The sequence below is a fragment of the Cryptomeria japonica genome, chromosome 11 (genome assembly GCF_030272615.1).
Source record: "Cryptomeria japonica chromosome 11, Sugi_1.0, whole genome shotgun sequence".
In the NCBI taxonomy this organism is placed as follows: Eukaryota; Viridiplantae; Streptophyta; class Pinopsida; order Cupressales; family Cupressaceae; genus Cryptomeria; species Cryptomeria japonica.
This window is the reverse complement of record NC_081415.1, coordinates 136894920-136967008: the sequence shown is the minus strand read 5'-3', so window position 1 is coordinate 136967008 and position 72089 is coordinate 136894920. Positions and strand designations below refer to the sequence as shown.

Sequence of the window (72089 nt, the reverse complement as noted above, 5' to 3'; positions counted from 1 at the left end):
CGATTTGGTAATAAGGATGATGATCAAGTTTTCAAGCAAAATCCAACTCCAGAGGTCCCAGTGAGCCAATTTTGGGACACATAGAAAGAAATGCTAAAACTGCAAATAGAAAGAAAAAAAAAACAGAAAGGAAATATTTTTGGTTGATGCAAGATTGCTATGAACCGGGGATGCTCCTACATCAGACATTTGGGGTTGTTGAAAAAGTGAGTCTCTCACTTTGTTGGGATTAGAGGAAAACCAAGGTGGTCCACCTCTGCCTGAGAAATCCAAGATGAATTTTTAACTATTTTGTCCTTCCACTTCACAAGATACTCCTTATACTGACTGCTCTGGGTACTACTCCCAATCCTACTGTCCAAAATGTCTTCAATCTGATCCAGTTCCTTCCAGGGCAACTGTTTCTCCAATTTTACAATGTTGTCCTCACTAAATTTTGTTTCGTGATACTGGTGAAGATCTGCAATGTTAAACACAGGTGAAGAACTTAGACTATCTGGTAACTCCACTTCATATGCATTCCCAGAACTGAACTTTCTCAAAATCCTACAAGGTCCAAACTTTCTCGTCTGCAAGTTGTTATAAGTTCCAATCGAGAATCTTTCTTTTCTCACATACACCATTACTTCATTGCCAACTTTAAATTCCTTATGTCTCTTATTCTCATCTGCCTTCTCCTTATACTTGTTATTCATGTCCTCCAAATGTTGTTTAACTTGAATATGTAAGTTCTTCATGTGATCTACAAATTCTTCTGCTTTTGAACTTCTTTGATCTTCACTGCTAATATCTCTTAATTTTGATATACCTCTAGGATGTACTATGTTAACAATCTCAAAAGGTGCTCTTCTGGTACTCCTATTTACTGAATTATTGTAGGCAAACTCTGCTTGTGAAAGAATCAAATCCCAACTTTCGGTTTTCTCTCCAACCAAACATCTCAACAAATTTCCCAAGCTCTGGTTAATTGCTTATGTTTGACCTTCAGTCTATGGGTGAAAAGTATAATTGAACTTCAAATTTGTTTTCATCTTCTTCCAAAGTGTTCTCCAAAAATAACCAACAAACTTAGTGTCTCTGTCTGAAACTATGCTCTTAGGTAATCCATCTAATCTCACTACTTCCTTGAAAAATAGGTTTGTGACATGTAATGCATCTGATGTCTTCTTACAAGGTATGAAATGAGTCATATTCAAGAATCTATCCATTCCCACATATATAGAATCATTCCCTCTTGGTGTTTTAGGCAATCCAAGTATGAAATCCATGCTTATATCCTCCCAAGGTCTTACTGGTACTGTCAAAGGTTTATACAATCCCACATTCTAACTACTACCCTTTGCAACTTGACAAACTCTACAACTTTGCACATATTTCCTAACATCCTTATGAATCTGGGGCCAAAAGTAATGCTCACTCGCCAATGCTATTGTTTTGTCAATACCAAAATGTCTGGATAATCCTCCATTGTGTTTCTCTTTTATCAGATTCTCTCTCATATAACTCTTAGGTATGCACAATTGAACTCTTATAAATACCATCCCATCCTGAATGAAGTAATCCAACCACTTGTTTCTATCTACCATAACTGATCCTCTACATGCTCTCCAAGGTTTTGCAAAATTTGAGTCATCATCATACAAGGTCTTCAATTCCTCAAATCCTAATACTGTCACTCTCATCTCTATCAGCAAATTCCTAGTCCTACTTAATGCATAAGCAACTTTGTTAGATTTCCCACTTCTATGCTTCAACACAAAGGTGTAACTCTACAAAAATTCTACCCATCTCATATGTCTCTAATTCAACTTACTCTGATTGTTCAAATACTATAAAACTTGATGATCTATATACAACACAAACTCCTTAGGTAACAGGTAATGTCTCAACTTCTTCAAGGCTTGAACTATGGCATAAAACTCCTAATCATACACTGAATATCTCCTCCAGGAATCAGTCAATTTCTTATTGAAATAAGCTACTTCTCTCCCTTCCTGACTCAAGACTGCTCCTATTGATGTTCCACTTGCATCACAATCCACTTGAAATACTTTATTGAAATCTGATAAAGCTAACACGGGTTGCTCAGTCACTTTTCATTTCAACAACTCAAAACTTTTGTTTGCTCCAGTGGTCCACTTGAATTCCTTCTAATCTCCTCTCATGGTCTCATTCATAGGGTTACAAACTAAACTGAAATTTTTGAAGAACTTTCGGTAGAAACTAGTCAATCCATGAAATGATCTTACCTCTCTAATGTTTTCTGGTGTAGGCCACTCAATAATTACTTTTACTTTCTCAAGGTCCATCTTCAAACCATCCTCAAATATCACAAATCCCAAATAGACTAACTCATTTTTCAATGAAAGTATACTTCTTGATATTTATTAGCAACTTTTCTTCTCTCAACATCTGCAAAACTTGTCTCAAATACAATAAATGCTCCTCTTTTGTCTTACTGGAAATTAGGATATCATCCAAATATAAATAACAAACTTACCCAATAATTTCTTCAATACCTCATTAATTGGCCTCATGAAAGTACTCTTTGGATTAGTTAACCCAAAAGGCATCACCAACCATTCATACAATCCTTCATTTGTCTTCCATTCATACAGTCCTTCATTTGTCTTGAATACTGTCTTCCACTCATCTCCTTCGCTGCTTGATCTAATGATATCCACTCTTCAAAACTATCTTTGTAAAGTATTTGGCTCTGCTCAAACAGTCCATTATGTCATCCATCCTAGGCAAAGGAAACTGGTATTTCACTATGATCTTGTTTATTTCTCTAGAATCGGTACACATTCTCCATTCTCCATTCTTCTTAGGTGCTAATACTGTTAGTAATGCACAAGGGCTCAGACTTTCTCTTATCAAAAATTTCTTCAACAACTCCTGCACTTGTCTATTCAATTCTTTATTCTCTACCGATGTCATCTGGTGTGCAGCTTCATTAGGCAAACTCGCTTTGAGAACCAGGTCCATGCAATGACTAATACTTCTCATAGGTGGTAATCCATCTGGCATATTATCTAATATGATGTCTTCATACTCTGTCAGCAACTCTTTTATCTCTTCCAGTTTTTTTTGCATGCTTTGGATTCTCAGTCTTCTTAGGAACTAAGGAAAAATATACATTCTCATGTCTTATTCCATCCAGGAATTTCCTTCCATCCACCAAACAGATTCTAGCATTTGTACACACTTCACTCTTAAAAGGTTCCTCCAAGGGCAACAAGGTTTGCTTCATCCCATTGGCCACAATAGTGTATGTATTCTTCCTCCCATCATGTATTGCTTGTCTATCAAACTGCCAATACCCAACAAAAGATGACAAATATCCATAGGCATAATCTCACACAAGACTTCATCATGATAATTCCTAATTTTCAATTTCACCAAACATTGCTCACTTACTAACAACTTATGTTCATACTGAATCCATGCTTTCTGATAACTTAGGGTGTTTCAATCTTTCCAAATTCAACTTATTCACCATCTCTTCTGAAACAAGATTATTTGAACTACCACTATCAATAATAACTTTACAACACTTACAGATACCTTACATCTGTTCTTGAACAAATTCTTCCTCTACAAGGGCTCTTCATCTCTCCTAGTATGACACAAATCTCTCCTCATCATCAACAGTTCTCCATCTTCCGGTTTATTGTCTGATTCGGTGAGGTTTTCTTCCACCACTGTTGCTCTTCTAGTTTTCTCTGTCTTCTTACACTCGAAAGCATGATGTCCTTCTCCTCCACACTTAAAGAAAGTTCCTCTAAATGTTCTCTTGTCTTGTCTTCCAAAATTCTCATTCTAGTATCCATCCAGTTCTCTCCTCTAGTAGAAATTTCTATCATCTTTCCAGTATGGATTACCTTCTTTGCTTACTTCCTTGTCCTTGTTCAGATCTGTATAGGTTCCTCTACCTCTAGTATATCCTCTTCCTCCATAAAACCTTCCACCTCTATGTTGGAAATTTGGAGGAATTGATTATGTGTTGCATTGATGTTTGTCATTGATGTCAACACTAGTTGTTTTGTTGTCTACCGAGTTCCAGTAAAGTGGTTGGTTTATGATGTTGATATGGAGATCTTCTTCGGTATGTTCCAGCTATTGAAATTGGTTTGGATAGGTTATTCATGTGTTACTGATGAGTATCTCATCCAATTCGTTCGGGATTTGATGATCTGAAAGCTAACATTTGTTCTAGTAAGCCTTTTGGTTACCGGTAATGGTTTTATTGGTGGAGCTTTATTGAAGATCTTTTGATGAATCTGATAAGTGGTGTTGGTGCGGCTTCTAGAAGTTTATCAAGATGTTGATAGTTATCTTGTTCATGTTCCAGTTGATCGGTGGTGTTTCATTTGGCTTATGGCGACCTATTTTAGGTCTAGTGTTATTCTGCTAGGTTATGGACTGGTTTGTGTAACGTTTTGGTTGATGCTCCCAATGCGTTATCGGCTGGATTTATTGATTGGTTTATGTTATTTTGGTCTTAGGAAGACTTGGTTTATCATTGGTTTGCAGGATTATGTAATGAATTTATTGTATTATCTTTTAGGTGTCTGAACTAATTGTTTAGGTCCCGGGTTTGTATAAATATGATGTAAGATCTCTTTGTAGATCGTGGTATGTGGGTTATGGGATTATCTATGTGCGAATAAAGTTTTAATCATATGCAAAGGTTTTGGTTGATCATAAATGATCGAATTGGGTTTGTGTAAGAGGTTTAAGACCTCTGGTATTGAGCTTAACCAAAACTGTACTCAGGCATAGGATATGTTATTCTTGCAGTTCATTCATCTTTCCGGATTGTAGTTTGGATTTATTTTGTAGTTAGTGAGCCTCCTTTGTGATGAGTAGTGCACTCTAGGCTATTGGCCTTCCTACATGTGCAAGCCCCTCTTATTGTAATCACATACTTACTACAGAAGTATTATCTGACTATGGGTAGGCTTCCCACCGTGGTTTTTTCCTTTACTGGGTTTTCCACTTACAAATCTCGGTGTTATGTGTTTTGGATGGTTGGTAATTGCTCTGTGATTTATGTTTGTGCTTCACTGTTATATCTTGTATTTCAATATTTGGTTTATGCATTCCAGTAAAAGGTTTTGTGTGCTTAAAGTTTTTTAATATGTTGACAACTGATTCACCCCCCCTCTTAGTTGTCCACTAGTTATCCTAAGACTCTGCCTCTCTATCTCTACTCATGTCTTTTGCTTACCTTCTCTTCTGCCTTCAGGGCATACTGGTAAGCCTCTTCAATACTCTATAATTTGATCAAACTAATTTCATCTTGTATAGACACCTACAATCCATTCAAATATCTTGCAACTTGTTCAACTTCATCATCAACATGTCTGGATCTGATATTCAACTTGTAAAATGTTTCGGTGTATTCTTTCACCCTAGATTCCTTCTGTCTCAAATTCTGCAACTTTCATAACAAATTCACTTGATAATCAATAGGAATAAATTTTGATTTCAACTTAGCAATCATCTAATCCCATGTCTTGATCTTCTCTTTACCTCTTCTCTGTCTATCAACCTGCAAATTCTCCCACCAAAGAGATGCATGACCTTTCAACCGAGTACAGGCATATTCACCTTCCTTTCTTCTGCAGTGTTTTCAAAATCAAAATATTTCTCCATCTCCGAGATCCAATCTATCAATTCATCTGAATCCAAATTTTCATCATATTCCGATGGGGTAAAATGAGGTTTAATATTTGCCCTACTCAAAACCCTCAAAAACCTTTCCTCATCCAGATCAACTACCAGTGGGTTTACTTGTTCTATCGGGGCTTCTCCTCCTTCATCTTCACTTACATCTTCAATGTGTCAGCCTCTTCTCTAGGCTATCTCCATGGCTTCAAACTGGGTTGCTATTCCTTGCAACATTTCCATCACAGTAGGGTCTGCATTCCCACGCACTCCACCATTCCTAATTCCTCTTCGCGCCATCTTTTGCGCTAGTCATCTACAGCTACAGGTCAGTGTAAGGAAGTTAAGTAGCGGAAACAACTTCCTACACTAACCTTGAGAGGAGGGTAATGCAAAACTTTTTCAGATCATTACAACAGTTATAGAAAATAGAAATAGATATAATAGCAATCATACCACAACACAATGATTTACGTGGGGAAAACCCTTTCGGGAGAAAAAACCCCACACTCCAAAAGCAGCTCAATATTTTATTCAGCAATCAAAAACAGATTACAACATACTTGCAGAGCAAGCTCTTCGCAGGAGTACCATTAATCAGAGATTCAGAGACAACTCAATAGCCATAAGACTCTTACACACAACCTCTATCTCACACACCTCATAAATAGGAGATACAATACAGGAAACCGTCAAACGGTATTACAAAACCATGGGCTAAAACCACCCAATAAGGTGTAGCCGACCTTATCTCCCTTCTATGACATGTTAAAGCACACATCAACATGTGTCACTCCCTTTTACAGCTCATTTATGTATCCGATACAAATTATTTTTCCTATTTCAGGAGTACAAACTTTCAGAGGCCATAACTTGAGAACCGGGTGTCCGATTGACGAACCGTTTGAAGCGTCGGAAAGCTCGCGAAGTGCTTTATCACCTCGTAACCCGCTTCGCCAGTTACGGCCACTTTTCAGGGCATTTTAGAGCCTCTAAAGTCCCCAAAATTAAGTTTAAACATTTTATTGCACCCCTCCAAGACGAAAACTTTAATATCTTCAAAACTAGCTGTGACCTTGCGACGCAACTTTACCGGAATGCTTATCTAGCCAACCAGAAGCTTCAGGGAGAGTTTCGCACCATTTCTTGCTCAAATGAAAACTTACTATAAATAGTAACCTCGCATAAATGCAAGGTTGAGAGACCATTTTTCCCAACAAATCTCCCACTTGTCGAACACCTTGCAAGAGCGGAAGGGAATGTCAACACAATGAATCAATTGCTAGGGGCCATAAGGCCCATAGACTCTGAACACCATCTGAACTTCTCTGTGCTCACAGCCTTAGTTAAAGCATCTGCAACATTCATCAAAGTTTCCACCTTAACCAGCTTCACCCTACCATCTTCGACCATATCTCTAACAAAATGATACTGAACATCAATATGTTTGGTCCGGGCATGAAATGTCGGGTTCTTAGCTAGGCTAATTGCACTCTGACTGTCACAGTAAACTGTCACTGTACCTTGTTTTATTCCAATATCCGAACATAGTCTCTTAAGCCAAATGGCCTCTTTACAAGCATGAGTAGCTGCCATATACTCTGCTTCGGTAGGGGATAAAGCAACCACAGCCTGTCGCTTACTCATCCAACTAATTGCACCACCAAACAAAGTAAACACATAAGCACTGGTGGATCTTCTGCTATCAATATCACCTGCCCAATCTGAATCCACATAACCATGGATATCAAGGGAAGTCATGTCTCCAATTGAATTACCATGATAACACAAAGAATACTCTGAAGTACCCTTCAAATATCTGAAGACTCTTTTGACTGCATCCCAATGAACTCTACCAGGATTAGACATATATCTAGAAAGTACTCCCACTGCTTGGGCAATATCTGGTCTAGTACAGACCATAGCATACATCAAGCTTCCAACCGCACTCTGGTAAGGCACTCTACTCATGTCTTCCATCTCCAATGGGGATGTAGGACAATCTGAAATAGATAGTTTCATTCCAACTGTAAAAGGAACACTCAATGGTCTACAATTCTGCATGTTGAACCTCTGTAACACTGAATTCACATACTTACTCTGGCCTAGCCATAGCTTTCTGTTCACCCTATCTCTTCTAATTTCCATCCCAAGAATGTGCTTTGCTGCACCAAGATCTTTCATTTCAAATTTAGTAGCGAGCTGAGACTTCAGTTCTGAAATCATACCTTTCCCTTTGCCAATGAATAGCATATCATCAACATACAATGCAATGAATAAGAAATGATCACCATAAGATTTATAATAAACACAGTGATCTAATTTAGAACGTTCAAATCCCAAACTCAACACATATGTATCAAATTTCTGGTACCACATCCTAGGACTTTGTTTGAGGCCATACAAAGATTTCTTCAATTTACAGACCAAATTACTTTTGCCTTTCACCACATAGTGCTCCGGCTGTGTCATATAAATATCTTCCTCCAAATCACCATGAAGGAAAGCAGTTTTCACATCCATTTGCTCAACCTCTAAATCATAAGCAGTAGCAATAGAAAGCAAAAATCTAATGGACTTCATTTTTGCAATAGGAGAAAATATCTCACCGTAATCAACACCCTCAACCTGAGAGTAGCCTTTTGCAACCAACCTTGCTTTATACTTCTCAATGCTTCCATCTGAACCAATCTTTTTCTTGAACACCCATTTACAACCAACAGGTTTTCGTCCTTCAGGCAATGGTACAAGATCCCATGTATCATTCTTTTTCAAAGCTGCCATTTCTTCCTCCATAGCAATCTTCCAGGATTCTGCATCATTCATACCTAATGCCTCTTCTACAGATTTTGGTTCATCCACACTAGTATTCAGAGCAAAAATACATCTCCAATCATCAGGTGAATACCTTTCAGGTGGTTGTCTATGTCTTGTAGACCTTCGAACAAGTTGAGTTGGAGGTTCTTCCTCCTCTTCTGAAGATTCAGAGCTAGATGAGCTCTCCTCAAATTCTTGCCTATCTAGGGGTCTCGATTCAACTCTTTCAAGTGTAGAAGGAAGTTGAATCACATCTTCTTTTTTTAGTCTGTTCTGGCTGCAATGTAACAGAAGGAGACTTAATTTCTCTAAAAATAACACTTCTATTGTGAATTACTTTTTGTGCAACAGGGTCCCAAAGCTTGTATCCTTTCACACCATAACTATACCCGATGAAGATACTCTCCAACTTTGTTCGCTTCTCCTTTGGCACATGTGCATATGCCTCGCAACCAAAAACTCTAAGATGTCTCAATGAAGGCTTGTGACCTGACCATGCTTCCATAGGTGTTTTATCAACAAGAGCTGATGTAGGAGACCTGTTAATCAGGTAGCAAGCAGTGGCAACAGCTTCAGCCCAAAACTTTTGTTCGAGGCCAGCACCACTCAACATACTCCTAGCCTTCTCCATCAGTGTCCTGTTCATTCTTTCTGCAACTCCATTCTGCTGTGGAGAATATGGAGTTGTCTTTTGCCTGTTAATTCCACAGTCTTTACAGAATCTATCAAAATCATTAGAGCAAAACTCACCACCATTATCAGTTCTCAAACATTTTATTTTCTTTCCAGTCTGCAACTCAACCATTGCTTTAAATTCTTTAAAACAACTAAAAACTTCAGATTTGCTCTTTAGAAAATAAACCCATGTCCTTCTAATAAAATCATCAATAAATGAAACATAATATGTGGATTTTCCAATCGAAGAGACATCTACTGGACCAAACACATCAGAATGGATAAGATCCAAAACACCACAAGTTTTATGAGAACTCGAGTAAAACTGAACGCGGTTTTGTTTTCCATAAATGCAATGCTCACAGAAATCAAAGTCAAGATTACAGTCATTCAAACCTTCAACAAGATTTTTATTTTTTAAGGTCCTTAGACCCTTTTCTCCAATGTGGCCAAGTCTCTGGTGCCATAACATAGTCTTCTCTGCAGGTAACTTTGCTTCAAACGAAAGAGCACCCTTAGGTACCCAAAAACCATTTCCATCTGCTGAAGGTGAAACCTTCAAATCTTCCAATGAAGTATCCGCAGATTTACTTTTTACAGAAGTGCTATTACATTCAACAGTGTATGCTTCAAGCTTATACAAAGTGCCAAACCTGACACCTCTAGCAACTACCATAGCACCCTTAATCATCTTACATCCTGTTTTAGAAAAGACTACCTGCACACCCGCATCTATCAGTTTGCTCACAGATAACAGGTTTCATTTTAATCCAAGGATATGCAGCACACCATTAATCCTTTTTATTCTACCATCAGAAAACCTGATTCTAACTTTACCTCGACCAACAATGTCTAGATGTGAATCATCACCCAAGTACACCTTACCTCCATTAAATTCTTCATATTCAGAAAACCAATCTCTATTGGAAGTCATATGAAAGGATGCACCTGAGTCAATTAGCCAGGCATCATTACCTGCATGAGTCGCCAAAGCCGCAATAAAGGCATCGCCATCTTCCTTGTCGGACTCAGAATCAGAATCGAACTTTTTCTTTTTCTTCTTCTTCTTTTCTTCTTTGCAATCCTTACGGATGTGACCCGGTTTACTGCAGTTCCAGCAAATGACTTTGGACTTTCCAGGAGATTTCGATCTCCCTTTGGATTTGGACTTGTCGCGCTTCTCATTCTTCTTTTCTTTCTCCTTAGGTCTTCCACGAACGGTTAGGGCTTCCTTTGAACTGATGGATACCTTCCTTTGCATCTCTTCACCGAGTAGGGCACCCACCACATCTTCAGATTTCAAAACAACAGAAGTACTACCGATAGCCATAACAAGAGAATCCCACGAATCAGACAAAGAACAAAGCAAGATCTGACATTTCTCCTCCTCGTCCATCTTAACACCGACGGATACTAATTGAGCCACCAACATAGTGAATGCTTCCAGGTGGCCTGCAATTCGTCCACCCTCTTCCATCTTCAAGGAATACAACTTCTTTCTTAAGAAAATTTGATTTAATAAAGATTTCACTTGATACATCTCACCAAGCTTAGTCCATAGCTTCTTTGCAGAGTTTTCTTCATGGACATTGATTAGAACAGAGTCTGCCAGGCACAGTCTGATTAGACCCTTGGCTTTTCGGTCCATAACATCATACTGAGCTGCCGCAGTAGGATCTGAGGGCCTTTGGACATTCGCATCAACAGCATCCCAAAGATCTCGATCTATTAGCAGATCTTCCATCTTCAGCTTCCACATCTCAAAATTACTTCCATTAAATTTCTCCACCTCTATTCTCCCTGACGAACTCGCCATCTGAATATTCCTGCAACAAGATCAAAAAGTGTCTTCTGCACAAGCTCCCACTCAAATCTGGATTAGTTCAAAAAACCCAACTGCCCACAATTGAAACCAAAGGTGATCAAGCTCTGATACCACTTGTAAGGAAGTTAAGTAGCGAAAACAACTTCCTACACTAACCTTGAGAGGAGGGTAATGCAAAACTTTTTCAGATCATTACAACAGTTACAGAAAATAGAAATAGATATAATAGCAATCATACCACAACACAATGATTTACGTGGGGAAAACCCTTTCAGGAGAAAAAACCCCACACTCCAAAAGCAGCTCAATATTTTATTCAGCAATCAAAAATAGATTACAACATACTTGCAGAGCAAGCTCTTCGCAGGAGTACCATTAATCAGAGATTCAGAGACAACTCAATAGCCATAAGACTCTTACACACAACCTCTATCTCACACACCTCATAAATAGGAGATACAATACAGGAAACCGTCAAACGATATTACAAAACCATGGGCTAAAACCACCCAATAAGGTGTAGCCGACCTTATCTCCCTTCTATGACATGTTAAAGCACACATCAACACATGTCGCTCCCTTTTACAGCTAATTTATGTATCCGATACAAATTATTTTTCCTATTTCAGGAGTACAAACTTTCGGAGGCCATAACTTGAGAACCGGGTGTCCGATTGACGAACCGTTTGAAGCGTCGGAAAGCTCGCGAAGTGCTTTATCACCTCGTAACCCGCTTCGCCAGTTACAGCCACTTTTTAGGGCGTTTCGGAGCCTCTAAATTCCCCAAAATTAAGTTTAAACATTTTATTGCACCCCTCCAAGACGAAAACTTTAATATCTTCAAAACTAGCTGTGACCTTGCGATGCAACTTTACCGGAATGCTTATCTAGCCAACCAGAAGCTTCAGGGAGAGTTTCGCACCATTTCATGCTCAAATGAAAACTTACTATAAATAGTAACCTCGCATAAATGCAAGGTTGAGACACCATTTTTCCCAACAGTCAGATCCACAGTCTGCCACCCTACAACAAAATTCTCTAGACAACGCAATCTCTAGAATGAAAACTCGCTCTAATACCACTTGAAGCAGTCATCGGTTAGGAGGGACCTCAAAGAGATCAATCTGGACCGGTCAGCAAGAGTAAACACAATAGAAACATAAGGACATGATGGAGGAAATGTAAAACAGATTGAATTGTATTATGAAAATTGATTACAATCAACTGGTAACAACCAGGTTACAGAAACCAGCTCATAGGCCTGCTAAAACATGCTCAAATACAAAACAGGTCACAATCAGGACCTCAAATATTAAGATCTATCTTCTATGCTTTGTCTAACTTCTTGATTACATTCTAATGCTCTATTACAATGATTTATACGATCCAAGAGGATCCGGTCGGCCCAAAAAGGGATCAAAACCCGAAGAACAAGACCTAACATGCAAAACCAATAAGGTCAGCCTATGTCAAATAAATTCCTCCGAAAAATCCCAAGGATGAAGAGTAGATGACAGGAAAAAGTTGGCCACATGCCAAGGAACATCAGAATCAACACTGAGGGCTCTGTAAGCTACAGAAGGGATCTGGTAGATCACCAGAGCAAATAGGTCTAGGCAACCCGTAATAGGAAACTGTCTCGAAAACCGATAATGATAACTTGTTGGAAAACAATCCAAATGCTCCATGGTTTGGGAATAAGGAAGATGATCAAGTCTTAAAGCAAAATCCAACTCCACAGGTTCCGGTGAGCCAATTCCAGGACACACAGAAAGAAATGTTGAAACTGTAAACAGAAAGCAAAAAAACAAAAAGGAAATATTTTTGGTTGATGCAAGATTGCTATGAACCGGGGATGCTCTTGCATCAACATCCGACAACAACCTAACCAGAGCATTATGATAGCTCTCGAAGGGAAAAAAAAAGGATTGAATTGTGATCATAGCACAGTCAAGTCTCTTAAATATTTTGTGAGTACCTTCACGAAATTTGCACCACATATGCCAAATGCCAGTAGGGCAATGTTGGGTTATGTTGGGATCATAAAGAACCAATTTATTATGCATGTAAAATCATGCTTCCTACTTGCTAGCTATCCAATGGAAAGGAATTAACCCTTCCTTGTCAGAGACCTCCTCTATCATATTAAAATCCCCACACATAACCGAAGTGACACGAGGAGATGAGTCAACAACCTACCACTAAAGACAAGGTCTTTCGAGAACATCATTAGAAGCATAAACATTAATGATCCCAAAGGAATGATTGTCAACTAACAAGAGAACCCAAACCACTTGGTGAGTGGGATCCAAATCGTTAACCATGTTGCAAGACTACCAATGTGGCACCAAAATGGAGACACCTTCGTGGCCAACTTCATGGTCTAAAGCAAAAACCAGACCGCCTAGCTAAATAACACAACAAGCAACATGAAACATAAACACATAGATTTTAACTTCTTGCAAACATAACACATTTAAACCATCAATATTTTGTTGAGTATTCCTTACATAATACTTTCTGGAGAGGTCTATAAGACCTTGAACATTCCAAGTTAAAAAATTCATAGAAAAACTTCATGCATGTCATCCTCGTCCTCAAGAGAGGAGAAATTTTTTTGTAAGAAGGTGAGATTTTGTGGTTGAGAAACTCGATGATTTTCCAATGCCTTCTTATCTTCCTCACCGCACCTAGAAGGGTTGCAAGAGCGATGAAGAGAAGTCGGCTATGTTGAAACTGTGGAAGCAGGAAGAGGAGTGTACACCCAAGCTGAGCGTACACCACTATACCCAACTTTATCCTTCCCATATAATTTAGGGTTTAAAGTTGATTCCAAAATGGGTTGAGAAGGCTACTCGTTTGGGGTTTGTTGTTGTGGTTGTGGTTGCGGTTGAGAACCGCTAGAAGCGGAAGACTTCTAAGAAGCCCAAAAAAATTTGCCTTTGCGATTAACGATCATCCAACCTTCTTTGGCCTTCGGAGACTCAAAAGAGGACAATGATTTTGGCTCCTTTGCAGGAGAATGGATTTTTGGGTCTGCCAAAGGACAATCCTTAATCTTATGCTCTAAGGATTGGCAACAAAAACAAGTATTCAAAAGGTTCAAATATAGGAACTTTTGGGTGTGACAAATTTCACCAATTTGAATATCAATAGTATCTTTGAGGTCACGAGATAAATTGGCCTCAACATACGTCGCTTCTATGGGCGAGCACAATAAAAGTAGTCAAGCTCAACACAAATGACCTTGTCAAGAGATTGGGCTATGGTTTACAAAAATGGCCAACAAGGCAAAGGTAGGCCAGAAAATTCAACCCAGATGGGGACTTTAAGCTTTTTATCATCAGAGCTCAAAAAGTCTCTTGAACATGGTTGAAAAAACAAAAGAGAGGACTGCATGAACCAAGGCCCATGTTCAAAAATGGCTTGGACATGATTAGACTTAGCAAAATGAAAAAAGAAAAAAAAACCTTGATGAGGTCTAAGACATCGTCTAGGTGGACCCCATGAGGTGCCCAGGTCTTGGCAACCTAGTCACGAAGCATGCTTTTAGGGGGAACCCTCCCAACAAAATAGCCAATCAAAGTAAGTTTCTCAAGCCAATGGCAAGCACTATCAAAATCTTGAATAGGAAGAACAACATTGGGGGTAGACATACCTTCTAAAACACCTTGGGAACAAATTTCTTGGTTCATTTGTTAGGGGTTTCCATAGTTGTCTGACACCAAAGCTCCAACACCAGCATCAACTCTTGGGTTGAGGCTAACTAACGTCATATTAAACTACAAAAAATTTGCAAAAATGCAATGTGATGATAGAAAGATGCAAGGGAAACCAACACAAGCAACATGAAAAAAACCCTAGCAGAGTTAAGAAACCAATTCCAATTGGTTCCTTTAATTTTATTTATTAATTTAAATTTGATTGATGGAAAATATGGTGTAAGATATATGTAGGTGATTCATTAGTATTCTGCAAAAACAAAGCGTAGTCATATAAATGATTTAGAATTTGAAAATTATTTGTTTGTCTTTTGTGATCACTTCTAAGAGTATAAAATTAATCTTTGTGTGAGTTCTTGGTGATTTTGTTGAACCGATGATGTTCTTCATGTTATGCGGTTTTCCTGGTGGTGTAGCATGTTGTGGTTGATCTTGGCGTGATTTTAGGTGGTGTTGTGTGTTTTGAAATTTGATTTAGGTCCATGTTATGTCATTTATATCATTATATTGGTCCGGTGGTTGATCTTTGTATTATGTGATGTAATTTTGTAATTGTGATTTGAGGGTTTAGTTGACCTTGTTGTCAAGGCTAATGAATTGTATAAATAAGAGATATTGTTATGTAATTTATGTATCAAGGTTGTGTCTACATTATCAGAGAGTTGTGTATGTGCAATCAAGTGATTCATCCTTTGGCATTGTGATTAATCAGAGTTTGGTGTTGCAGAGAAAACATTGTGCTTAACCGGAACTGTAATCAGGCATTTGGAGATGCTTTTTTTTAGTTCATTCTTTCTAGATTGTAGTCTGAATCTTGTTGTAAGTCTAAATCATGTTGTAAGTCAGTGAGAATTCCCTGAGGGTTGTAGCCTTATGGGTAATTATATTTTGATCAGTGAGCTCTAGGCAGTTTGCCTAAATGCATGTGCATTCTCCATTGTAATATTTTCACATACTACTACAGAGTATCATCTTATTGTGGATAGGTTCCCACTGTGGTTTTTCCCTTAACCGGGTTTTCCACGTCAAAATCTTGGTGTTGTGTGTTGTGCTTTCAATTTTCTTATCTTTGTTATTGCTACAGTTTATCAAATCTATATCTATGATTAAGTTTGTGGATCCGGTGAAGACTGATTTACCCCACCCCCCTCTCAGTCTTCCTTCATTATTGTTGCCAACAGTTTCCACCTCCACAGAAAACCAATATTGATTGATTGATAGATAAATTAGAAAAATAAATAAATGATATGAATTTTAATGATATCAAAGAGATGCTCAAATGAGATGCAACAAACTAGAAGGAAGAACTCCCATTCAACACCAAGAAGTCGGAAGCTTGCTAGAGTGAGAGAAAAGTGTAAACCCTTTGGAATGATGAAGCTTCATTGTGCTTGATAATGGAGGTTGAATGATGGATGGAAGAGATCAAGATTACATAACTAGAACTTTGAGTTGTAGAAAGATGTCAAGAGAGAAAGAAAGAGTTCACTAGATTGATTATAGCTAAGAGAAAGCAAAAAAGAATGTAAAAATGTAAGATAAAGGGAATTAGAAGGTGTCTCATCTTTGGTGGTTGTAGGAGGAATTACACTACCAAAATTAGCAGGTTTAACATCCCAACGACCGCCTTTGGTTTGAATATTCATGAGACAAATGTGTGACATGCAGATGTCTCCATGGCATGTAGGTGTCCAAGAACATATCAGTGAAAATAGTTAGAAAGTTAGCCAAAAAAGGTTACAAGGTAGGTTGTGCAAGCAAGCGAGGTGAAGGGTTGATCATCGTCTCTAATTCGGCTTAAAGCAGAGGCACCATGTGACATGGAATTGCATGAGGTGCAATTTACAATGTTACAAGCTCATATTAATAAAACAATAAAGATTTATATACCTAGATTATTAAAGGATATATAATGGGGGATGATAATGTGAATAGTTAATATAGAATAAGAGGAATTATTTTAGTGACTACATTTTAATCATTAATTGATGTATTTGATGAGTAATTTAAAGGTTATGAACTAATTGGTTCTCATTTTGTTTACACACGTGATTATATTTATATATGTATATTATCTTTTGACAGTAATTAAATACTAAATCTCCTATGGTGATATTTGTGTGAGGAACTAGAATGGTTTTGTAGGTGCAAGAGTGCAATACTGTAGACTTGTAACTTTGTCTTGAGAATGATCTCAATGTCATTTAACCATACACTTTATATTTATGACATATATCTATAATTATAAGTGATCATTGGTTATACCTCCTTACCTTCTCCTATATACTCAATAAGAACTATCAATAACATGCTAATTGATTCATTAATTGCGTTTACTAAGTGTTGATAGTTGTACTCTAGGGATGAACACCTTTGACTTAACTAATTGCTAAGATATTGAAAATAATATATATAATTAAATATGTTAGCATAAAATAATAATGATGATAATTGTTATACATTTCTAAATATTTATAATTATTAAATTGATAATATCAAGAAAAGTTAAACAAGAATTTGGAAAAAATAAAAAAATACAATAAAAAGGGGAAAATGAGAATAGGTTATTGAATTTTGGTCAAAAGACAAAGAATTATAAAAAGAGGACATTAATAGATTTACCCTCCTTGATACAATTGGGAGACAATCCTAAATGAAGAACAATAGTATGGAAAAAATTAGGGTGTCATTAAGAAGGCATGAGAACCTTGTCTTTTCCATAACAAAATTGTAGGTTGTAGGACAATCTATCATGTAGGAAAAAAAAGAACCTAATGAACTCATTAAATTGCATTTTTTTGGTAGAACTAATCAAAATGCATTTTTGCGTTTTTGGATCTAGTTTAGATCTCTTTTCCTACGGCATGTGAACATAAAATCTTCTTACCTATCCAAACTTCATAAGTATTTTTATCAAAACTAGAAGAAAAAGGATAATTATTAATCAAATAACTAGTACTTAAAGCCTCTGCCAAAAATCATTGATCTAGCTATGTGTGTCACATAACATATTTCTATATCTTTCCACTAATGTTCATTTCATTCTTTGTACTATCCCATTTTGGTGGGGAGTGTAAGGTATAAATATTATTAAATTCCTTGAAGTAGTATTCACCCAGGAATTATTCTATATCTATGCCCATATCTTATAAAACATTATTATGTTTTAAATGAATAAAGTAAATTTGGTGTATCTAAAGAATCATCATCAAATGTAACACAATAAAAGATTTTCCCAATAAAATCCACATCTACTAAACCAAACACATCTAAATGAATGGTTTTCAACAATTTCTTAGTTTTATTACTTTCAACAAGAAATGAATATATAATCTATTTTTTAAACATGTATGATCCTCACATAAATCATTTTTCTCAACAAAATAATTTGAAAAAATATTAACTGGATTTTTATTAAGAATGTCCTAAGATATTTTTCACTTTTGTGGCCTAGATGTGTTGGTGTTATTGGCTCTTTTTTCCAATAAGCACCTCAATCCTAGAGTATTTCACTATAGTGTTAATGCAATCAATGCTTATATTGAAGGTAGAAAAAGGAGATTGGATAACACAATGGATAAATTATCCTCTTCTTATTTAAACCCTACCAATATTAAGAGGCTATTTCCTAGATATATTAAAGGTACACACACAAATAATTAGGTAGTTAGGCCAAATGATGTGACTCTAGGTATAAATTGGTTACTCATCATTGTATATGTATGTATTGAATCTCTTACAACAACTATTTTCCTAATAAATAATATGATATAGAAATCTTCTATAGGTAAAACATCATAAACTTCTCTAAAGATTTAACAAGATTATACAGTAAATTTTATGGATGATGCAAAAACACCTAATCCACCATAATACGATATTGAAGTGTATGTTTTTAGTTTCTTTAAAAAGTGGAGAGAGTGGCCGTAATTTAGTGTCTAATTACACAACACAAAGTCAAATATGAATAAAACTATATTGATAAAGAAAAAAATAACATTCAAATGATTTTAATGTGCTTGGATATATCTTATAGATATTAGAACCTGAAATTCCCTTTTACCCCAATGATGCACCTTTATTTAATGGTCCACAACTAGTTTAAAAGCCAATATATCAATCTATATAGGTTTCCTACTTTGACATAAAATACATAGTATAAGATATTTTTATAGAACCATTTAGACGTAGACTACCACAAAATTGATATAAAGAATAAAAAAAGTGAAATCAAAGATACCTTGAGTTTCTTAAATATATTAAACAATAATGGAGACAAAGTACAAAATTGGTATAAAAGATGTCTTACATTAATTTGTACTAAATGAAAATTACAAATCCACCAAAGATCTTATATAAGTATAAAAATGAATCATTCATATACACTACTATTATAAATCATTTACAACATGGCCTAGAAGAGTCTACATAACTTAGACCTTGCCTAAAACTATGATGGACACCAATACTTCAAAAGACAAATGAAAACCCATATATAGATGTTATCCCCAATTTGGACTTAGGAAAAATTGGGGTAACCCTAAAAAAATTTGGCCCATTTGTAGTTTAAATTCTCTATGCATGCATTTCAAGATTATTTTGTCACCCCATACATGTGATTGTCATTTTGAAATACTTTGAAATTCCTTATCGTTTTTATTTTGTCAAGTCTCAGGTGTATTTTGGGTTCATAGACCCAATCTACACCATTTTGGTCTTCAAGTGCAGATCAGGTTCGTCTAGACCCGATTTACACCTTCCCTTTGCATATTTGTTGATTTTAGTGATCAGATTTAGAATAACTTATAAATAACACAAAGAAATCACACAAAAGAGACAAGACACCAAGAATACCCTAGGAAAACCTCCCTCTTGGAGGAAAAACCCAACATCAAGTCTAGATCAAAATCCTTTAATTATGAGCAAATTACAAGTACAATGAAGATCAAATCACTTATCTGATTAAGTCATCAACCTAGGGTAGAGCTTTGCCCAATTTAAATCACTAATGTGCAGGCCCTAATTTGTTGATCCCACAAGTAGGGTTTGGGCACCATAGAAGAGGATGATCGTTGCTCTAAATTAGTGAGTTAGATAGCTCAATATCGCCCAGCATGGTCTCCCATAATTGGCACAAGTCTGCTCCACAATGGTGATCAGATTTGGGTCTGGAATGGAGCTCAGAATGATCAATAGTTTGCCCAAATATAAGGTAGATTCACAACTTAGATTCCATACTAATTTGCCCATCCACAAGAACATAAATTTGGCAGAGTATGTGAGGTTTGGATGCCCTAGGATAGATTTGCACTCCTAGATCAGATTCACTTCAACAAGAAACCAATTCACCGAAGTTTGCTCACACTTTATGAATGTCCTTTTGTTGATGATGATGATTGCAACTAGAAGCAGATCACATAAGGTAGAGAGATATATTCGCTTGTGATTGATGATTTATGATCCTCAAATCATCTTACTTATATATGAATTCATGTCAACAATAAACCTTGGTCGGCCTTGCATATTTTGGCACCAAGATATAATTTTGAATTTACAAGTTACATATGGGTCAGGACCCATATACAATTTACAAGTTAAATCAATTTCCCAAATAGGGCCTACCCTTTTTATTACAAGTTACAAGTATTGTAATCACTTAAGTTATTACAATATATATATTTGCCATCAAATAATTCAAACTAGCTATTTAATTTCAACACTCCCTCTTAGCTAGGGAGGATTATAGCGAGTAACCATATATTGTAATAACACATCATGGACTTCTTTCATGACATCCATCATGCACATCCGCAGAGGATGGATCTGAGATACAACCATATATATCCATCATACACATCCGCAGAGGATGGATTTAAAGAATATGGTCTGGATTCATTTCATTATATCCATCATGCACACCCGCAGAAGATGGATCCACCTTGCACTCTACAAAGGGTGGGAGAGGTATTATACCTCAAAGAAACTACCGCCTTACACTCCACAGAGGGTGGTCCCACCTTGTACTCCGCAAAGGGTGGAAGATATACACAATATATCAAAGGAGCTGAAAACTCCCTCTTAGCCAAATTATATTCCAAAGAAACAAGGAACACGTGTTAGTTTTATCATAAAACATAGAATTATGATCAAGAACATCCTTTTAATAATCATATAACAATTATAAACTTAGATCTGATTTGAATTTCAATGTTTAGCCATACTCTCTCAAATCCAACACTAGATGTAAATCAGATTTCAACATCAATGGTTAGAAAACAACAATATGTTTAAGCTTTACTAAATATAATGCATTCACTAAGGATTATGGGGAATATGTAAATCCCTCTTAAACCCTATCTAAGAGATAAATTCATAAAACGTCTTGATTTACTCTTACTTACAAAATGGACCCATAACATAGTTTAAAAGTCTATCAACTATATGCTTAATTGAAAGTGAGAGTTGAAAGCTTGTATAGGCTTTCATATCTAATTTTGATGGCACAAGCTGATTTGAGGTTGGACTCCTTAGACCATGCAAGAACTCTTCCTTCAGAAAATACAACCTGATAACCTTTATCTTCTAGAGTAGATGTAGAGATTAGATTCCTTTGTATTCCAAGTACAAACAAAATATTACTAAGATGAAGGGAAATACCATAATCTAATTTTAACGAAGTAGAGCCAAAACCTTTTACTGCACAACAACATTGTCACCAATAGTAACATGAAGGTTGGACTCATTCTCCACCAAATCTAAGAGATGTTCTTGATATCCTGTGATGTGTCTAGATGCACCACTATCAATCAACCACGTGTTACTATCTGACTAAACATTGCTTGACAAGGCTAAGACAAAGAGGAAATCTTCATTATTTTGTTGTTCTGAGACTTCATATAGGTTTGCTTCTCCTTGATCGAGCTGAGATTGACAGTCCTTTGCAAAGTGACCATACTTGTTACATTGGAAGCATCGGATGTGAGACAAGTCCCTTGGCTTCTTCCTTGAATCAAGAGCAAAGGGTCTGAAATCTCTATTTCTTTTGAAGTTATTCTTCTTCCAATGGCCACCTTCCTCCTTAGCTGAGAGGACATGATGAACATTTTCATGAGGGCTTTTGATTTTTCCTTTAGCAGCCAAGCGTGATTCTTCTTGAATGCAATCTCCCCTCAATCAATCAAATTGAGGAAGCTCAGCTCTTGCACTGATTCCTTGAACAAAAGGTTCCCATGATGGAGGAAGACCATTTAAAGCCATCATAGTTAGGTCACTATCTTCAACAATCCTCCCAATAGTAGAGAGTTGATCCTTTAGCTCAGAGATCCTCATGAAGTAAGCAGCTACGGGTTCTTCCTTCTCTAATTTGATGTGATTAAGTTGTTGCCTTAATGATAGTATATGACTGGTGTTGTTGATCTCATACATCTTTTCCAAAGTGCTAAACATTTCTTTTGCAGTCTTTATTTTGGAGATGCTTGTCACAATATGATATTTGACGAAGTCTATTATTATCCTTCGTGCTTGGTAGTCCTTCTTCTTCCAAGCTCCCTTTTCTTATTCGCCACTAGGTTCAGTAGCATCCTTACTGACATATTCAACAAGGTCATTCAAGGCCATCATTATTATGACCTTCCAAGAAGTGTAGTTGATAGAACCTTCCAACCTATCTTCAATCCTAAGATAAGAAGCCATGAAAACTGAACTTTGAACAATAGATTAGACTGGAAATTGATAAATCTGATCACAACTATTTACGAACCTGGCTCTAATACCATGTTGATTTTAGTGATCAGATTTAGAATAACTTGGAAATAACACAAAGCAGTCACACAAAAGAGACAAGACACCAAGAATACCCTGGGAAAACCTCCCTCTTGGAGGAAAAACCCAGCATCAAGTCCAAATAAAAATCCTTTAATTATGAGCAAATTACAAGTACAATGAAGATTAGATCACTTATTTGATTAAGTCGTCAACCTAGGGTAGAGCTTTACCCAATCTAAATCACTGATGTGCAGGCCCTAATTCGTTGATCCCACAAGTAGGGTTTCAGCACCACATAAGAGGATGATCGCTGCTCTAAATTAGTGAGTTATACAACTCAATATCGCCCAACATAGTCTCCCATAATTAGCACAAGTCTGCTCCACAATGGTGATCAGATTCGAGTCTGGAATGGAGCTCAAAATTATCAATAGTTAGCCCAGATATAAGGTAGATTCACAGCTTAGATTCCATACTAATTCGCCCAACCACAAGAATAGAAATTCAGCAAAGTATATGAGATTTGCATGCCCTAGGACAGATTTGCACTCCTAGATCAGATTCACTTCAACAAGAAACCAATTCATTGAAGTTCACTCACACTTGATGAATATCCTTTTGCTGATGATGATAATTGCAGCTAGAAGCATATCACATAAGGTAGAGAGATATATATTCGCTTGTGATTGATGATTTGTGATCCTCAAATCATCTTACTTATATATGAATTCATGTCAACAATAAACCTTGGTCGGCCTTGCATATTCTGGCGCCAAGATATAATTTTGAATTTACAAGTTACATATGGGTCAGGACCCATATACAGTTTACAAGTTAAATCAATTGCCCAAATAGGGCCTGCCCTTTTTATTACAAATTACAAGTATTGTAATCACTTAAGTTATTACAATATAGATATTTGCCATCAAATAATTCGAACTAGCTGTTTAATTTCAACAATATTTAGGTGCAATTCGATTTCATAAACCCAAAATGTACCATGGCCTTGCCATTTAAAATGCAAATCGGGTTTATGGGTCTGATTTGTACCTATTTATTGTACTTGTTGTTTGAAGTAAATGTCTCCTTTATCATTTTAATTTAGGAGTCTTTTAATTCATTTTTATTTCATGTTTAGTCATTTTCTTTATCTCTTGTTGGTTTTTCAATTTCCGTAGAGGAAATTTCATTTGGGCTCGTGTTTCTTTCAAAATTGCAGCGATTCCAAAAAAAGAGTGTAAATTTCATTTTTCGTGGCTTTCTTTGTCGTTTTCATGCTTTATCTCAACTTTTCATTTCTGTTTTCATGACCTAGCTAGGCCATCTTACCCTTGATTTGAATCTATATTTTTGTAGTGTAGTTTGGAGTTTACAAACCCAAACCACATTACAATTTTTATAGTGTGACCTGGGTTTGTAAACCTCGAACACACAATACTCTCTCACTTTTTTATCTTTGTTAACCTTGATATTATGTCGAGTTGATAAACCCGAATCACACCAATGTATGAATGTTATGATCATTATCGATGAGGACTATCCTTTTGGTGTTGTTCGAGTTTGCCGACCTGAACAACACCATTCTAATGGTGGTTTTTGGGCCTGTAAACACGAACAACACCATGGTTTGATCCATTCACAATATCTTTCATATGGTGGTGTTCAAGTTTGTAAACTCGAACCGCACCACATCATAGGTGTTGTTCGGGTTTATAAACTTGAACACCACCATGTTGCACTACCAATTTTTTATTTGGTGTTGATTGGGTTTGTATATCTGACCTACACCACCGTCTCATTCTTGGTGTAGACTAGGTCTACCGACCCGACCTACATCACCTCTTTGTTTTACCCAAGTGTAGTTTGGGTCTGTAGGTCTGAGCTACACCTATTTTTTCCTCCCCATTTTTAATGTACAATTTGGACTTATAGACCCAAACTACACATATTATATACACTTAGCCTTTTAGTGTAAATTGGATCTACAAACCTGAATTACACCAAATGCACACACATGTAAATAGGGTTTGTAAATATAATTTACACTTGTTCTACTATGATAAAATGAAGGTTTTGGAAACCCTAAGAGCAACAAATTAAACACATACATGATCTTTATTCAATTCAAATAATCAATATAGTTGGTGATTGTTCTTCAAAAATATTGATGTTTTCTATATGCTACAATTCCATTCTTATACAAATGATGGAACTATCTCCATGCAAGAAGACAATAAAGTTCAAAAAACAAGATCTACATTTGGTCTTTCCACCTTCTTCAGTATCTTTGAATATTGATAATATAAGGGATATTGAAGTAGGTCATGTGGACTTGGCAAAATTTCTCAAGAGGATTGAGCAACCACCTTTATACTATAAGATGGAGCCTACCATCAACAGTAGTATTCATCTGATCTCAGCATTTCCAATGTCGACTTAGAACCCTGATTTCCTTCTTGCAGCGACAAACCACTGTGATCCTGTTAGCAAAAGTATGAAAGATGGTAGTGGCAAAAAGCTTATCAGACTTGATGAGGAATTTTTCAATGATATCTTCAAGTTTCCAAACATTTAAAAGCATGTTGATATCACCATGCAATCAACGCAAAGTTACTTTGACAGGAATTTTGATAAGTGTGGAAGAAACATGAATGATAATTGATTAAATTCTTCAAGACCTTCCATTGCCAAGTGGTCGAAAACCTTTCATAGGAGTGATATTATTGAGGAAGTAGATGACTTGGTTACTCTTCTACGAAAGGTTAAGGGACTTCCTACTTTAGATACCTATTATGAATTGATGTATCAATACATCCATATCATGAGACAAAACAAGGAGAGAATATATTGGGGTAAGCAAATAAGTGATGCTTTGTGTGAGAAACTCATTAAGGTACCAACTACCCTCAAGTTCTATATGACATCCTACCTGGTATATGCAACAACTTCTATGAGACACTTCCTAGGTTTGTCTACATCAGGGGACAGAAAACAAGTTGCTATGTATGAATACTAAATTCCCAGTTGGTATTGAAGAATAATTTCCATCATTTCTGAAGGGTGAATGATGCATTCTTTGTCTACTATATGTGCATGCTAAACAAAGAATTTATACCACAAAAGAGTGTTTGATGATGCATGGGATGTGGTGAACCAATATGGATGTATGTTCTTACAATTCCCTACCTTCACCTACCTTAGGGTCAGATGCTTTAATGGTGAACCTTTCATGGTCCCAAGGTACCCATCGGATAAATTGTCTTGATGGAACTGGCTTGTCAAATGGCGGCACTGTATGAGGAACACTTTGAGTCACAAAAGTCGGGTTTCAAATTCTCGTTGACTATCGGCAAATACTCCATCAATTCAATTTTCAAAGCAAGGACAATGGAAGAGGAAATGAGAAGAGTGACCATGAAATTATTCAAGTCAAGGAGGGACTTTGATTATAGAGGGATGAGTAATAAATTAAAGAAAATGTATATCCATGTACATCGCATTGAAGACATATGGATTGACTATAGGATAGAGCATGATATCAAGAAGCTGGATTATTGTTGACTCACAGTGGAGCAAATTCTAGAGCTTGATCTTGCAAATATTCTAGATAATCTTGAAGATGATGAAGATGTCCTAGATCTCGTGTATGTAGAAAAGAAATTTTTAGGAATACCCTTACCACTTATTCAATGCTCAAAAAAACAAGCAACCTCCATAAGGGCTAGATTCCAAAGTATTTGTGTGAATACTAATGTTTGGCTTACTAGAAAAGGGATCCAATTGAATCCCTTTTCCATTGGTTCTAAAGATGATACTACTCGACCTATAGGGAAAAGGTCAAAGATTAGGACAAAGAACAAACAAGATCTTTCTACTCCCCAAAAATCTCTAAAATTAAAATTTACAGTTGGGATTAACAAAGGAAAAGTCCAAGGAGAGTCATCTACTCCAAATGCTCAAGAGGCAAAGGAGCCTGAGGTATAAGGTGAGCATTTGGATTATGAACCTCTTGATCTAGAGCCTATTGGTGTGGAGCAACTTAAAGGTGAGGAGGAAGAAAATGAAGAACATGATGATGAATATGATAAAGAGGGATTACTAGAGTCCTCCAAGACTTCTCAGTCAGATAAGTCTCATGAGTCTCATCCTCAAGTATCTCATTCTTTTTCAACCATGGTTCTTGTTCCTATTTCAACTACTGACTTGGAAAATTTTGGATTTACTATCACTTGTATTACTTCTAGTACAATTGTTCATGTTTTTTCTGCTAGTACCAATGAGTCTGCTTTGGATACCCCTCATGATAACATTGAGAATGTTTTCTCTACTTTTCCAAATTTGTCTGAAGTGTCAGCCACTATGTTAGATGACTTTGATAAATTCATGACAAAAACCGGTCCTAGACCTAATGAGTCATCTCTCAAAAATATTCTTGTCATTGTTACTGCAACTTCACCTATTGTAGCTACTACTACTCAATAACAAGAAAATCCATCTCAAGCCTTAGTTGCAAGTGTTGATGTTGATTATTCCTTACCACCATGATTATTTTCTAATGCTCCTAAGAGGAAGAAACAAGTCTTCTCCCCAGGCGAATTTGATTTCAGTCAACTTATCTCTACTAAGCCCAAGGCCACCAAGAAAGCTAAGACCTTTTCAAGGATTAAGGTAGACAAAGTAAGGAACAAATATGCAGAGATTGTTGTCCCTCCTATTGATAAGGACATCGACCAAATTTATGACACAGATTATACTATTAATAGAGTTGATTTGGGCAAACAATCTCATGACACTTGCAAAGGAGATTCTCAAGTGGCCTTAGATGCTCTCATTTCTAGATATGATGAGGACAAAATCAAGAAAGATAAGATTAAAGCACAAGTAGAACAACTTACTACTATTCTAATCAAGGTGACTAGATCCTCAAAGACAATTAAACTAGTGACTTCATCACTGGATGAATAGGTCATGAAATGAGCTGAGCAAGCAACTTCACAAAGCAAGGCAGTGGGTGAATGGATGGATAGGATGCTCAGTCAGGGAACACGACTATGAGTTTAGCTATCATTATAGTCAAGAATCTTGAAGCTATGAAAAATGAGGTGGATAATTCTATAGAGCTCTTCTCTCAAGAGTTGAAAACACAAGAGAAGGATTTTTATATGGTTGAAAATTGAATATTTTGACTTAAATGTTGTTGTACATGAGATTTTCTTTCTTAGGATATGTATGTTGAGCAACGGGAAGCATTAGAGAATCAAATGAATACACTGGAGCGGTTTATCAAGGACATGAGAAAGGCTCAAAAGGAGTGTATGGATAAAAGGAAAGAAATTATAGATAAAGTATCAAAAATTCCCTGCACTTTCTTAGATAAAAATCAAAAATCTCTTCATGTGGATGTGATCATCAAAGAGTTTAGTTTGTTGCTAACTACTGAAATTGAGGAAGAGGACTTCTCTTTGTCCTCTATTGACAAATTGGCAGATCTTCAATTCATTTTGGATAATCTGGATTCTCTCTAGAAGAAACATAAGAAATGATGCATTGATTTAGGAGATTCCATTACACAGGTCAAGATCATGACCAGCCATACTCAAGGACCAAATGAAGCCCAAATGAAAATTGCCCAACAAAAGTTTGAAGAATTCCAGAAACAAGACTAGTGTTAAGATGAAGATACTTAGATTATTTTATGTTTTCTTAGTGTCATTTTTTAATAAGCTATCGGTCCGCCTCAGGTGTAATTCCATATATGCATTTGTACACATATAAGACTGGATCTTTCCTAAGTCAAATAGGTTTCTACTTTTGACTTAGTCACAATTAGTTGTAACTTCTCCCTGTTTTTGTGCATTGTCCCTCTTCTATATATGAGGGATCTTTTTGTAATGGATATCTTTTGGCTAATACATCGAAACTCTATAGAATTAAAAAACTATCTAAGACTTTTATCTTATAGTGTATTGAAGAATATTAATCAAAGAAGAAAATATGTTGCATCCAATCTTTGTTCTAGGAGTGCTTTATTGTGTGAGGGAATGTTCTTATGCCATTTTTTTCTACTTTATTTGAGATTAAATCTTTCTTTGTGAGAACTATTTGAGTTAAAAGAGATAAAGTAAAATATTGTACTCTTTGTATTATGATATCTTACTAAAAAAATTTGTATTAAGTGAATCATAAGGCGAAGACATTGTGCTTTGTTGAGTTATTTTGTTAAGGTAGAAAGCTTTGTGATTACAATATATTGTGAATCTTATTTCATTGTCAGCAATAATCATTACCTGGGTTACAACAATTGATAGGATTTAAGTATTTGAAGGAGACTTTGAGCTTCTTATATAGAGCAAACTTGTCCCTTAAGTCATTTTTAGAAAGGGAAGCAATGGAAGGCTTTGTACTTTCACAGACATTTTGCTTCCAATTAGCATAATTTATTAAGATGCTACAAGCTAGAATTGTTTTGTAGTGAAAAGAGAAAATCCATTCTAGATAGAGAATTGGATAAACATTTGTTCTAAAAAAAATAAAAAAGAGAACTAAGTTATTGTATCATTCTAAAATTAATGTAAAGTTAGCAAGTAGATATAAATTGCAGTAGAAAGGGGGAGCCTTCCCTTACAAATAGGAGAGATAAAATCTTAAATTATGAGAGATATTGTCTTCCATGCTGTGGTGAAAACCAACTTTTGTAAACCTCCTTGAGTTTACAAAATTTTCACCCAACAATAGAGCAACAACAAGGGCATGAGAAACACGATTATTAGAGCATACAAAAGAGTACCATATTGTTGACATATTGAAAGTAAAATTTATTCATTAATACCATGAGCTTACAAAACCATTTTCCTCTTTATTTATTTTTTGGTACTAAATTTTCTTTTTAGTATCATTTTTTTCCAATATTAAATATTTTTCTAATGTGCAAACCCATATTAAATATTTGTTTGAATTTTAAATATAAAGTGGCTCCCAAGATTGTATAACTCATGTGATGCATGCATCCCTATATCCCTTAGGTGCGCCACAAATAATATTATTTTTTATATTATACATTATGCAAGGTGAACAACATAACTTTTGCTAACAAAAAATTGATTTAAATCCCAATAGAGGGGTAAACTACGAAAAATCCTACCATGAGAAGAAAAGCCAATATGTCAACATAGATAAGGGTGATCCCACAATAGTGGGTTATACTTTTTGGCCAACTTGGACACTTGAATGAACATTTTGAAAAAAATCTTCACTTTTTGACACATATTATAACTTTTAAATTGTTAGGAAATTGAAGATGATGTAAAATAGTGACTTGTAACATCTTGTTTGTAGATTCATTTTTCCATCTCCTTTGAAAAGTAGTTTTTAACATGAAAAAATATTTTTTTAAGAGTGATGTGCATTCCAAAATGCATAACTTTTTTTCTATAAATGATAAAAACTTGATTTTTTCAAATTTAGGTTTGTAACATCGATACCTAAGGCGTGCAGTTGGTTTCATAATGCTCCATATGTTGAATATGTTTTATTTTATTAATTTTTGAAGTCGGACTAATTATAATTTAGACATAAGTGTACGTTTGAACTCATAACTTGTTCTATGTATATTAAAATTCAATTTGTTTTGGTTGGAAAGAGGACATCAATACCTAGGGCATAGAAATTTTTTAGAATTTTTTTGAATTAGTTTACTATTTTTCCAAATGCATTGAACAAAGAAGTTCATGCTTGGTGAAAAACTTATGTTTGGTAAAATCAAAAAAACAAGTTCGTAATAAACTCAATATGTAATTAAATTATGGTCATTGGAAATCTTGCTTTGAGGACTACCATCCTAAATTTTGGGTCGTCAAGATTGTTCCATTTGAGCCTTCAACCAGAGATTTGAAGGCCAAAAATCTGTAGAAATTTGTAGAAAGCTTTAGAGAAGTGCAAAAAAGTGGGTTCGAATGAAGGAGGGTTCGAATGAACCCCCCCAAAATAACTAAAAATATGACCGACAAGGCCTTCGAACGAACCCCTCCATATTGGGGTGTTCGTTCGAAGGGGGGTGTTTAAGCGAACATAAAAAATGCTTGAGCGAAGGTTTCCCTTCGTTTGAAGGGCCTTAAAAAAAAATTGGCAACCAACAAGTTTTGTTCGTGACAAAGTGTAACCCACTATTGTGGGTTCACCCATAATAGACCTATCCCAAAAGGAATAAAACTAAGGAAGGGTGTGGCGCCAATAAAGATGAGCATTTATAGTGTCACATAAACATACTACAAGGAAATCTATAATAATGTAATGCCTTTAAATTTTCATAACATAACCACTACATCACCATTAGAAACCTTAAGGACCATAATGAGTACTCAATACAACATTAGGTCCTCTATTTGAGAACAATATATCCATTGCTAGGAACAAAATAAGGACAAGTAGCTAAAGAATATTCCTTAGGTAATAAGAAAATATGGTCAAATACACGTATTCGTACTGACAAGAAGTGAGGGCAAGTAAAATGAATTCATTACAAGATAACAAGGTGTACCGCAACATAATATGAAGTACAAAAATACCAACGATGTAAGTACAAGTAGAAAAATAGTTTACCAAGCAATGTCACAAATGAAAGATAATAAATTTGCAAGGTTGTGATAAGAAAACACAGAAAAGGTGGCCTATGTAAGACATCTGGGCAAAGAAATATGGTGCTCTATAAAATAGAAACACCAAATTTGATCATAAAATTGAGCATAGGCTAATAGAACTAATAACACATACTTTATAAATCATACAATCAAGTAGACAATGTACCTAAATACTCCACATATGTAATAGTGGCTAAAGAAATAATATCAGAGTAGCAACGACCAAGAACTCCAATTACATCCAATGCTCCAACAAAGAATGAGTAAGGTGATATTAAACTCACACGTTGAATGACCTTGATTGTCCTCAACCATCAACTTGGCTTGAAGAAAATTAACAAGTAATTCAATGATCATGAACCAACAAGTAGTAGATAACTTTGATTATCTTAGATTATTTTTTCGTTAATTTTTATACGCGTACATATATAAGTATGCATTAACCATCTCATTTAAGGTTCACAAAATCATAAAGGACATGCATCAAAACACCCTAATCAAGTAAACAAGACATTACAACACTTCACAACATGCAATTCATGCCAATGCTAGAATCCAATTGAATACATAAAAAACACCCAAGATATAACCAAGCAGCAAGCAATCAATGTCTACTCTACATTGTCCTAGACTATATAAGACCTCACAAGGAACATTACTTGCATGTAACATCCCAACATTCATGTCGATGCTCAAATATTGTAGCCACTCATTCTAATGGTTGGTTACACTCTATATCAATGCCACATAGAGAGTAAAATAATGGAAAGACTTGTAGGAGTGAGACATGACCTACAAATCAATATTTGATATTAAAAGGCTAGATCCTTGTAATATTTTAAATCACCTCTAACTTGTTGAATAAAAGGGGAAAGGAGAGAGCGAGAAGGAAGAAGAACATGAAAATAAAATCTAATCTATGAATTTCACAAGCCAAGAGAAGAGGCTATTTCCATGGTGTAATGATTTAAAGTCATGATCCATTAGTCTACATGATCAAGGAGATACATTTGTAGCCATGAAAGGTGAGAAAAGAAGTATGCATTATTGTTAGAATTCTCGAGGTTAGAAACTATCCGAAGGAGATCAGTGGGTTCCAAACACATAGATTAAGACTACCTAAATACTAATAAAAAATAAGGAAGAAAGGGGAAGACTTTCAGATAAAGAAAATGAAAAGAAGAATTTACAATGACACTTCAATCAATAAAGTGAATATGGTGAACAATAACACAAGAGACAAAGAATAATTAGGAGTTCAAGAATAACAAAAATATGATTGCCCTAATGCTCAAAATTGTAAGATGATAGGGCTTCACCCAAATATATCCACCGATCCTCCTTTTGTTTTTAATAACTCACTACATTTGTAGCCAAAAAAAGAAGGGATAGAAAGGATGCTACAATCAATGTTGTGACCCACACCAAATCCTACAATAGAAAATTGATCTACAAGTCTAAGGACACATGTCACAATTCTAAAGTGATAACATACCATTTTCCATAAAATTACAAAACAACCTCTCAAATATTGAGATTTCTACCAGCAAATATCACACCATCTGATTCGAATTTACTATATTTACATGGGAAGGTCTTTCTTGGATCAAGCTATGTGGAGAAATTAAGGAGATTTCTCTTCTCAAAGATGCACACAACTGCTTGCAACATTTGAACAATGGTAAATTGTACCAAGGTTGCATGAGAGTTGTTGTGCCTTGAATGATTCAATAGGAAGGTTCGATTTACTCAAAATACACATTCAAATGATATGGCGTGCACTCCAGGAGAATGATAGGTTGGTAGGATGAATAAACTTCACATAACATTCATAAGTGCCACCAAATCCTTACAATTCCAATGAGTAGGAAAATGACCTCAATATCCCTCATACCATCAATCAGATGCAAACGAAAGATTGGTGAATTCCCTTTGACTCCCATGATCCATCAGATCAAGAAATCAAAACCCCACGTCACCCACACTAGAAAATGTTATCCATTGCCTTAAAGCTGTTAATGATCCATCTGGAACACGGATAAATTCAACAAGGAAATTAAAGAACTTTTAGAATGGCAAAAAAGGGAAATTCAGTTGTCCGTTTTTTCTATTTTTTACTTCGAGTACTCTGTTGTTCTAACCTAGCATCTGTCTAGATCAGTTGTTAATAATAACGTATTTTGTAACAGGAAAACTTTGATCTCAAGTTTACTTCTTCAACCTTCAATGTTGGGATTCATTCTTGAAATATGTAGCGCCATTTATGGCAATTGCAATTAGCATAGTGGAGTTAAAACTTTTTAAAGTCGAATTTTTTTCATAAATATGAAATAAATCAATTTTTTTATATCATCTATAAAATCGTTTTGTTATTTCACATGAGAGTATGAATCTTATGTTGAAACCTTTTCTATTAAGAGTTAAGGATTGGGAATATTTATTCTGTCAAAGTCATCTGAGATACAATCTTGGTTTCTGGCCTCATTACTTGTGGTGACTTGAAGTACTCAATAAAAACCATTCTTCACCAATAGATCAAAAATTATTAGAAATAAGCCACACTTATTAACAGTGGACTAGTCAAAAAGAGTCAATAGCTCAGTAGAGCATTCCAACAATAAATGGAAGGTCCTAGATTCAAGTCTTATTGATCCGTATGAGTTGTAGCTCAAAATGTAGTATCCGAGTGTCCAAACACTTACAGTATAACTTAAGGAAAGATGTTGAAAATAAGCCACACTCAAACCAATTGATAAAACTCCAATAATAACTAAAAGAACCAGCAATCCAATTGATAGAACACTCTAATAACAATTAACAAATAGAAAAAACTAAATTCAAGCTCCTATATGACCTAACAACACTGTTTTTTGCTAAATTAGAGGCTATGCCTAAAGATACCAAAAACAATAAAAAAATATACCGAATTTTTTTGTTATTTTATCAACGATCTGAATTTACGTCAAGAAAGGCCAATACAAAACCACTTTTCGTGACATCTGGTAGTTGATAGTAATTGATGATCTTTAGAAATTATTTTATGGAAGTTTAAGTGTCAGAATGCTTAAAGTTTAATGAGTCCATTAACTCTACAAGTTGTTGAATGCAAAAAAAGTCGGTGGGCTAAAAGCATATGTTGTGATATCTGCTGTAAACCTTGCGAAAACATTAAGAAAGGTGGAATAAGTTCAGAGTGATCATAATCTTTTTTGGGCAATTTGGCCTATTCTGCCAGCAGTAGTACAGAATAGCTAAATTTATTAAAAGGAAGCCTGGCCCCCAGCAGTAAAGAGGAAACACTGTACTAGTTTAAATGTTAATGAATTGGATATTAATAATAGCACTAAAGCTTGATGGATATAGATTTGTAGTTCTCTTGATTAAGTATTGTACTTTTGTTTTTAATAAAATTATTTCATGTATTATAGTTCTATTAGAATTTTGATAATATCTTCAAGTATGGTTATTAGTTTTTAAAATTCAATAATTTAAGAGAGATTGAATAATATTGTAAAAGAGAAGTAATTTGGAAAACTTTTTACCTTACAAATATTGATTATCACATATAAAGATACTCGAGAGGTTCACAAGTAATAGTCATGAGAAGTACAAATTTATAATTTTATTTTTGTGCATGTATCTTTCTAATAGAAAATTTTCTTTTCATAATTTATTATGTAAAAAATCATGTTGAATATATTATTCTCAAAAACTAGAAGAAATTGTAGACTTGTCTATATTTTGTGATATATGCATTATCAAATGCATCATCATTTATTGAATACATTTGAATGTTTTTGATAAGGTAAAATAGGTTTTGAAGGGGTCTTAAAACCTTTACATCAAAATGTTGTCAATATAAAAGGAACAAACTAAGACCAACAGACAAACATCTTGTGATCACAAGCCACTCCCCCACATATTTAAATGTTTACTACTTTTGTATTGGCAACTATTTTAGACTTGTACATGTATAATGTGTTGCATAGAATACAACACCAAATATATATAATGGTTGATCAAGACATTCAAATAATAAATGGTATACATTATAACATGAATGTCATGGTTGCACTCTACAAGAAAACAACTTAAATAGTTAATTATGTGAACATAATATCATATTAATTATTTACACTATTATGATTATATAAACATATTTAGGAGATAAATTTCAATGCAAGTACAAAGACCACAACATTATTTTAATAATATCATGTTGATTTATCACAAGCAATCACAAGAAAACCTAACATGTATTGGATGTTTCTCTTAATGATCAACTTATATATAAGAATCCTAATCAATACTATTCACTTTAATTATTATTAGAATATTTTATATTTTCTATTTTAAAGATTACTATTCAAATGAGAATGGTGGTGATATTCTCAATATTTTGAGAGATGGCAGTGAATGTAAAAATGGCCCCTTATATCACCAATATCCATTATGGCTCTTTCCAACTTTATCCCTTTCGATGTGTATTTGCTTAATACACATACCATCTTAACAAAGATTTGTATATGATTGCCTCTTGTAATAGGGGAATAAGAACAAACCTTGGGAATTAATGTTCCGTGAAACACAAACCATGCGAATTATTAATGTCCCATGAAACACAAACTTTGGGTTATTAATGCCCCATAATGCACCAACATAATTGTCAAATTCTATGATCACACACAATAACAACTTTGGTGATCGAATACCTTGACGACAAACTATATTATTTATAGTACAAAGTGCTTTATTAACTAAGCCAAACATCCACCTACAAATTGCACACCAAATTTACATGTTTGCGAAAACACAATGTAACCACTTTATCTAACTAATCATCCTTAGCATCATGTGATTCTATATGATGAGTATATACAAGCATACTATGTGCAATTAGTATGACCAATGAATTTAGCATTTGCTTATTGTGGGGCATGACCATATTATTTGCCATGTATAAATGTATGGATGGATCAATTTTTAAATGCTCTACACAAGCTAAGACATTTTTTCCCCCGTGATGGATATGTTACAATTATTTTATCAATGTTTTAACATGTTTCTGAGTATAACTAGTTTTGGATCATGCCCTTATTGATAGGAAAAACCATCTTATATGTACTCCACAACTATTTACCATAAGTGTTGCTTACAAGTACATAAAGTATATTTTTTTAATATATGTTTACAAATATGTCATAAATGTATACCAACAAATTGTTATTAAGCATAGCAATACAATGGGAGATGCCTACATCTAGTGGTATATCCCAAAAGGATAACTGACCTTCCATAAAAAACTATCATGGCATTTGATGGACTAGTGTGTTAAATGACGATTGATATCAACAATTAACTTGAGGCCTATAAAACTCATTTCATCAATGAGAATATATATTTGATCACTTCCTCTAGTGTAGATAATGATTGACACCCAAAGGTCACATATGCTTAATAAGGATTTTAAGGTTCCATGAATTATAGTGGCATGCATGTTGTTGCAAGTGGCAACAAGGATATTTTTTATCAATTGAAGCCTTATCCATTACATGCCAATATAATTGATTAGAAAATATTTACCTATTACAATGGTTCCTTGGATGATCATCTTAATATATTCATAATTACCAAGTAATTTAGAATGTCTCATCATTGTATCAAATACAATGTGTTACTTCTCAATTGTATTCATTGAATGATTCAATTAATGTTGGAATAGAACTTGAACTGACAATTCCCATCACTTCATTTTTGTTGTGGCATTTACAACATAATCTTTAATATTTACATAAAAAAATCAATATTCTTTGAACAAACAAGTATATGGCATGCCTACCATGCATGATATATAATAATATAACTCTCCCAAATTTTAATAAAATTTTCTTATGCAACTTTAATATCAAGTTCAACATTATGAAATGGTTTATATAACAACAATTCAATCCAAGAAAAATTATGATGATTGTGAGAGTCATTATTTAAAATTGAAATATATGAACCAAACCTCAACAATTATTGATGTATTTTATAGTTTTTATTGTTCATTTTTACGATACAAGAAATATGATCAATGTCGATTTTAGTAATGCATGACATGCTTCTTATGCACCTATGACATGTCCAATAATAATAATTGTCTCCATATTGAACTTCCTATAGATGTATAAAGTGTAATATCATCTAAGGTACTTATTGAACACCTTAATTAGCATATCATGATGACTCTTTCAAATATTTTCCTCTTTAGATACATATTTTGAAATATATTTTAGAACTACACGATGAAACAATATTGGTTAATAATATTTGTTTTCCTATTGGCAATATTTATTTCACCTTTATATAGAATTTATCTAGTTATGAGAATTAACTCTCCTCGATTCATTTCAATACATACTTCTAAAAAAATTTATTCACTCAAAATCTACTAAGGAAATTTTCAAAAAAACATTGATCCAATTCATTTTGCACAAAGAACAAAAAAAAATAAAAAAATCATGATATATTTGGTGTGACATTCAGCGTAATTCAATATATCTATACAATATATAAGTCAAACAATAGTTGAAGTAGTAGCTATGTCCATCAATCTACAAGAGGTGGTTCACAAACTTTATTTCATCTTCTTAAAGAAGATTCGATGTACTCAGATTTTTTATAGAAATCATTTACCTTTTCAAGGCCACTTGGATTATTCTAATATAACATGTTTACATTAAATGCAAATTCTATCTTACCTATCCATATGATCAAAAGATCTATATCACTACTCCTCTCTATAAGAACATTAGAATTTTATCAAATGTGCACACTATATATTATATAATAAGATATATACAACAACATATCTTATTATAGTAAATGGATTTTAAGTGAACACCTTTCCCACAAGTATTCTCCTTGAAAATGAAAAATTATAAAGCAATGTTCCGTTTACATTATGATTTAAATTATATTTTTGCTTAAACAGAGATCAATCCATTGTATATTAGTTACACACTAAGTTATTATAAAATTATGGATCCCAAATATTTTATCATATCTAGCACTTGGTTAAATATGCCTCATTAATATCGTGTAACTATTATTGTAAATTTACAATTATTTTTGTGAAAAACAATAAAATAGATGGTTGAGTGCAGGATCATGATAGTTCATATTATGCCTCAATTTGGCAGGAGCAGGTGGCAGGGTGTGCTGGTGGCAAGGAAACGGATATTTTTAAAATAAAAATTAAAAAAAAATCCTTCACTGTCCCTGTCGCTGTCGTCCGCTCTGCTGAAAATGTTTTGATAAAAAACACTTATGCCCAACCATAACACTCAATTTACAAATGTTGACTAATGGTAATGTCAAAGGGTCATATGGATGATTTCTTCACTGCTAACAAATTGTTCAAGGATCTATTTGAGAATTGCTACAGCAGAGGCCCGTTTACAAATGTTAAGAACAGCCTTTCCCTATGGTGTGTTTAAAGCCATCTACAACCTTTGAGTTAAAATATATTTACAGTTGTCTTTGGTTGTCACAATTTCTCACCTTAACATACTAAAAAGCGGCTAAAAGTTGAAAAGAAATTTCTTTATAAAGATAAACCAACTCAGGTTATTCTAAAGGTCAATCTTGTAGCTTTCTAAGAAAATCCCTTGTTTAGCCTTTCTTGTTTTTCTATAGTTGCCCCTTAAACTAGGCACATTTAAGAGCTTGACTGTGAACCTTGAAAAGGAAAAAAGACACCCATCTCCCATCAGCTCTGATAAAATTACATCACGTCATACCCATGAAACAGACTAGATTTGTGCCATAAAATACGTTCTTGCCAGAGTACACTTTTTAAATTCCAGTAGACAATCATGGTGTCAAATGCAAATTCAGCTGTCCATGCAACAGACTACTTGGAAAAGTGTGGAAACTTATCATCCCTTCCATGATGAAACTAGCATCACCTACTGCCAAGATACATGGAACGCTCCGCGCAGATTTGTCCCATAACCTTTAAATCCAGTAGGCAATCATGATGTCAAATGCGAATTCAGATGCCCGTGCTTTATCCCATGTTCCAAATTGAAATTCACTTGCTCGCACCTTATCATTTTATTCATATGGAAATTGATATGCGTGTACATCAAATATAATTTCAACTAGAAATCAAACTGCCGACACGTTAAAATCCATAAATGGGCCTGCCTGACCTTCAACTGTTGAAATTAACATCTGCACCTTTATCGCATTTTTCCGAAGGAAATCCTTTTTGAAACAAAAAAGAAAGCTATAATTCATTTCCATAGTCTTCGTCATATAGACTGAAATGTAAATTAATATTGGCACTTAATTGTGATAACTGAAGTTATGAGCCAATAACTAGCATGGCTTGAGAGGATAAGATGCGGATCAATTAACCACCTATAATGTTATGTCACAGAGACACATGAAGGAGCAAAATCAAAAGCACAGATAATTATTAACTGCTTGAAATAGGCATATACGGAGAGAATTTATATAAATTTAAAGCTCCTCAAAGTAAAAATCCTCTATTACAAACAGGGGCTCGCTAATTTACATGTAAAGTACTACAATAGGTACCATAGAGCTGCTCACGACTCGCCACCACGTAAATAGTAATCAAATACTTTAATATCATCGGCAACAGCAGAAATATCACCATTGAAAATGACGATAATATTGAAGCCACGCATTTTTAGGGAATATACAGACGGTAAAAACAATGTAATGCAAACCATGTCTCTTCATGCAATTTACGAAATCCATTGCATCATCAAATATAGTCATCGCACGTTATTAAGAATTTGTAATTGCTTTTACAATATTTTGAGATCATGGATGAAAAGAAATTAAAATACATGCAAGGATTTTCTACTTAATTCAAAATCTACTTCCAAGATCGTGCTCCTCTGAGAATCACTTCGCTGCTACCACTTATATAAAAATTATTCACCTCATACCAAACAAAATCACAAAACTACATTAACCAATGCATCTTTCCTTGCATTTTACTAAAATACAGTTTAGTTCCAAAGTAGAGCCCTAATCCTGCCAAAAAAATTTATCATATACATGCCATTCATTCTTAAATGGTAGGAACAATTCATAGGCCCAGATCTCAGTTACTAGCATGGAAAACAAATTGCTGACATGTGAAGGCCTACTAAAAAATGGAAACAATGAACACAAACATGTTCCACGGTGTTGTGAATTCACATTTGAAATTTAACAGAGCTGTATGTAACTTTACAATTATGGAATTTGCACAAGCATAGTGCACTTCTACATTGCCTTCAAACATTTTGCACATCAAAATTTTCAACAGATACATCTCGAAATAGAAATCTTCTCAACAAGGTATTGTTTTTGTTAGTCTTTCAAGCAATGTAAAGCTCCCATTCCAAAGTTTTAGCGGTAAGTGGTCGTTATCAATGAAATAACCCAAAGATTTACCTCGTTGCTAATAACCAATAAGTCAAAAGAAAAGACGGTGTGACCATAAACCAACTCAAGAATGCCATAGCTGTAGCAGTTTCATATTTTGCACAGTGATTATGATCACACTGCCTCAAATCATTTCCAATAAGAACAGTAATACCAGCAGAAGCACAAGCAGCAGCAAAAGTCAATGTCCCAGTAACCTGTAATGACAAATTTTGGTTGCCCAATGAAGTGATTAACAATAAACTAGTACTTACTCAAAACCCACCACAACTCGATCTAAACTTTTTTTTATCAGTCAGGTGTTTCCTTACCCCATCACCAACAACAAAGAGACTGATGACAAGTGAATTCCGTAGGCTGCGCTTCACAAGCAATGCATATCCATCAATGACTGCTAAAGATAAGCTCCATAAGCATTGCAAGACTGTTGCTGCCACAAAATAACTGTCGAGTACAAAAAAGCAAGACAGACCTTGTTAAATCTCAAGAGTACCCAAGCAAAATGGAAATTTATTCAGGATAGAACTTGAACATACTGTCAAATATATCATATAATCTTGTAATGAACAAAGGAGGCAAAGCACCCTTATGTTTGGCCCAGTTTACACCTCATCATACTGCCCGATCCAAGGTGCAGTTTACAAATGAAAACAATAAGTCCAAAATGTTGACATATCTAAATGATATTCTACCCTTATTTTGGTGGACAACAATGCTCTAATTATGTTAACACTTATTTTTCTTTCTAATAAGACAAACAGGTATTCCACATGAAATGTGTAAGATTTACCTTAGTGTGACTTGGATTGAATTGAAAAGAGAGCCCCCAAACAAAAAATTCCCAAATCAACTTCTACATTCCTTTTTAAGATGCCCTCGTTGACTTTATCGAGACAGAATGCGACACCATCATCTTGACATAAAGCTTGCAGTAGTCATCATCTTCAAATAAATTATGCAGTTATCTTATGGTATGAGAATTCCTCTGGCTCAGCTTTAAGTTTGCTCTCTACTGTTTTATATGGTTGGTTACAATCTTCCAAGAGACCATCACATCTATATCCATGTGCCTTGGAGACAGAATCAGAGGAACACTACCTCTATAGATATCCTTCACAATATGAGATTTGAGGGCATCGGTGCAATACTAAATGTGTTGCAAAGCTCTTCATCATATGCTGAGGTCCCAATAGTTAACCACCAAAATATATATGATTTGTACTGACAAATAATTATTAAAACGGATAAGATTTACTTGCATTTCAAAAACAACAAAATTCACTTTTGTGGCATTCTTGAGCTATCACCCTAAATTTCAACAACCCGTAAGTTTAAAGTTGAAAATGGGCTCAAACAGCGTAAAATATTCTTTCAGACCAAGCACGAATCTGGTCGGGAAGAACTAATCCAATTTTTGAAGTTGTTGATGTTTATCCTGGTTACTCATAAAAAATAAATTTTGATTCATTTTGATCAAACTTCCTTCTTATCTATCTGAAATTCTATCTCAGAAAGAATCATGTAGCCTTTCAAATTTTGGAAACTGTAGAAACGTGAAAGACTGATAAATTTTGTTCAAAAGGTCAAGATCTAACCATAGGCATGTTCGCATCTACTTGAATTGCACCAAACCTTTCAGTGGCTAATAAAAGATGTAGAAAATAAACATATAGCGTTTTAAAGAAGCCATCTTCCAACTCTAATGAATGATACAAGACAGAAAATGTAGAATATGTTAAAAAGAATTAACAGACACCCACATCTTTACACCAGGTTTTAAAATATCCAAAACATTTAAAATCGCCTTTGTTGGTAACAAAATGAAATGACCACATTGGATGCCTCTCTGTAAGTTTACAGAATCTCCTTTGTACTTCCAATCAGGGTGACCAAAAAGGTCACCAAAAGTTTGAGCTATTTTCTTCGAGTCACCAGCATATTTACTTCATGTATGAAACCTATTTTGGCCTCCTAGTCTATTGCAAATTATTACTTAGACATAATATCCACAAGCGACACCAGTTGCCTCTCTTGAGCATCAGTTCACTATAATATATAATTATATGATCTTCCAAATAATTCCATTGTAGTAGTTTGCCACTTTAATGAGTGAAGAACTTCATCAAACCAATTGTTGTTTAATTATGCCCACTCAAACCAAGAAGACAATTGAGAAATACTTATCAAGTTATATCCCACTGACACTAGAAAACACAACGTTACGAGAACAAAAATATAATGCCACAAACTATCTTATAGCTCCCTGCAACCAAAATATGAATTGAACTAAAATTCTGTAAACAAGATCAACTTTTCCTGTTCAGTTATTGCAGAACCTGCTAAGCCAGAATCCAAAAGAGAAAATGAACTTACCTTGTATGGTTAGCAAATACATACTAACAGATAAGAAAGCTGGCAGCACAATTTTATCCATCAAAACTATTCTCATCAAAGTGTTCCTTTTTAAAGACATCCATTTTTTATAGAATTGAGATTTAAGCTATTCTATTGCACCTATGTATGGTTAAATCCTTCTTAGAAGGCAATCATAATATTGCCTTGTTATTTAATAATCAGCCATATATAAATTCTGTTAATTATTAAATAAATTAGTAAGGATAGTGTTGTGACGTTTTCACACATCAGCCTATTGCAAATGGGGACCCCCTCTTTTCCCAAATGTACCAAGTCTTTTGTGGTCAGTGTCATCTCCCGACTCTAACGAATGACTTATAAGGTCTTGTTGGTCTGGATTTTGATTTTTGAAAGTAATGAAATGACTAAGTAAGGAATGGATTCTTAAGGAATATACAACCTGGACAGGATATAGTCTTAATATTGTCATCAAGTCAAGAATTAGGGTTTTGATGTATTGAGAAATACATTGTGCTTATTGCTTTATCCTTCGAACTTTGCATTTTGCTAACTATGAACTTGATTGATTCTTGTACTTCACAATGTTTCCTTGTCTTTTTTAAGTACATTGCGGGGACCAAGACTTTGGATGTTGAGAGGACGACATTGTTGAGTGAGTGATATCATCGTCCAAGGAAGAAATTGCAGTGATAGGACAAAGAATGCACATGCAGAGGAATGGAATGGCGGATATTTGGCTAAGTTATCAGGATAACCCTGAGAACTGATATGAAGAAATGAAAGAGAAACAACCAAATTTTGGCTAAGTTTGGAAGCATTTTGGTAAATTTTGGCTAAATCTAAACTGTTTTGATGAATTTAGGCCAAGTCTAGAAGCAAGTATTGTCTATTTTAGGGTTTCTATCCTACAGACTTAGAAAAGAAGTCAATATCCTTGAGTATAGTTAAATTTTGGTTGTGTTGAAAAGATAATCCTTCAAAGGGTTTAACAGTGAAATTTGAGTGTTTTTCGAAAACTTACTATTTTTAGTAAGTCTATTTTTAGAAGTTTCACTGTGGCCCCAATTGGCCTAATTTTGAGTTTGGACAAACTTACTATTTTTAGTAAGTTTCACTATGTCCCCATTTGCCCTAATTTTGTGTCGAGAAGAATTTACTATTTTTAGTAAGTCTATTTTTGGAAGGTCTATCCTTGGCAACAAGCGAAGCACTAGCTGCAAAAAGATCTTGAGCATCCTATTGTAAATCCGGAAAAGTAAATGAGCAAGCAAGTGATCAAATTTAACTAAGTTTGGAAATCCTCCTTGGGAGCACTAAGCACAATGAAATCTATTATTGGGCGCAAATCCCAAGACAAGGAGGAATTTTCCAAAAATCCAAAAAATCCAAAAATCCTTCTTTGCCACTCCAATACACTAGGAAGACCTCCTTGGGCGCAAATTCCAAGGAGAGGAGAAATTTTCCAAAAATCCTTCTCTGCCACTCCAATGCGCTAAGAAGATCTCCTTGGATGCAAATTCCAAGGAGAGGAGGAATTTTCCAAAAAACCAAAAATCCTTCTCTGCCACTCCAATGTGCTAGGAAGACCTCCTTGGTCACAAATTCCAAAGAGAGGAGGAATTTCCAAAAATCCTGCTTTGCCACTCCAATGCACCAAGAAGACCACCTTGGGTGCAAATTCCAAGGAGCGGAGGAATTTTCCAAAAATACTTCTCTGGGTCTGGAATGCGCCCAAGCATGCCAAAAGTCTTGGAAGGTGAGAAAACCGGCTAAGTATTGGAAATTTCCTCCTGGACTCCAAAGGCGCCCAAGGCTTGGAAATGGCAAAAATTTCACTAAGTATGGGAAAATTCCTTCTTCCCCTCCAAGTGCACCCAAAAAATCATGAAGTCATGGAAACTGAAAATTTGGCTGTGTTTGAAAAATCCTCCATGCCATCTCAGGTGCGCCAAAAATTGGAAACTCAAAAATTGGACTAAGTATGGAGAAATTACTTCTCCAAGCTCCAAATGTGCCCATTTCCAAAATGTTAGAAAATGATAAAACATCAAGAATTCATCTATCCAATCCAAAGGCAACTTGAGGACATCAAGAGGCATGGAGGTCCAAGATGAGCAGATCCAATTTATGAAATCCAAGTTCAAGATGAAATCTAGTCTTAGGAAGTTCATGAAGGAAGAATTCCAATTCCAAACATTGAGGACATTCAAACTCCAAACATTCAGGCTTCAAGGCAATCTAGTTCTAGACCTCAAGGATCCAAAGTTCAATTGCAAGCGAGAAGAAGAATTTACAACATCTTGAATGTCCTCTGGAAATCCAAGATCAAAAGTCCAAAGGAAAAGACTCATGGAATGACAGTCGTCAACAAGGAAAGATAATCCAAGAAGATGAAATCTCAAACCCAAGTATGTGGAAAGAAGAAAATGATCAAGGATAATTTCAGAAGAGTTGATCAAACTCAGAAGATGCAATTTGGGAATATACTCCATCACACTCAATCAAAATGGAATATTCTTCATGAGTTATCGAGTCCACATGGCGTCCCATATGTTGAGGTGGCACCCCGTCACCTTCTCCAGCCAATCATGTGTTTCCAAACTGTAACGACCAGATTCATTGCATTCGCTACCAAGGAGGGATAGTGGGCATGCTATTTAAGGCGACGAGCTATTAAATGCTTAGTGGGAATGATGCCTCATTAATTACCAAACCCACTACCTTGCACCTCAAGGGTTATTCTTGGTCAAACCCTAATTAGGGTTTGTATGGTGTAATATTGGCCCTTGATTTCAAATCAATCTTGGTCATTCATTTGTGGGAGGATCTCTATAAAAGGCATGCCTTCTCCTTTGTAATTCATTAGATAGTTAGCTCATTAGAAGTAGGGAGCTCTTGCTCCTTAGAGTAGAAGTAGAGTAGGAGAAGAAGAAGACGTCTTTGCATATGACTTGGAGAAATAAAACTTGATTACATTTAAGTTATGGTGGATTCTTGTCTATTTCAACTTTTTTCATGGTGTTCCTTCGATTTCTCAAATTGTTATACATACATTGATATTAATGGAGAATTTGACAATGTTTGATGAATTTCAATGGTTCATAATGTTTGCACTTAGATGATTTCTATTTGCAATGTATAGTTAGCCTGAGCCTTTTTCTTATATGGATGCTTAACTTCGATCATTGAATGTACATTGTTCGTTATGATGGTGTTCATTATGATATGAAAATTATTTGCATAACCCTTGGAAGATTGCACTAGTCTTGTGGAGTTGTTGAGGTTGGCGAAGAAAAACTTGGCTAATGTGGAATTCGTCCATTCGAGCACTATCGATTGATATCATTGTCCTTGGGAGTAGAATAGATTCTCCAACCCTTTCCCCTTTAATTTCAGTTCATTTCAGTTGTGTTTGTTCAAAGAAGAAGCATCACGAGATTGCAATATCCGATGAAGAAGTTCCAGCCAGCATTGCAGAAGAAATGAAGAACGATACAAACGTAAGTCCTTTTGTGTTGCTAGAATACATCAAGCCAAACGAGCTCATATCCAACACAAAGTTGCACGTTCGCAGTAAGAACCTTGGAGTCACTTGTATGATCTTTCACAATCTTAGCATACATGGGATTTTGCTCAAGAGAGGATAGAGTGTCCTTTGGAAACTTTATTCTATGTTGGTGTGGTCACACAACACCCATCAACAGATAGCATCTCAATATTACATTAGGAAAGAATTTCCAATACAAGTTGTCTTCTAGCAACTCTTTCCCCTCATTTTTTTAGCAATACTTATCGTTCAATATTTCCTTTAAGATTAAATTTATTTTTAGGCAAATCCAAAAAAAATATTAAATTTTAAGATTTGGGAGCAGATGTTTTCCATGAAAACTCAATTTAAAATCAATTCTGCACGGCAAGATCTAACACAGTCGTTAGGTCCCAAGAACTGAATAACATGGCAACTCATACCCTTCAACTAAAATCTAAAAACTTTTAAAATTGGATTGAACATCTGAATTTTATTAGAACTAAGGAAAATTTTATTTTTATTTATCTTCTAATTACTGCATTTTAATATTCCTGAAATAGAGTATGAAAAATTTGAACACCAACGGATACCAATATCTGGACGTGGAAAGGAACCCAAATGGAAAATATCATTCTCCAAACAACAATTATACGTAGTAGAAATGATATTAGGAAATCTCAGCAAGTGCGGGTTGGGTGCTAAACCAGGCCAAGAATAAGTCTTTTGTTTCCTTTCCCCTTTGCATAACTAGTTTCTTTTTCTGTTAACAAGAAAAGTACAGCTATTTACCATTGACGGCCAAAAATTACATATGACTGTCAAGGTATATATTTTCCCTCAAAGTTTTAAACTGGCTAGAAATAGTGCATGATCTTCAGGTGTCATAGCATATAATATACACCAGGAATGTTCAACTAAAAACAAAATAACTAAAAGAAGTTGGTAGGAGGTAATTTAAAATGGGGCGAAACTCTATGCAAATAAGGTAGGTGTTTTGACAAAAAGGAAACGGAAATCTATAGATGACGTTCTCAATTTTGATCCTTGACCTTTTGAAAAGGAATGCATCTAGTAAATTGCATGATAGAGGGAGGGAAGGAAACAGTCTGGAGCATTACAATGCAAGGCAAGCTATTTCGCCTCCTCACTCCAAAATAGAGCCAAACTTATTACCTGTAATATCCCCACTTTGAAATGTGATTTAATAATAAATAATAAAATTAAAATTAAAATACAAAAGAAAAAAAAGAAAAAGAAAATTAAAATATAAAATAATATAATTAAATTTGATTAACTTAATGAATGGTCAAAAGGCATGAAATGATTAGTTGTGACTCCCCCAAATATGAGGTATAAAAGGGAGAAGAGAACTAATTTGAAGAGGGGATATTTGGGAATCAGAAATGCAGATCTGATTTAAATAAGAATAAGAAGTGCAGATCTCATTGTGAAAGGTTGTGACCCTTTGAAAGGGCAGAAATAATGAAGAGTTGCACTCTTTCAAAGGGTGCAAATGGTGAAAGGGTGTGTCTCTTGCCAAGGGCACACATGATGAAGAGGTGTGACCTCTCCCTCACATTGAAAGATATAAAGGAAAGAAATCAGTTGGACAGAGAAGGAATCTGCACTAAAACCTGAAATAATAAGAAACAAAGGAGGACAGAATACTCCAGCAGAATCAAAACATATAAAAGAGCAAGCAAACTGTAAGAACTTTCCATGATTGCATTAATAGGCACAAGCCAATCTGGCATATTTCCTTCCTGGTTATACAGAACATTTGATCTTTAGAATAATCAACCATTGTTTGATAATTAACTTACTGAATAATAATTAAGCATTACATAGATATTAAAGATCAATATTATACTTCTGTAAATACTACTGAATTAAGAAAATGGCTGCCAATAATTGTAACAGATATTAGTTCTTTACAATATATATATATATATATATATATAACCATTGTTTGATAATTAACTTACTGAATAATAACTAAGCATTACATAGATATTAAAGATCAAAATTATACTTCTGTAATTACTACTGAATTAAGAACATGGCTGCCAATAATTGTAACAGATATTAGTTCTTTACAATATATATATATACCCAATCAGGGTAAAAGAAGGAAGGGTCCCTAAATAGGGGGAACGGTGTTGGGGTCACCCCTAAGCATGCCACCTTGTATGTATGGCAAGGTCCACATGAGGCCAACAGGGAGCGAAGGTGCTCTACCTTTGGGTTTAGGAGGGTTAGACTTAGGGCACCCTATTGGGGTAAATCCTTATCCTCTCTACCATGGTGATGGATGGAATCATATGAGGGAGAAGGTGGCTTGATTGAGGGGGAACGGTTGTAAGACACCCTATCAAGTTACCTATATGTGGCTTGATTGAGGGGGACCGGTTGTAAAGACACCCTATTAAGTTGCCCATCCTAGCTTACTATGATTAGGGGTTGCTTTAATTAGATTAGAGAATCCTACAATCAAATAGCAAGTTGTGATTTGTGTTCATGACCTCTACATTTATAGTTTAATTTGTAAATGTTATTTACTTTATGTATTACGACTATAGGTTATTTTCTAATTTGTTTGCAGGTTTTCCCCTTTAAGGAGATAAAGGTACTCCCCCTTTGACCCTCTCTTACTGGTTGAGATTTGTAAACTAGGGCATTTTACAAAAGGGGACATTACAAGTGGTATAAGAGCATGATCCTGCAATCCTGAAAGGTAAAGATGAATCAATGAATCACTCTAGTTAACAGGAAGTAATCTAAGAATACATGTATGCTCCGTGTTTGCATATATCCATGTGTATGCACCGTGTTTTTTATGTGTTTGCTCCGTGTTTGGCTCATACCTGATATGTTACTATAAACATATCATCATGTGATTTCTATTTTGGGTTGATTTAGAATATGAGAATAACGAGAGGGAACCAAAGGGATATGAACTTGTTTAGAAAAGAACATTGCATTTAAGGTCATAAATGTGTGTCATGCTTCTAATCCTCATATTTGCAAAGATTGGGTTAAAATTCGTCATTGCTTGCGGACAAGCAATTTTGGGAAGGGCGGACTATAACATCCCCACTTTGAAATATGATTTAATAATAAATAATAATAATAAAATTAAAATACAAAGGAATAAAAATAAAGATTAAATTAAAATATAAAATAATATAATTAAATATGATTAAAATTTGATTAAGTTAATGAATGGTCAAAAGGAATGAAATGATGAGTTGTGATTCCCCCAAATATGAGGTATAAAAGGGAGAAGAGAACTCATTTGAAGGGGGGATAGTTTGAGAATCAGAAGTGCAAATCTGATTTAAATAAGAAGTGCAGATCTGATTGTGAAAGGTTGTGTCCCTTTGAAGGGCAGAAATAATGAAGAGTTGCACTCTTTCAAAGGGTGATAATGGTGAAAGGGTGCGTTACTTGCCAAAGGGCACACATGATGAAGAGGTGTGACCTCTCCCTCACATTGAGAGATATAAAGGAAAGGAATCAGTTGGACAGAGAAGGAATCTGCACTAAAACTTGAAGGAATAAGAATCGAAGAAGGGAAGAATACTCCAGCATAATCGAAACACATAAAAGGGCAAGCAAACTGTAAGAACTTTCCATGATTGCATTATTAGGCACAAGCTGATTTGGCATTTTTCCTTCCTGATTATACAGAACATCTGATCTTTAGAATAATCAACCATTGTTTGATAATTAACTTACTGAATAATAATTAAGCATTACATAGATATTAAAGATCAATATTATACTTTTGTAATTACTACTGAATTAAGAACATGGCTGTCAATAATTGTAACAAATATAAGTTCTTTACAATATATATATGGTAACAGAAGGAAGGGTCCCTAAATAGCGGGGACAGTGTTGGGGTCACCCCTAAGCACACCACCTCATATAAGATCAATATTATACTTTTGTAATTACTACTGAATTAAGAACATGGCTGTCAATAATTGTAACAAATATAAGTTCTTTACAATATATATATGGTAACAGAAGGAAGGGTCCCTAAATAGCGGGGACAGTGTTGGGGTCACCCCTAAGCACACCACCTCATATGTATGGCAAGGTCCACATAAGGCCAAAGGGGGGCAAACGTGCTCTGTCTGTAGGCTTAGGAGGGTTAGACTTAGGGCACCCTATTGGGGTAAATCATTATCCTCTCTACCATGGTGATGGATGGAATCATATGAGAGGGAGAAGGTGGCTTGATTGAGGGGGGAACGGTTGTAAGACACCCTATCAAGATACCCATCAATGGCTTGATTGAGGGGGAACAGTTATAAAGACACCCTATCAAATTACCTATATGTGGCTTGATTGAGGGGGAACAGTTGTAAAGACACCATCAAGTTACCCATCCTAGCTTACTATGATTAGGGGTTGCTTTAATTAGCTTAGAGAATCCCAAAATCAAATAGCAAGTTGTGATTTGTGTTCATGATCTCTACATTTATAGTTTAATTTGTAAATGTTATTTACTTTATGTATTAAGACTGTAGGTTATTTTCTAACTTCTTTGTAGGTTTTCCCCTTTAAGGAGATAACGGTATTGTTGTGACCTATTTCACACATCGCCCCATTGCAAATGGGGACCCCAAGTGGTTTGCATTTTAGAGTTTTGTCTTAGCTCTACAATTTCATAAGTCTTCCTTTTTTTCAAGAGTTGAGTTAAATTTTTGAGAAGTCATCCGAGCCAAATAGATAAATCATGCCCCAATCAGTGTTTGGACACCACCAAAGCACTCAGAAGGCTTGAAGGGCGAAGATCGCAATTGCTTTGGGTCAATTCTGGCACCTTCCTATTTTTTAGGAATTCTGGTTTTTTTGCTTTTTTTATTTTTGGCACTTTGGGACCAATCCGAGAAGCAACTTTTTTGGCTTGCTTTTTGCTTTTTTTTGCTTTTTTGAAAGTACACCTAGGGTTGGGTCCATCGGGTCATGGCATTAGTGCCCATGTCTTCAAAATCAAAAATTTATGTCTCCAAGTGTAAAAAGAAGGGTAAAATCTCCAAGTTAGGGTTTTGTTCCAGATAGGCATGCATGGTTGAACAAGGAAATCTAAAGTCTTTACCAAGGATGAGTTCGAATGAAGATGGCAAAACTAGGAGAAGCATGATCAAAGAGAGCAATGTCTGACCAACCTTCAAGTCCGCCATGGCTTATGAGCCTCCAAGTCCACCAATGAAAGGAAGGTAGCAAGATGGCCGCCTAAAGTTCAAGTCTGCCAAGGATGAAGTCCGCCTTGGTCAAATTGTCCAAAGGGCTGCAAACTCCGACCGGCACTGAAAAAAGTATGTCCAAACATGAGGTCAAGTCCGACCAGCACTAACAAAGGCATTGTCCAACAAGCATGAAAGTCCGCCCAACCAAAGGAAGGCATGGCGAATGAAGGTTGAACCCCGCCCAAGAATGTCTAAGCATCTGCCAAGTCCGCCTATGGCAAGGAAGTCTTGAAGTCCACTCAACATAGGGAATGATTGGCACAACACTCTCCAACTCGCCTTCCTCTTGGCATATACGCATGAAAGTCCGCCCAAGGTTGGTTAAGGGGTTTAAACATCTACCAAGTCTATGGAAATGGCAAAGTCTGCCTAGCAAGGTATAAAGCATGTCCAAGAGCACTTAAAGTCTACCCAAGCAAGGTAAGATGTATGGCAAGACATTGTTATAAAATTCCACATCTTCACATCTTCATGCACCAACAGTAGAATCCCCCATAATGTTGACAAGGGAGAGGAGACATGTACATTGTTTCTCAACTCTCACAAAGATGTATGGCAAGACATTGTTAAAATCTGCCCAAGACATGGCTAGACAAGCCTAAAGTCCCCCCTAGGAAAAATTGAAGGTGGCAAGGTAAGAATTGCACAAGATTTGGCATGGCGTGAAAATAGTGAAGTCCGCCTTGGCCTAGCAATGTCCAAACTAAGACAAACCCCGCCCAGCATATACATGGACAGACTTCCTTCTTGCTCTCCAAAATTGCGAGCATTGCAAAAACATGGACTGACCTTCAGGATGTTCAAGATAGAATCATCCCATGCCTCGGGGTGTTGAAAGGCATGCCCAAACAGGAATTTATTGACGGAAAGATAATTGCAGCAGGGGTTGCATATGATTTCAACGCATGGCATTGGGCATTGGTTGCACGAAGCGAAGTTCTGGAGAAGGTAAAGGCAAATAATACTAAGGCTGAAGAGCAGAATAAAGAAATACAAAGCAAAATCTTCCTTGTTACTGCTGATTTACTTGAAAAGGAGACCATCCGAGAAAGTGATATGTAGCTGGAAAATCTCAACCTCAGAACTAAGGAAATTTTCTTCACCGTCACAGGACCAATCCTGAAACAAAATTTGACCAAGGCATCTGAATTCTTGTACATCCGAGATGCCTTCCAAAAACGGGAGCTGGAATGGGAGATTGTTTTTGCCACTTGTGCAAACGACTTGGACGAATGGGAATACAGGATCAATATGCTGCCACATGTCACCATGGAAAAAGTCAACCTGATCGTGTCTAGATCCTGATCGTGTCTAGATTCATTGAACACACTACCAATCAGCAGGATGAGGATGTGCCTTCCTTAAAGATAGCTCTTCACGCCACTTGTCTAGCATGCATTTGTCTCTAATGTTATTTTGGGAAACCCTAATTAGGGTTGTGTTGTCTTAATCTCAGTCATTGATCTTAAATCGATCTCGGCCTTTCATTCATTTTTTACAACTAAACTCTCATTCTCTCATTTCATGGTTGTTGTGGAGAGATTTATGAAATTGTTGCTTAGAGCTACTTGAATAATAAAAAGTTCATTTGCAGATTTTTCTTTGAAATCTTATTGTTATTAAGTGGTTGCATGGTTACATACTTTCTTCAACAATAGAATAGAATTGATTTGCTTAGATAAATTTCGATTTCAAAGTTGTTAGATGAATGAAGGATTTGATAGTTTAGATTGGTGAAACTCTTGCTCATACTTTCTTTGGATGGATGATTTTCATTCAATGTGTAAAGTTAGCCTGAGCTTATGATGTGGATGCTTTAACTTCTTCTTTGAGTAAATATTGTTCGATTGATGGTATTATTAATAAGTATGAAAATCTTGAGCACAACATTAGAAGATTGCACCTGCTTTGCATAGTTGTCCTAGTGTGGCGAAACAAAGTGTCGTTATTGGTTTCACCCAGTCTTTACCATCTCTTAAGTTCATGGGAGTAGCATAAAACTTCTAAACCTTCATTCTTTTTATCATTTTTTTGAAGTCCAAAATTGAAAACCAAAAAAAAAAGAGAGCATTTATTGTAATATTCGTCTAAGTCCTAGCTTGTGACTGATATTTGTTGAGCGTAAGTCACCCTTGCATTTCAACATACATAACCAAGGAAGCTATCCAACATAGTCACCTGTTCGCACATATAGACCTTGGAGTCACCGTGTGGTCTTTCTCTGCAATCTTGGCACACGTAGTGATTTTGTTCAGGAGAGGCTAGAGTGTCCTTGACATTTTATTCTAATGTTCGGTGAATGATAAAATGTACACCAACAGGTACTCCCCCTCTAACCCTCCCTTATTGGCTGAGAATTGTAAACTAGGGCATTTTGCAAAAGGGGAAATTACATTACCTTATCATGAGCAAAAGACAAGAATAGAATGAACTATGAAGCAACATCAATAATTTAAAAGACATTTAATGAAAAAATGGCGACCACAAAGAGACAGCATCCAAGCTTCAAAACCATAGCTATGCATCTGTCCATGGGGCATTTTGGGAAAATATCAAAGTAAAGAAAGAAAAAGAAAAAGCATCCAACCATATAACATTTTGTGAAAACATGAAGACAAGGATAGATAATATTACGAAAAGTAATGACTGAGAATGATTATCAAGATATTCAATATTAACAAAGGAGCAAAGTCTCATTAAATAAGAGTTACAAAAGATCTATCCAATAAGGATAATATCGACAACTAAGAAAAGCACATGACAACTAAAAGAAAAAGAATAAAGAATATTCTTGAATTCTATGCTAACAACCAAATTGACCGTTATAACTAAATATTACAATATTATTTTAATACCTTCCTTAATGGTCAATCTGTTAACTACACCATGCCGAACCCAAAAACATGAAATGATTTGCTAGTCAAAAAATGTAGAAGGCTGACTCATCCTCAAGAATGTTCTACGACATGAGCTGCTAGTGGAAACCCTCCCTAGTTGGATTGCTGATCAGCCAACTTCTTTCTGCAAAACCTCTTCATTTGACCAAGTTTACCATAGTAGTGGCATATGATAGAATTCAAATTCTTAGAAGTGTCTTCATTCTATCCTTGACCTTTCTCCTAACACCACTTGCTTTTACCTTTGTCCTTGGATGCAAAGGCCTGTTCTACACTCGGTGAATCACTATTGCTACCAAACTACCTCTTTCATCTATCCTATTGTAAGAGTTTGTTGAATATGTGATCGAACTTCAAGCCAACATTGGTAGACATGGTGTTGAGTGTTTCTATGAAATGCTCGTAAGATTGTGGTAAACTTTTTAGCGTTATGACCATCGTGTCTTCTTCTTCCATCATGCAACCAATAGTAGCTAACTTACTCAAGAACAACATATTCTTTAGGAAGAATGCATTGCCTTTATTTGAAGGAATCTCTGGAAGAATTCCATCTATAATGGATAACTTAAGCATAACTGCTTAATGATTATGCTCATCATACTTGTCATGGCATTTACATACAACTGTTGGTCAAGTGTCAATACCAAGAATTATTAAATCAAGGCACCTATACTAAAAAATAGTGAGCATCCTCTATTTTGATGTATAGTAATTTTTGCTAGTGAACTTTTGGCTTCCTTCCAACATGATGTTGATCAATGAAGCCATCCCTCTTGTACTCCAAAAACACCAAAAACGAGAAACCCGCTAGCTCAAAAAGAAGACTTTAAAAAAAATTTAAGAAAAAATTTGCCAAAACCCCAACAAGAAGGAAGAATTTTCAATTTTATCAAAAATTGCAAAAAAAACTACAATAAAAATTATTGAAAAATTGCAAAAGATGCTGAGCATCAAAATATGTTTAAAAAACACTAACTTATTTCTAGAAAAAATAGATCAAAACCCTATCCATCCAAAGAACACATTTTTTTGGAAAAAATCATTCAAAACCCTACTCAATTCTGCAAAGACACAATTTTGCACAAAAAATATGTCAAAAACCCTCGGTTTATTAAAAATTGCCAAAAAATCATTCTTCCAACCGCAGCTTTATAAAAATAGCTAGTTCTTCTTAGAAAGGTAAAAACACTGATAAAATAATTTTAGAAACTGTCCCCAAAATTCTTTAAATCCTGTTCGGCCTGCAAAGAACCCCTGCTGCACCTAAAAAACAGAGAAAATCTGCCAAAAAAGCTTTGTAAACTCATTGCCCACTGCTCTAACATGAATCGCGTGACTAAAAACGGCAGAAAAATGACACAATTTTGATAAATAGTTGCTCAAAAAACTCAGGAAATCCTTTGTGTGATGCCAAAATGCAGAAAAAAAGACATGATTTCAGTCCAAAATAGACGTGATTACCCTTCCAACCGCAGCTTTAGAAAAATAGCTAGTTCTGCTTAGAAAGGTAAAAACACTGGTAAAATAATTGTAGAAACTGTCCCCAGAATTCTTTAAATCCCGTTCGGCCTGCAAAGAACCCCTGTTGCACCTAAAAAACAGAGAAAAACCCTTCATTTGAAGAGAAAATCTGCCAAAAAAGCTTTGTAAACTCATTGCCCACTGCCCTAGCATGAATCGCGTGACTAAAAACAGCAGAAAAATGACACAATTTTGATAAATGATTGCTCAAAAAACTCAGGAAATCCTTTGTGTGATGCCAAAATGCAGAAAAAAGACATGATTTCAGTCCAAAATAGACGTGATTACCCTTCAAACAAAGAGTGATAAACTGTGGAAAGCCCTCACATACCCATGATTTACAGCACAAAATCAACCCACAATTTTTAGCGACAAATGCATTAATTGTTAAAAAGTATGTTAAAAAATATTCAATATTCTGATAAACCCTTCAAATTTCAGGTAAAATAATACCCACAAATTTTGTTGAAAAAAATTGCTAAAAACATTGTACAAAAAATGGACGCATTCACCATAAAATTGCCCATGAATTTATTTTTAAAAAATCTACCAAAAAATCAGACTGGATACCCAATGAATTTATTGAAAAACCTACCAAAACTTCAAGAGAGAAATCTGAGATTTTTCCTTCCTTGGTAGATCCATATCCATATGGCACCATACAAATTCATATGAGCCCTTTTGATAAATTCTCTCTCAGCAATCTTGAGGTTCCTTCAAAACCCAACCTCCAATACCATATTATGAAAAGTAATGATAGAGAATAATTATCAAGATATTCGATACTTGATATTACTCGATATTAAGTTATTATTAACAAAGGAGCAAATGACTCCTTCAATAAGAGTTACAAAAGATCCATCCGATAAGGATAAGATTGACAAGTAAGAAAAGTATATGACAACTAAGAGAATAAATAATATTCCTATAGTCTATCCTAACAGCTTAATTGACCATTATAACTAAATGTTACAATATTATTTTAATAAACAAGGTTTGATTGATTATGAACTTTATTCTTGTTATGATTTGTTGTGTTGGAGAATTTGTGCAATGGCATACGATCAGCATTGAATGGATATCTTTTGGCCTTTTAAGGAACTATAAGAAGTGATTGGCAAACAACATAAAACATATTATGCAGCATTTAGACAAACAAAATAAATGAATAAACACAAGAATTTGGGCAATGTGAGACATGTAAAGTTATTTCAATTTCAATTAAAGAACAAGTTATGAACTACGTATGCTATATATGGATATGAGGAATTATGTCAATGTCTAATAATTCTGATTTTTATCTGCAGGTCTGAAGGAGAGAGATCATTTAATATTTTCTATGTCTTCTCCAAATGAATTCAATTGGCATATATATCATTTAGGCAACCGGTCAATTGGTGTATTGACCGGTCATGCCTTTTAGGCATGACCGGTCAATGCACCCATTGATCGGTGCCTTTACAATTATACCATTAACCCAATGCTGATTATCGATTCAAAACCCCCGATAGCATATTATAATATCATAATATAATGACTAATCAATATAATGAATCGGTTCATATAAACACCGATGATTCAAAGTGCACGATGTATATAATCCAACCGGTGCAGTTGTTAACCAATGTTAATGCCAAATGAAGCGGTGTATTCATTAAACCCGATAACAAATATGCCCGATAACAGATGTGAATCGGTGCCAATGGTTATGCACCCGATAGCAAGTATGTATCGGCGAATTTAACCCGATAACTTATAGCATTTAATATGCTATCGGGTTAATACCCCGATAGCATATTAATGCCAATTAACAGTTGACATTAATATGCTATCAGGTTGTTAGCCCGATAGCATAATGATAAGCAATGTTTGTACAATCCGATAATCATATGCAATATAAATTAGACATGAAGCATGTAGATAAATAACAGAACAAGGAAGGTTAGGAAGATCTTATCTTGCATAAGCTACCATGCATTAACAATGAGAACATAAGCAGGGCCCTGGGATATTGTGTCAATGGTGCCAAAAACTCATTAATTAAGAATAACTAGAAAATAGATCCTTGAGAGTCTTTTGTTCCAAAAATCTGCATATTTTTTAACTTTTTAAAGAAGATACAAACTTGCTAACTATGAATAAAATTTTATTCTTTCAAAAACATCCGCCTTAACTGAAAAAACAGAGGCTCCTGAATTGGACACAGTAGCATAGCATTATAAAAGAATTGCTAACAACCTTTCAAATCTGTCACATCAACATTAAAACAAGCAACAATTTGATCAAAACAAGCATTGACAGACATGGTGAGTAAAGTGATGATGACGCACCTTAGGAGCTTTTTGTTTGAGTTTAATGATATGTATGAATGTAACAGTTTCTAAATTTAAGTTAGTTTAAATGATGCAGTGGTTACATGTGTCTGATGTATGGATGATATCAGTGGCTAACTAAAGCTGTGGACTTCTGTAGATTTTGAACTCACTGTTGGAAATAATCGATGGAAGGAAATATGCTTTGTCTTTCTTTCCCAAGCCATGGAACATACTTTTATTGTAATGGGCAAGAAATTGTAGATCTGGCTAACCATTCAGTTAGATAATTTGTTATCAGAAAATATTTCCTGTGGGTGTAATACCTTGCAGCTTTCATATTTTAATTTGATAGGTAAAGTAGGTGTGTGGTTTTTGTTAAAAAGAAAATATCATTATCACTGTTTGATTCCTTAGCATCCACGCCAGTTTAGTTTTGTACCCTAGCCATGGCAAAAGATTACCCAAAATGTTCTAGCATCATTGGGATGTTATCCAATATGAATCTATAGCCAGATCCAAAAAGAAAAAAAATACAACCTGCGAAAGCAAAATGCCTACAAAACATTCTTTTCAGGAAATCAATCTTTCACTATTGCAATGGAAGCTAAATAGGTTGAGGAAAAGAAAAATTTCCAGAACAGTCGACAAAAGCACAAGGTATGACCAAGGGGGTCTCTGGAAGTTCATATTTTCTCTGTATGTTCTGTTCAATAATTCTCATGCAGTGTGTGAACATTAAAATGATAATAAGCTCATAAATGGGTTAAGAGTTTTTACGGTGGATGTGTATAGATAATAAATGAAACTTGGCTAATGATGGTCTCAAGAAGTTTTAATTTTTCTTTCTGGTTTCTGTTCTATAACTCTCAAGCAGAGTGTGGAGATCAAAATCCTAACAAGCTCATAAAGAATGTTGGCAAAAGATTCGATTATTAAATGTAAGATTGCATAGTTACCTTGGGTTTGTTCAGTTGAAGACTATTAGAATACTTCCCTGAAGAAGCTACCAAAAACAATAATCAACACTTGCAGAACGAGGAACTAAATGCCTGATAGACATCCATGCACAACATAGAAGCTTAATACTAAACAAGTCTAATATGCAAAGCCAGCAACCATCAGAAATTTAGATTAAGAATTGAGGCCATTGAAGAAACAATCCAATCAACAAATTTTGAAATAAAAATGAACAGGTTGACTTTGCAGAGAAATATTGCATATTCGAGTAAAAGAGGTGTAAATACAGTTGCCAGCATTCTAAATTCTTACAATTTTCATGAGCATGACTAAACATTCTTGGTTTTGAAACTTCGTTCTTCTGTCAACGTTTTGAAAAACATTTATAGTGGATTCTCTGCATTCAGCATTAGAATTGCCACCAGTGACGTGGAGAGACATTTCTCTATAATAACAAGAAATGCAAATTGTTATCTTTTGATCATCCTATCAGTGTTTCAATTGCTTGCATTTGATGAAATTGGATACAAGATTCCCTTCTAGATGAGTACACACTGAACAAAGCAATGCAAGCAGTATAGAAAGTCTTCTAATGAAATTGCAGGGACATTACAATGTAGCCATTGAGGTAAACTAATGCAAGTGATAACTGTAGGCACATGTGGAATGATCAGACTAATAATTATGAAGAATTGCAAAAAAATTTGATCTGCCCACAACAAAGATGCTGATTTCCAGTGTTTTTTCTTCAAGAAGATGGTTGCAATGCACAACTAGTTGTTTTGTATCCATGGCAATCACAATCAAACCATTGTAGCTACATTTATATATTCTTTTACCTTATGCATGTGTTGAGTCCCATTGATCAACTTTGGTCACTAGTGGATTTAAATATAATTAACTTCCTTCTTTAAGGTTAAATTAGAAAGTTGAACACTCTTGTTCATGATAGATATCAGAGATTTAGCAATTTATGGTCAAGTTATGTCGCATAAATCAGTAACACTCCACAAGGATGGATCACAGACATTAAGCAATTGTCATTTTCTTGGTGATGAGTATGGAACACAGGCAAGTTACATAACAAACACAGGTATGTTATCTAACTGTCTTGGAATAAACCAGTTAAATATTTTTGCTATTTGTCTGAAATTGCATATAACCATTAAAGGAGGGTAGATTATATCATGTTTTTTAAGGGTAGTTAGTAGGATGACCATTAAAGGAGGGTAGATTATGTCGTATTTCTATAATGGTCATCTTAGTCATTTAGTTAGTATTTAGAAACTTCCTTTTATGTCTTTCACCTTTAATTAGTTTTAGGAAGTTTCCTTTCCGTCTTTCATGTTTCTATTCTTGATCATTTCCATTATGGAAAGATCTTCTTGTAATCTCTATATAAAGAGCCTCCGTCTCCTTTGTAACTAATATAGAACAACATCAAATTATCATTTCAAGAGGAAGTTGACAAAAAAAGAAGCATTTGGGTTTGCCTATGTATTTCTACCAAATAGATGAGATTTCTAATAATTGAAAAACAAAATGTTGTTTTCAATTGTGGGTATTCATTGCTTACATCTCAAGTAGTTGTTCAGACTTCATTTAATAAATATCACTTAGTATTACTCTTGATAACAATAAAGTTTAAATGTGGGAGAAATTAGCGCATATTTTCCTTAGTGCTTTCAAGTGGCTCCAATTTAAAAAAGCTATGGTGCTGAAATTTTGATTTTCTACTTAAATAAGTCAATAACTTTGCAGCTTGTTTTGCTGGTACAATTGAGTCAGGCACATTCTCGGAATTCCTACATGAAAAACGCTTTCTCTCACATACCCATCATCCAATCATTGCAAGCTTGATATATGTGCATAAAATAGGAGCTGTGCTTTGGATGGTGATTCATGCATGATGTGTATTGTTACAGCTACAACATCTGTCGAAATTAATGTTCATTATAGATTTTGAGGTTGTGCATGTATCCATACACGTATACAGACACATACAAGTGCATCCCTACATTCAGCTTCACCAATGCTTTGAAGCATGTATTTGTAACTGCCCCTGTAGCTTACCCATGCACACTGGCAACTGTGGAAAACTAGAATGTGATTCAGTGCACTTCTTGAGAAAATTCTCTCCATTCTTATGTGATTAATTATTTTAGTAGGAACTCAAAGTAGATGACATAAACTAATCTTCAACTAAAAACTCCGACAGTCCATACTGACTCAAATTGTTTTCACATTAGTTACATACATAATTTTAAAACCCCAAAAATCAAAATAACCTAGTATTTGAGTGTTTGTTATCAGTGTGTCAATGTGTATTGAGTCTTCTTGTTCAGGGAATAGAATCTAAATTTTCTGACGTTTTGGGTCCATCACCAAGGATAAAATATTTCAAGCAAATAACTTTCGTGGTTGACCCACAAACAACTTTAGGGATAAACTAACTAATACAGTACACTGCAACAAAATTATGCAAATAGTTCCAACTTCCAAGTATATCTATCTTCTCGTTCCATTACACATCACTAACTTATGTAGTCCTGTACAACAACATGTGTAAAAGCTGTAAATCCATCTTGTCTCTTACCCAGGTTTTGTTTCCACTTCTAAGCCAAAGTAAATTATAACTTTCTTTGAATAACTAAAAGAAAAAGACTTGCATTTTGTACAGTGTCACATGCATGTTTATGGCTCTTCAATTGAGAATAATCCCTTTCTCTTCAAATTGTGAAAAAACTTCTGCCTAAAGTGAAAGGATGGTTTGTATTCATTTATCAAATTATTTATTGTAAAAATTGAATATTTGATTAGAAAAATAGCAAGTTCTCACTCATTTATTTTTCCCAATCAGTCATGATCTCCAATCAGACATGGTAATTATTTGGGCCAGGTTTGATGCACTTAATTACTTTGCTGAAATCGTTCTCAACCAAAATTGCTATCTCACCTTGAGCTCAATAATGTCACAAATTTCAATCCCAAAGCCACCCATCTCATATTCAAAGTTATGGCTGAAGAGTCAAACATGTGAGATAACTTGACAAAAAATTGGTCAGATTGTAATTGGGAGATCCCTTTATTCAAAATATTTTGATAAATATTTTGGCACTCTAACAGAATAGAAATCTAATCAACTAAACCATAATATTACAATCAGGTATGATAATAAACTTGGTAAATTGTAGATCATTTGCTTCATATCTTTTTTAACGGGTATTGAATACAAAATGCTTCACCGAAAACACAATTTAACACTACTGGAATATAACAACACGCATAAATCACACTTCACAATCTTTGGACTGCTACATTGGAGATTCTCATATGTTATAAATACATGTAATGACTCGTGAGTATAACTGGCTTGCTCAAATAATACTTATGATGCCAGATAGAATTGTAACATGTCTTATTCATCATCCATAGCACCACCTAATCATGGGTCCTTAAACTAGCTTCATTAGTTAGCTAGTTTAACACAAATCCAAATTCCATTCTAAGCATTATACTAACAAGCAACATCAGTCAAAAGTTTGCTCAATGCAGTTAAGAGACGGGAAAAAATCTTAATCTTCCTTGTCCTTATTGCTTAGAGTGCACATTTACATAATACCATATAAGACTTGGATTAAACCACTGTGCCATGCAATATATCCTTCAGAATTCTTTGTCATTAGACAAAGATAATATGGTTCCTTCAATGGGCTTATAACTTATATAAGGAACCTTGCTTCATGTATTTTACATCACTTCCAAAAAAGTTCTCAATTTCGACTTCAAGCAGAGATCATGATCTTGGCCTTAGTACTATCTTCTTGACATATAGATCAACAACTGGACAGCTCAATTCATGTGCCATACACCTAGGGACAACTTTATTATATGTCGTATCATGTGCTATATCTTTGTAAAATCATATTAGCACTATTAAATAGTGAAAAGCAACTGCCATGTGGAACGAGGTGTTGACTGGATGACTAGAATCAGTTGAATTAAATAAGAGCTTAATTACACTTTAATGAAATTTTGGTCCTCAAGCTAGGGTTTTATTCTACCTCCTTGCCTGGATTATGCATGACAGCTTAAATTGAAGATCATTTTAGTTCTTCTGTAATGTTCATCTGCTTTTCTCCCACCCACAAGATGGATGTAGATAATGCATCTCTCCATTCATAATGCAGCTGATACTGCAGATGCGGAGGATTGAAATGGTACTCAAGAAGGCTGGGAAGTATGTTAAAAAAAAGTAAAATGAGGTTATGTAAATCTTCCCCCTTAAGAGCACTCGTGTGGGAGTCAAATTCTCAATCTTTCTGTGTCCTCTTTAGTGTTCACAAATCCTGGAGAGTCTTTACTATGCTTACAAAAATTTTCCCAGGACAAATGGACAAGGAAAAATACTGAACATCTTTCTAGCTATATCTTGGAAAATTAAAAGTATCATCTGGAAATATAAGTTCTGCCGTTATTTTATTAAAGAACGTATGCACTAATTGAATCACCCCTGCTTAAAAACCAAAATGAGAAATAATGAGTAGCTCTGAGAATAGATGGAGTTTATGATTTATATTAATTTATATTTTCTTAAACTTGATAATGCTCTGATTTCAGATGCTAAGGCATGCTTATTATGACATCCAAGTTCAAAGCTGACCGTGGAGAAATTCTCCAGTAAAGATATGCATCGGTTGCAAGAGGCTAAACGGTCACGTCAACCGAAGAATTACATCTAATACATGAGGAACCACACCAGACATTATTAAGTATTATAATGTATTGAACCTAAAATCTATGAAGGTAACAGTGATCAGCAATAAAACCATGTCCAGAGAAAATCATCACTGATCCAAATACATTAAGTTGAAAACAAAAAATGCAACAGTCATTAATTCTTGAACGTCAAAAACTTAAAACCATGTCTAAATCAATTAATTGCGCATCAAGCCTCTACTGCTCATCCTCGGCCAAAAAGTCCTTAAATGAATAATAAATAATTCCACTTCCACGATGTTTCTAATTAAATATTCTCCAACGAGGACAAAAAGATTTTTGGGAGTGTGTAGAATTCGACACAAAAAACTACAAATAAAGAATAAGGAACAAAATATTATGCTTAAGGTTTTTGGGATTGCATATTTATCTCAAAATATATGGAAGCAACGGAAAGATAAGAAATTCTTAGGTGTTTAGGAAGTGGGTATTCTCCAATAAAACCCAAAAAGACTTCTTAAGAGTAATTGGATAATGTCCAACCAGACTATTGGGAAAAAATTAACGTTTTCCAAGGATATCGTAATTGATCATTCCCCAAAAAGAATGAAAAGTCATTCATCTCCAAGAGTTTTGGAAGTGAGCTTTCTCCAACAGCCTCAACAGAAGAAAACAGAGATCCATCTCCATAATTTCCGAAGTGGGTAATCTCCAAACAGATCAAAAAATGTCTCCAAGGTTGTCCGATTTGGGTATTCTTAACCAGGATTGAAAGCATCTACCTCCAAACGGAGAATTCACCAAACCAGAGGGCAAATATTAATCTTCAAAGCTTTTGGAAGTGGGAATTCTTCAGTCTCAGAAATGAAATCTATTTAGAAGGCATTCCCCAACCATGTAAAAAAGAATTAATAAAATCATTGAAAGTGAGTATAGAAGAAACTTTACCAGAAAGCAGTGACAGTAGAGAAGTCGTCAATGGATAGCATGATGGAAAAGGCCGCAACAGAAAAACAGAACTGCCCTAGTCTGAGTGAAAGACCTCCAAGTGTTCCGGGCATTCCTTGATAATCCTTCATTCTCACCCTCGGAGCAATCACAACATCTGTTTGCGACACCGCTAATGGATGCACAGCTGGATGACTTGAATTCATCGTTGTCTTCACTTGTCCTCAGCACCCAACCCCAATTTCTTTCTCATATCTGAAAACCACTGAAATACTTGAGAAGAATGGGGTGAGAAGATGAGGGGAGAATGCAGGTTTTGTTAAAATTGTACTTGTGGGTATTGAAAAAAATTTGGTATAGGAATTCTATAAGAGAAAAATTAAAATTAATGTAATGCTGTAATCTACCATCTGTTATGCTCTTCTTCTACCTTCTGTTTATGCGCTTCTTCCTTTTTGTGGGCGAAAATAAAAAATGTAAGAAGAAATTGAAAAAGAGGTGCGTTGGATGTAATTTCACTATCTCAAAAGCGGAATTTGCATATTTTTATGTTGTGGGGTCTTTTTTAGCTATTATGTTATATAATTTGTTGGCATTGGACACTTATGATTCATGACCATGATTTCTCTTCAATTTTCGAAGTCAGTTGCTTGTTTCTAGATTTTGATGTGCTCAATGTTTTAATTCTTGAATGATGATATGTAAAATGTTGGTCTGTCTTATTTAACACTATTTTGGAAATTGTGTACATCATGAGATATATATTGCACCTTCCCTTTTCCATAAGAGTTCCTTGCTTCACAAGGGTCTAGATGTGGGTGGTAGTTGTAGTAATCATATTAAGTATATTTCTTTGTATGATCTTTACATATGTATTTTTTTAATTTCTTAGTTATGTGATAGTATATTTCTTTGTATGATCTTTACTTAAATATATGTCTTTTGTTATTTCTCTCATAGGGTCATTTCATATCACTTAAACAATGGTAAAATCTTTTAATTGAGTTTAGTTATATGTTCTATTAAGAATGACATATGTCTTAATGAAAAATAAAAAAGAAGGGGTCATTATGTAATAGAAACCAAAATATTATGACTAAGGCTCCCCAAAGGGAACCCTCTAGTTGTGATCCAATATATCTTCTCATTGTTTCTATAGCTCTTATCACATAGTAGTTTGATTATGGTAATATTTTTTGTTTTAATTTATTTAAAATTCTATCTTATTTGAAATAAAAATAAAATTGTGTGCATGTGTCTTTGGCTTAGGGAAGGATGATTAAAGTATTTAAGGTAAAAGTTGTGTGATTTGAGCTTCCAGTTTCGGTCGTGTTTCCTATTTTTAACATATCATGTGCATAGTCTTTAATTAAACCCCCTTTTACTAACAATTCTTCTAAAACTTAAATAAATAAATTAAATAATTTATTTATTTGTCTCCTTTGTTCATTAATTAAATAAATTCATTTTATTTAATTAACTAATTCATCAATATGAGCAATAACTTCATAAATCATTTTTATTAATTTATCATATTTATCTTCCTCCAAAATAAAGAGAATTAATAAATTTTATTTATTAATTCATTTTTATCTACTTTTTGTGAGGAGGTAATTAATAAAAATTTATTTATTAATTTATCGTATTTATCTTCCTCCAAAATAAAGATAATTAATAAATTTTATTTATTAATTCATTTTTATCTACTTTTTGTGAGGAGGTAACTAATAAAATCTTATTTATTAATTTTCTCATAAGAGGATATTTTATTTATTTTTTAATTCTTTTATTTTATCTTTTCGAATGAAGATATTTAATAATTTTTAATTATTAAAATCTTCCTAATATTTTCAACTTTCTAATTAGGTATTTATGAGAAAGATAACTAAAGATTTTATTATTTATTCTCATAATATATTCCCATTTGCTTTCTTCTATCTTCATCACCAATGGAATAACATGGACGGAGCATTTGTTTGGTTTGCATTTCCTTTTAATGCTTTGTTTCTATCCTTTCATTGATTGTATTAAGAGTTACTTTCATTGCATTTTAGTCTTTGTAGTTGGCCAATTCCTACATTACAACATCTCTTTTTTTCCATCTTGACTATGTATCTCTTTTTTGATGGAAAAAGGAAATACACCATTAAATCAAAAAGCTTAAATCACACTATACATGGACTCTGGAAACCTAATGTCTACTATGGGGAAAACTTTAAAAAATTAAACACAAAGAGAAAGTACATAAAATCAATATGAAGGGGGGAGAGATAAACTATAACTTTTAAAAGGAAAAAGGAAAAAAATTAGATTTTGATGTGTAATAAAAATAAATGTATTATATGAATTATTTAGGTCAATTAAATAAATGAATCTAATAAAGAATATTTTATCTCATAGGTCTTAGTGACTCTCTTTTATTGTATTGCCACACTTATATATTCATTTTATGTATTATGATGTATTTTAATGATTTATTGTACCTTATCTAGATTAGTTTACATTCATTTATATGTATTTACAACAATATTTGAGTATCACTTGAATAGTATATCGTTTATGCGTATAATTGTAGAAAACTAATCTATATTACAAAATTACCCTATTTTGAGTGAAAGATCGATAGATTGAGCGTTTGTTGTTGAAATGTGGCGACTGATTAGCAAAGTACTGTACACTCAGCACGTATCCTCGCTGGGCAGGGGTTTGGGGGCGGTAGCCCCCGAGAAAAAAAAATTTGTCATTTTTCGTTGATGAAAACCAACATTGTAATAAAACCCTAAAAAGGCCGACTTTGTTTGTTGCCCTAAAAATGCATGTTATAAGCGGCTGGGATGCTTAAGGCATTGTAAGGTTGATGTACTGTTTTTACTGGATAATAAGAAAGATTGGACGACTGTGTATGGTGGACGTAACCCATTATGGGTGAACCACGTTAAATCTCTGTGTTATCTGTGTCCTATTTTATTTCTTTATCTTTTGTATTTAAATTTGCATATAATTGTTAGTTCATATTTGCTTCGGATTTGCTTGAAACCCTAACAATTGGTATTAGAGCGAGGTTTTCTATAAATTGGCAGGACTTTCAGATTTGAGTGGGAGCAATGGAGGATTCCAAATTCAAGGTCGAAAAGTTTAACGGCCAGAATTATCAGTTATGGAAAATGCAGATGGAGGATTACTTGTATCAAAAGGATTTGTGGCGGCCATTGGAAGGAAAGGCAAAGAAAGCGACCACAATGTCAGATGAAGAGTGGGACATTTTAGATAGAAAAGCACTGGGATCCATTCGATTGTTCCTTGCGCCGTCTATAGCATTCAATATAACAGAAGCAAAAACGGTTGTAGATTTGATGGCAACATTGGCTAAGTTGTATGAGAAACCCTTGGCTTCGAATAAGGTATTTCTTATGAAGCGTTTGTTTAATTTGAAAATGAGTGAGGGAGGATCTGTAGCAGAGCACTTAAATGAATTTAATACAATTACCAGTCAATTGTCTTCGGTAAAAATTACCTTTGCAGAAGAGGTTAGGGCTCTCTTGATTTTATGTTCTTTGCCAGAAAGCTGGAATAGCTTGGTTATGGCTATAAGTAACTCTGTCTCTGGTAAAAATACTTTGGTATTTGATGATATTGTTGGTGTTATCCTAAGCAAGGAAATGCGAAGGAAAAGCACAGGCAAGACTTCAACATCATCAGGTAGTGTTTTGAATGTGGAGAATAGAGGAAGATCAAAGGAAAGAGGAAAAGGCCCTGGGAATGAGAAGTCACGAGGGAAGTCAAAGAAAGGACGCTCTCAATCTAGAGGAAAGAAAGATTGCCGGTACAACGGAAAGCCTGGTCATCTAAAGAAAGACTGTTGGTCTCGAAAAAACAAAGAAGGAAACAAAATTGAAAATGACAGTAAGGAAGCTAATATTGCAAGTAATACTTTACAAGATGCTTTAATCTTATGTTTGGATAATGTTAATGATTCCTGGGTAATAGATTTTGGGGCTTCATTTCATGCTACACCCCATAGAAAATATTTTCTAGATTATGTTCAAGGTGAATTTAGACAGGTATATTTGGGTGATGATGAGCCCTGTCAAATTGTTGGAAAAGGAAAGATAAAGATCAAGTTGTAGAATGGTAATGATTGGTTTCTGCAGGAGGTAAGACATGTTCCTAATTTAAGAAGAAATTTAATTTCTGCAGGGCAACTAGGTAGTGAAGGTTGCATAGTTACCTTCTCAGACAGTATGTGGAAGGTTACTAAAGGATCATTAGTAGTAGCTAAAGGTGTGAAGGTAGGCACATTATATCTGTGTACTGGTAACACTTACTCTACCTTAGCTGCTACAGATAAAGTTATTGCAGGGACAACAACAATAAATGTTGCAAGAATAGATTCGATAATGTGGCACCATAGGCTTGGGCACATGAGTGAGAAAGGGATGAAAACCCTTCACTCCAAAAATCTATTGCCAGGACTAAAGAAGATTGATTTAGAGTTATGTGAAAACTGTGTTTATGGTAAATAGAAAAGAGTCAGATTTCTCAAGGTTGGGAAAGAGAAGAAGAGTGAGAAGTTAGAGCTTGTACATTCAGATGTATGGGGACCGGCTCAGGTATCATCTCTTGGTGGCTCTTGTTATTATGTTATTTTTATTTATGACTCAACCAGAAAAACATGGGTATATTTCCTAAAACAAAAATCAAATGTTTTTGAAACTTTTAAGAAATGGAAAGCTTTGGTTGAGAATGAGACAGGAAAAAAGTTGAAGTGTCTCGTATCGGATAATGGAGGTAAGTATTGCAGCAAAGCATTTGAAGATTACTACTCCTTAAATGGGATTCAAAAGCAAAAGATAGTTCCAGGAATTTTACAAGAAAATGGTGTGTCAGAGAGAATGAATAGGACTATCATGGAACGTGTGAGGAGCATGAGATTGCATGTTGGATTGCCCTTACATTTTTGGGCAAATGTTGTACATACTGTTGTCTATTTGATAAATAGAGGACCTTCAACCCCTTTGGATGGTGGTATTCCAGAGGAGGCATGGACTGGTAAAAAGGTAAATTATTCTTTTCTAAAAACTTTTGGTTGTGAAGCTTTTGTCCATGTTGATAAAGAAAATAGAACCAAGCTTGATGCTAAATCTCATAAATGTACCTTCATTGGATATGGGATAGATGAATATGGCTATCGGTTATAGAATTTTGAAAATAAGAAAATAATTAGAAGTAGAGATGTTATATTCAATGAGAAGGTTATGTATAAAGAACAGATGCAGGAAAAGAAGCATGAACAGGACAAACAAGAATATGTGGTGTTGGATGAGATTCTTGAAAATGAAATGCCACAGGTACCTGATGCTCAGCAACAACAAATTGTCCCACAAACTCCTGCAAGTGTTAGACGTTCTACGTGGCCAAGTAGACCCCCTGAAAGATTTTCTCCTTCTTTGTATTCTATTTTATTAACGGATTCTGGTGAACCATAAGAATATGAAGAAGCAATGCAGGTAGATGCCAAACAACAGTGGGAGCTAGGCATGAAAGAGGAGATGAACTCCTTGATGAAAAATAAGACTTGGGACTTAGTCCCTTTACCTGCAGAAAAAAGAGCCTTGCTTAACAAATGGGTTTATCGGCTGAAGGAGGAGGAAGGAGGTCAGAAAAGATATAAGGCCAGACTTGTGGTAAAAGGTTTTGCACAGAAAAAGGGTATAGATTATGATGAAATATTTTCTCCAGTTGTAAAAATGACTTCAATTAGAATTGTACTTAGTCTTGTGGTTGTAGATGATTTACATCTTGAACAATTAGATGTCAAAACAACTTTTCTCCATGGAGATTTGGAGGAGGAAATTTACAGTTTGCAACCACAGGGATATGAGGTCAGAGGTAAGGAGAACTTGGTGTGCAGGTTGAAGAAAAGTCTGTATGGCCTAAAGCAAGCACCCCGACAATGGTATTTAAAATTTGATAGTTTCATGGTTGAACACGGTTATCATAGATGTCATTCTAATCATTGTGTATATTTTAAGAGATTTGATAATGGCAGTTATATTATCCTGTTGCTTTATGTTGATGACATGCTTGTTGTTGGGTCTAACATGCAACATATAAATGATCTTAAACAGAAATTAGCCAGGTCATTTGCTATGAAGGATTTGGGTGCAGCTAAGCAAATTCTTGGTATGAGGATTACACGGGACAGGAAAAATAGAACCTTGAATTTGTCCCAAAGTGAGTATATAAAGAAGGTGTTGAAAAGATTTAACATGCAAGATGCAAAAGCAGTTAGTACACCTTTGGCTAGTCATTTCAAATTGACTAAGGAGATGTGCCCAAAGGCACAGGAAGAGGTTAATAAAATGTCTAACATCCCGTATTCATCAGCTGTTGGTAGTCTGATGTATGCAATGGTATGCACAAGGCCAGATATTGCACATGCAGTGGGAGTTGTGAGCAGGTTTATGAGTAATCCGGGTATGGAACATTGGAATGCCGTGAAATGGATTCTTCGGTATTTGAAAGGAACTACTATGAAGGCATTATGTTTCAAAGGATCTAATGCTGCTCTAAGTGGATTTGTTGACTCTGATCTGGCGGGTGATATTGATTCATGGAGGAGTACTACAGGGTATGTTTTTACTATAGGGGGAACTGCAGTCAGTTGGATTTCTAGGTTGCAAAAGGTTGTTGCACTTTCAACCACTGAAGCTGAGTATGTTGCTGCTACAGAAGCCAGCAAGGAGATGATTTGGTTGCAATGTTTTTTGGAGGAATTGGGTCAGACACAAGAGGATAGCCCATTGTATACTGATAGCCAGAGTGCCATTCATCTTGCGAAGAACTCTACTTTTCATTCAAGGACAAAGCACATTCAGCTCAAGTACCACTTCATCCGGATTGTTTTGGAGGAGGGTTAGTTACGGCTTGAGAAGATTCACACAAGTGAGAATCCTGTCGATATGTTCACAAAGGCAGTTCCACAGGAGAAGTTGATTTCT

At 34.9% G+C, this 72089-nt stretch overlaps 1 protein-coding gene across 4 annotated transcripts; it reads right to left on the bottom strand.

Annotated features, from left to right (window-relative positions):
• Positions 1–40301: 40301 nt before the first annotated feature.
• Positions 40302–65652, bottom strand: LOC131032638 (CASP-like protein 5A1). Of its 4 annotated transcripts, none has more exons than XM_057963654.2 (4): positions 65519–65652; positions 65089–65343; positions 40877–41009; positions 40302–40762 (listed from the first exon to the last, which is right to left on the bottom strand). In XM_057963654.2, the coding sequence occupies exons 2-4, from the start codon at positions 65292–65294 to the stop codon at positions 40571–40573; spliced, it is 531 nt and encodes a 176-aa protein (XP_057819637.1). In that variant the 5' UTR covers positions 65295–65343; positions 65519–65652; the 3' UTR covers positions 40302–40570. The 4 variants fall into 4 exon arrangements, with proteins under 4 accessions (XP_057819637.1, XP_057819638.1, XP_057819636.1 ...); XM_057963655.2 differs by having other exon boundaries at positions 65496–65631; XM_057963653.2 differs by having other exon boundaries at positions 65089–65353; positions 65519–65624.
• Between the last annotated feature and the right edge of the window lie 6437 nt (positions 65653–72089).

What these genes read in the sequence shown, in the direction of transcription:
- LOC131032638 (XM_057963654.2), bottom strand. Translation starts at nt 65,294, where the DNA reads ATGAATTCAAGTCATCCAGCTGTGCATCCATTAGCGGTGTCGCAAACA. An exon ending in TCTACTGTCACTGCTTTCTG is followed by an intron (nt 41,010 to 65,088) that starts GTAAAGTTTCTT and finishes TGTACTCGACAG; the next exon opens with TTATTTTGTGGCAGCAACAG. An exon ending in TCTTTGTTGTTGGTGATGGG is followed by an intron (nt 40,763 to 40,876) that starts GTAAGGAAACAC and finishes TTGTCATTACAG; the next exon opens with GTTACTGGGACATTGACTTT.